At 33.5% G+C, this 72,089-nt stretch overlaps 2 protein-coding genes across 3 annotated transcripts; both read right to left on the bottom strand.

Annotated features, from left to right (window-relative positions):
• Positions 1–20,094: 20,094 nt before the first annotated feature.
• LOC107897889 (probable ribosome biogenesis protein RLP24) lies at positions 20,095–22,340 on the bottom strand. Of its 2 annotated transcripts, none has more exons than XM_016823469.2 (5): positions 22,161–22,340; positions 21,422–21,534; positions 20,883–20,996; positions 20,645–20,781; positions 20,095–20,552 (listed from the first exon to the last, which is right to left on the bottom strand). In XM_016823469.2, the coding sequence occupies exons 2-5, from the start codon at positions 21,500–21,502 to the stop codon at positions 20,378–20,380; spliced, it is 507 nt and encodes a 168-aa protein (XP_016678958.2). In that variant the 5' UTR covers positions 21,503–21,534; positions 22,161–22,340; the 3' UTR covers positions 20,095–20,377. The 2 variants fall into 2 exon arrangements, with proteins under 2 accessions (XP_016678958.2, XP_040934594.1); XM_041078660.1 differs by having other exon boundaries at positions 22,174–22,261.
• Positions 22,341–34,495: 12,155 nt separating this feature from the next.
• Positions 34,496–36,727, bottom strand: LOC107897890 (UDP-galactose/UDP-glucose transporter 2; the record flags this gene model as incomplete). Its single annotated transcript, XM_041078522.1, has 6 exons — positions 34,496–34,931; positions 35,688–35,722; positions 35,869–36,111; positions 36,204–36,405; positions 36,472–36,500; positions 36,602–36,727. Coding segments are annotated over 6 exons (879 nt in total), but the record flags the coding sequence as incomplete, so codon positions are not given.
• Between the last annotated feature and the right edge of the window lie 35,362 nt (positions 36,728–72,089).

Genomic DNA, 72,089 nt, shown 5'->3' with positions numbered 1-72,089 from the left:
TTATAGAAGATAATTTTAGATTTAATTCACCCTCCCTGGGGTACGATTCTCAGAGTACTTCCTACACCCCATTGTACAATACTATATTACAATTTGACTTATATACTTATTGTTACACCCCTAACCCGTATCGTCGCTGGAACAGAGTTACAGAGTATTACGTAAGTTTACAGAATAATTACAAATAATTCATGTTAAATACTGTTCATTTCCGAAACTAGTTATATTGTCCCTTGAATGGACCCTCGAGGCCCATTATAAACGTTAGAATCAAGTCGGGACTAAATTGGGAACTTAGGAAATTTTTCACAAAATTTCACAATTTCTCTCATATACAAGGTCACACGCCTGTGTGGATAGGCCGTGTGGCTTACACGGTCAAGTGACACACCTATGTCCTAGGCTATGTGGTATATGAAATAGGTCACAGGGTCGTCTCCCTAGCTCGTGTAACTCTTTGACTTGCAAAACATTAAGGTCCAGGTTTCACGCGGCCAAGACACATGCCCATGTTCTAGGCCATGTAGCACACGCGATTGAGACACACGCCCATGTCTCTATCCGTGTGCTCAATTTTGAGCATTTTTTTTCTCGAATTTAAGATGCAGAGGACACATGACCAAACCCACACCCACGTTCCAGGCCGTGTGTCACACACGGTCAAGACACACGCTCGTGTGTCTACTCGTGTGGACAAAATAAAGCCATTTTCTAGCTTCATTTCTTACCCAAACTTTGCCAATGACCTACACCAAAACTTTTATTTATATACCAACCAATTCAAGCATCATAACCAAGTTAATTCTAACATCTAACATGGTACATCATTACATACATTCACGCTTTTAATCTTACCTTCTATAAGCATACTCGTTTAACCTATCTCAATCAATCAATAATAAACACTTATGTTATCTCTATGAAATAATCTTAATATATATGTACCAAAACATAATCATCACTAGCCATTTCAATGGCTAGATTACAATAACCATTTACATTTACATGCCATTATGGTCAATTTAATCTATACATGCCATTATAACCATAATTGATTTACCGTATATACCGAAATGGGCTAATGGATAGTGTGAGTGATCTCCGCCAAGCTTTCAACCCAACGAGCTTTCGATTTACTATAAAATAGGGAAATAAAACTAAGTAAGCATATAATGCTTAGTAAGTTCTTATAACATGATACTTAACTTACCATTCATTCTATTTCAAGATAAACATGTAAGGCACATTCAATCAATTTGATCTCAAGCCCTACACATCCTCATTTTCCTTATTAGTCATATATTCCATAATAACATCAAGAAACATATATGGGCTATATACTTTCCATATCACATATTCATATAACATGTATAAGTCATATATTTGTATTTCAAGTACATATTCATAATAATTTATCTCCAGTTCAGATTATTTCATGTCGGGAATTTACCCATTAAATCATTTGAAATATCAATGTCAGATAAGTAGTACACTCAAGGTGTACAAATCTATAATTAATGATGAACATATTCATCAAATAAATTCCTTGTACAGATATCATCATCTCATATTTCCATATATCAATTATCATGAATCATTATTTTCATGTATTTCAAGCATATACATGTAATAACTCATTTCTTATTCATATCTTCTCATGTTAGGATTTTTACCTGTTGAATTTATTCGAAATATCAATAGATACACAGGTAGTACACTCGAGGTGTACAAATCAGGATCCATCAATTCATATTCAAGGGTATCCGTCAAGACACATAACCAAGGAGCACACTCTCGAGCCACATATCAAGATGCTTAGATGAGCCATGTAACAGGACACTTATCCAACTAAACAGAAAACTCATAAGAGTTTTACTCAGGAAGCTCATAGAGCTTATCAGATATCTCCAAAGGGATAATATCAGGGAGCACCGGATAAGGTAACATAGAGTTCAAACAAGCCATGTCAGGAAGCTTATAAGAGCTTATATCAGAAAGCTCACGTGGAGCTATGTTTGTGTCTGCTTATATGCTGGATCACAACCGATCGAAACATGTAATAGGACACTTACAAAGAGCTGCGGTAGTTCGCAACACATGCTAAATCAATACCGATTAGGATGCTTGCAGGAACTATACATCAGGATGCTCGAGAGGGCTTTTACCAGGATTACTCGTTTCAGCTGAATCTCACCCGCAACATATGCAGGACCTCAATATTAATACAGGAAAAATATTGTATCCATTGCCTTTCATTTATTCAAGCTGGATTTAACATTTTTCAAGCATTATCAAGTATGTGATTATTTCATACATCTATAATATTCATATAATTCAAATAAACACATTCCGCATTCATTTCAAGCATAAAAGTAACATTTTTATCATTTATTATTTATCAGGCATTATCATTTATTTCAGGTATTATCATTTATCGGGCATTGTCGAATATGTCTTCAATGTAACGCCTCAACTTTTTATTTTGGATTTTGTAAAAATTTGACAAAAATATCTGTCTGCTTTAGTGGTTAAGTGTTCTGGGTGTGTGTCAGAGGTCTTGGGTTCAAGTCTCACCTTTATCATATTTTGGTATTTTTCTGATGTAAGCCTTATACATGCTCAGTGGGTTTATATTGACTTATTTGTAAAACCATATCAGAATGAGCCTGCTGGTTCGAGTGGTATGAGATTTTGTGTTTTGTGTGGAGATTCTATGTTCGAATCTCTGCGCGAGTGTGGGAGTTTATTTTTGTTCGTTTGACCGAGAGAGTTGCGATCAAATAGAAATTCGTGGAAGTTATCAGAAGTGGGGTAGTGGAGAGAATTAATGTATTTTGGGGAATTTTGATTAGTTTTTGTTTTCCTCTCCCTTCCAAAAAAAAATTAACGTCATTTTTCACTGTGATTTTTTTCTTTTTGTTCCTTCTTCCCTTTCAACATTCAATTCTTTCTTTTTGCAGCGTTAATTTCGTGGTGCGTTGTTTCGTTTTCGTCGTGTGTTTTGGTAAGTGAGGTTTAGGTTTGTTGAAGTATATTCAAACGGTGGATTTTATTCTTAATAGGGTTTTTATTTCAAAAGAATAGTAATTCAATAAGATCGTATGTGAAGGAATTGACGGGGAACTATCCGTTAGAGCTCCAACGATTTAGAACGTGTTAGCAGTGATCGTCGTTGGCGGTAATTGAATTTTGTATCGTTTCCTTTGTATCGAATTCGTTAGTAAATCTACTAAATCGTTGATAGGTACTATATTTTTAGGCTTTTAGAAGGCTCGGGATTATTTTTGCAGTGAAACGAGATCAGGTGTGCACTTGAAACATAGAAAAACGAGATTTGGCGAAAGTTGAAAAACCCCACTGTCGATGCCACACAGCCGTGTGGTAGGCCGTGTATGACGACATGACCATGTTATTGACGAAGGCATGGCCGTGTGCAAGACAGGCTCGAGTGTCGCCATGTGGGCCACACGGGCTAGGCCAAGTTGGGCATGTGGGTTTTTGGGCCACGCCATGTGATACACACGGGCAAGGCCAATTTAGGTGTGTGGGCCACACGGGCATGTGGGCCCATTATATTGAAATCTTTCGTAGGGTCGCATGGGCCGTTATAATCGACTGTGGGCCTATTGTAGGGTCGGTAAATGCTACCTAACCCTAAAACCAAGTGATCTGTTATACTAAAATATGGTAATAAGCATGCCTATGTTTGTTTATCTGTTATCTATTTATAAAAGCATGTTAAGCATGATTTATCTGTTAATCCTGTATGTATATTATGTTATTGTGATTGGGGTGGGATGATGTATATTGGAGGAAGTGTTCTGAAAGGTATTTATGTCTATTATTTGACAGTATGACTGCAATATATCTGTTATGTGCCGTATCGGTACAACATGGTGTGTAAGGCTAGGTGGGTGTTTTTAAACCCCACATGGTATGTAGGGATGGTCGAAGATAGTGTGTAAAGGATGGGGTAGGATATTTGATTTTTGATTCTGATTTGTACATCTGTATCTGTATCTGAGATGGGCTTAGGCCCGAATCTGTATCTATATCCGTAATGGGCTTAAGCCCGAATCTGCATCTGTGTCTGACTGAGTATATGATTCTGCTGTTATTACATGCTTAATTCTGTGAGGGTTACATGCTGAGTTTACGTAAACTCACTCTTTTCTGTTTATTCTGTACAGGTAACCCACAATCTTAGGCGGATCGGTGCAGCAGGGACTCAATGGTGACCACCCTTCATAAAACCATTTAAGTTTTTGATTCATGAATTTATTTTATATTTTGGGTTATATATTAAGAGTTTGTAATTTTGGGGACTCTCTGGACGTTATGATGTATAACTATGATTTTGGTCTGTTTATTAATTGTACGCCATGACGAAATACTTTCTGAATTCACGATTTCAAAAATAAACTGAGTTTTAGAATTAAATGGTTTTTCGTAAGCTTCCGTTATAAAATAAGTTTTTAAGGCAAATTAACTCAATAGACAATGATTTGGTGATGATTCTAAGCAAATAAGGAACTGATAACTAAAGGGCTTTATCGTGATGACTATGTTTTCAAAACTCATTCCTTGTGACATCATCAGATTCGGCCATAATGTAGGCCAGGTTTGGTGTGTTACATTTAGTGGTATCAGAGTCAGGTTGCAAAACTCTGCTGTGAATTTTAGGTTCCAAAATATGTTTTAGAGAACTGGTTTTCAGATGGTTTAAAAATATTTTGATCGAGAATGTGGTACACCAAGTCTCCAACGCCGATCCTGTAAGTATTCTAAACCTTAGACAGCTTATTTGAAATACTGTAAATAGCATAATTTGAAAACACTATAGTTAGTATTCTCTGGAACTGTAGTGAAACAAATAAAGATTGTAACTTTCGAAAGCATTACTGAACTTCTGATATTTATTACATAAAAATATGTTAATAAAAATTGAACTGATGCATAAAATTCTTAATGTAGATAAACCCGAATTAGACAATGAGTTCTCGTGGAATTTGTGGACGTGGTACTCGAGGTCGTGGTAGAGGCCATAGAGGGGCTTGAGCTGAGTCCTCATCTCTAGGCAGCATGTCAAATTTGGACACTAGTGAGACACCTGTGTTGCCTGCTACTAAGACTGGGTCTTAGAGCCGATCGACTGGAGACAACGAACTGTCCCAAGCCATGCTGAGGATATTGGAGAGGGTCGCTAGACCTAATTCTGGATTTAGGGGCCGAGGGTTGGTAACTAAACGACTCTGGTCTAATAGAGCTAAGTTGTTTAAGGGTGTCACAAGAGTAGCCCTTAATGTGGCTGAGTAGTGGTTGGAGGCCACTGAGAAAATTATGGATGATTCTGACTGTACCCCTGAGCAAAAACTGAAGGGTGCATTCTCCTTGCTTCGCGATGAGGCTTATCAGTGGTGGTTGACAGTTAAGGAGGACACTCAGCCTCATTGTCTAACTTGGGAATTCTTTAAGACTACATTCCAAAGCAAGTATGTGGGAGCTAGCTACGTTGATGCTCGTAGGCGTGAGTTTTTAAATCTCATGCAAGGTGACCAATCTATGGCCAAATGTGAGGATAAATTTCTGAAGTTGAGCCGCTACACTCGAGCTATGGTGGCGTCCGAGTATGAGAGGTGTGTTAGGTTTGAGGATGGCCTAAAGGATAATTTGAGGGTTTTGATAGCTCTGTAGAGGGAGCATGAGTTTTCTATTCTGGTTGAGAAGGTGAAGATCGCCGAAGATGTTAAGCGCGTGGAGCGCCAGAATAGAGATAGGGAGAGAGGTAAGAATAAGAGGGATTCGGAGCCCTCAAGTTCTGTGTAAAGGCCTAAGAAAAAGGCCATATTTGATGGGCCAGTTGGAGTGGGGCTCCTGCTGCTTCAGCTTGGTTACAGCCTTGTAGTGATTGTGGTAGGTGTCATACGGGCGAGTGTTGGAGGAGGATTGGGGCTTGTCTGAGATGTGGGTCCTTAGAGCACTGTATTAGAGACTGTTCGTAGTGAGCAAATTAGATGCAAGCTCCAGGTTTTGTGTAGCCACAAAGAGCAGTTCAGCAGCCACCTAAGGGCTGTGGATAAGCTAGGGGTGGTGACAGTTTGGGTCATGGACAGAGAGCACTGGGCAAAGGTGTTAGTCAGACCGAGGTGAGGCAACCTGCTTTGGTTTATGCTGCACATTGCCGAGAAGACAAAGATTCTCCTGACGTTATCACTGGTACTTTCTTTATATATGATGTACCTTATGTGGCTTTGATAGACATGGGGTCTACTCACTCTATCATAGCTAGTTCTATATCTGAAATTTTGGGGATTTCTGTGGAGAGCACTACTAGTGAGGTTACTGTATTGAGTCTATTGGGGTAGTATATTCGGGTTAGTAAACTCTATAGGGATGTTCTGTTAGAGGTGCAAGGGACTGTTTTTCTGGCTAATTTGATGAAGCTTCAATTTGGGGAGTTTGACCTAATTCTGGGTATGGGCTGATTGGTGGAGCACCGAGTCAGTTTGGACCGCGCATCTAAGAGGATCATTTTGAAGACCAAGTAGGATGTGGAGGTGGTTATAATTGGTGAGCGTCGAGACTGTCTGTCACATGTGATATCCGGACTAATAGCTGAGAAACTGGTCTTAAAAGAGTGTAAGGCGAACTTGGCTTACGTAAGTGTTTCTGATTCTAGGGACTCTTCTGTTGGGAATATTAGAACAGCAAATGATTTTTCGGACGTCTTTTCTGAGGAGTTACTGGGATTACCTCCTAATAGAGAAGTGGAGCTTGGGATTGAACTTCTTCCAGGTACGGCTCCGGTGTCCATTGCCCCCTACCGTATGCCATCAAAAGAGCTTACTGAGCTTAAGGCTCAACTGTAAGAGTTTCTGGATCGTGGTTTCATCTGTTCTAGTGTGTCTCTATGGGGAGCACCAGTTCTGTTTGTTAAGAAGATGAGACCATGAAGATGTGTTTCGATTATTAGCAGTTGAACAAGTTGACTGTGAAGAATAAGTATCTGCTTTTGAGGATCGATGACTTGTTTGATCAGTTCTGAGGGGCTTTTGTGTTTTTAAAGATTGATCTTCGATCTGGATGTCATTAGTTGAAGGCTAAGGAAGCTGATGTACATAAGATGGCATTTAGGACTTGTTATTCCTAGTTATGCCTTTCGGGTTGACGAATGCTCCGACCGTATTCATAGATTTGATGAACCGAGTGTTCTTGCCCTATTTGGATCAATTCGTCGTGGTCTTCATCGACGACATTCTGGTATACTCTAAGACCAAGGATGAGCATGATGAACATCTTAGAGTAGTACTTCAGATTCTTCATAAGAATTAGCTTTTTGCCAAGTTAAGCAAGTGTGAGTTCTGGTTGCGTGAAATAACTTTTCTAGGGCATGTGGTTTCTGTTGAGGGGATTTGTGTTGATCCTCGAAAGATTAAGGCTATGTTGGATTGGAAACAACCTAAGAATGTATCTGAAATCTGAAGTTTTCTGGGTTTGGTGGGTTATTATTGGCGTTTTGTGGAGGGGTTCTCTCTAATTGCAACTAAGCTTCTACGCAAGGGTGTTCCGTTTGTCTGGACTGATGCGCAGCAAGAGAGCTTTAAGAAGCTCAAGTATGTTCTGACTCAGGCTCCTGTTCTGATACAACCTAAATCTAGCAAGGAGTTTGTAGTGTATAATAAAGCGTCTCATGTTGGTTTGGGATGCGTTCTGATACAAGATGGTAAGGTTTGGCTTATGCATCATGTCAGCTTAAGACACACGAAGGGAACTATTCGATGCATGATCTCGAGTTGCCTGCGGTGGTTTTTACATTGAAAATTTGGAGGCATTATCTGTATAGTGAGAGGTGTATCATCTATACCGATCACAAGAGCCTCAAATATCTCTTTACTTAGAAGGAGTTGAATCTTAAGCAGTGTAACACCCTGATTTTGGGCCTAGTCGGAATAGTGGTTTCGAGACCACAAATCTGAATATAAAAATTTTATTTTTTATTATATTTTTATGGTCTACGATTTCATGGAATAATTTCATAAAAATTTCGTTTGAAAATTTTGACGTTCGGGCACTTAATTTATTCAAAAGGACTAAATCGTAAAAAGTACAAAAGTTGAGTTCTACATACTAGAGGTGTCCGATTGTTATGAAATTTTAAATTGAGGGTCCTTAAATGGTAATTAGACCATTGGTTAATTGCTGGACAAAAATAGACATGAAATGGGTGTAATAAAATATTTTTAAGTTAGGGGTATTTTGGTAAACTAATAATTAAAAGAATTAAAAAGGGAAATAAGCCAAATTAGCTATCATCTTCTTCATTCAACCATTTCTACCAGCGGCAGCCATGGTTAAGGTTTGTTCAAACTCCCAAGCTCGATTGTAAGTGCTCCCTAGCCCCGTTTTTAAAGTTCTTTACATTTTTTAAATCCCGGTAACTTGGTTAAGCTTATTCTAGCAATAATTTAACCTAGGGTTTATATTTGGAAAAATACCCATAGGTGAAATGTGTTTATTTTGATTTTTTATGGTAGAATATGAAGCTTGAAATTGTGTTAAACAACTTTTACTAAGTGATTTTACGTGAAAACGAGTAAAACGACATAATCGGTAAAAATACCTAATGTTCATAAGTACATGTTAGAGTGCGAATTTGATGTTGCTATGGAAGGAAAAAATGATCAGCATGTCATAAAACATAAGGAATTAGGATGAAGTTTAATTTATGAGTCTAGGGGTAAAAATGTAATTTTGACAAAGTTCAGGGGTAAAATTGTAATTTTCTCAAAATATGATTTTGGGTTAATTTGAATAATTTGATTCCTAATTAGGCTATATTTGAAATGATAGAGCAAGGAAAAATCAAAATTCGGGCTAAAATTGGAAAATATCAGGTTGTGGACAAAATGGTAAAAATGGTCATTTTCGCATACGAGTTAAGTTCATATGATTTTTTTATAATGCAACGTGTAATTTAATGTTATTGCCTTGATATTAAATGAGATGTAAGTTCAGGTGTAAATGTAGTAACATAATTGTCATTTTAAGTAATTTAATGTTATTTATATGATATGATGATTATTATCATGAAATATTATGATTTGTGGATTATTATTTAGTAATATGCAAATTGTGTGAGCTACTTGATAAATATGAAATGCTATCCAGTATCGGTTCCAACATTCCATGGAAGACAGCAAATATGTGTGATTGAGGAAAATCCCGTTTGAACCTTGGGAATAAATTAGGATACAAGTGACTTGTCACTAGGATATTTGAGTTCCGAGCTCACTGAGTTGAGTCCAAGTTCATGAGATGTAACTAGGCATCCGAACTCATTGAGTTGACTCCGAGTTCACTTATGGATGTGAACGCCCGAGCTCATTGAATTGAGTCCGAGTTTGCTTATGGGCAGGTTACATGGTAGCTTGGCTACATAATTTCCGTAGGCTATTGAGTTTGTCTAGCTGCGGGTATGGCACTTATGTGCATGCAATCCGTGTATCCAAATTATATTCCGATGCGTTCAACGGGTGAATCTTAAGTGACTAAAAAGAATACTTAAGACGAAGGTGACATGTTGGTAAGTGTAGTGAATGAGAAAATTTGGACAGGTATGAGCTTAAGCCCTCGGGTTAAGAACTTGGTATGATGAAATCGTGGTAAGATAGTAAATGCAAATGTAACATGAATGTCTTGGTGGTATTTATACAAATGATGTTTTATGTTGGATTGCATGATTATGTTTCTTGCTATTTACATGTAAACTTACTAAGCATTTATGCTTACTCTCTCCTTTCCATTCTTTGTAGTTTTGACAAGCCAGCTCGAAAATTGGAAACGGTCGGAGGCTCGCTCACACTATCCCTGGACCATTTTGGTATAGTGGCTTGTATATTTTGAGTATGGCATCTGTAGCATTATAATCATTTTGTGTATATGATCTTATGATATGGCTATTGGGTGGTAAGGAAATGTTTGGTAATGATTAGCCATTGGAATGGCTAATCAAGATCATATTTGGTGTTATGTATACTTAATGTGCTATCTAATCCATGGAAATTCATAAAAAATGTGAAATTTGCTATAAAATAGTATCATACAATAGCAATGACATGAGTTTGAAAAATCACTAAAAATAGTAGAGACAGAATTAGATGATGAATAAAATAAGAAATTGAAGTTTATTGAGTATATTTTCATATGGAAGAAACAAAACAGGTAAATGAGTTGTATTTTATGAGAAATTTGAGTTTTGGTGGAACAGGGTCAGAGCGATTTTTGAATCCCCTGTTCTGACTTTAGAAATTCACTAAAAATTGTAATAAAAAAATAATTAGGAGTCATACTTTATATTTATAGATTCCTTATTGAGTCTACTTTTAAGAGAAATAAACGGCATAGTCATCTGAATTCTGTACAGAGAGAAAAGTGATTTGTAGTGAACAGAGGTCAGAGCATTCGAACACTGAAACAGGCGAAATATTAACTAATAAACTGTACTAATTGCCCTAACCAAAAATTCTGGAAAAAAATTAGTAAATAGATATATGAGTCTAGTTTCAGGAAAAATTTACAAATTTTAATTTCGAGTTTCGTAACTTGATATATGATTTTTTAGCGACTGTGACGCAGATGGGCAGTTTATTACGAAAAGTGAAATAAATTGTTTGAAATTGTTTAAGTGATAATTTAAGTCTGTTAGGTAAGGGGGTGTTACAAGAAGCGTCGATGGATTGAACTGCTTAAATATTATGATTGCACCATAGTGTATCACCTTGGTAAGGCCAATGTAGTGGTTGACGCTCTCAGTCGTAGAGCGATGTCTAATCTGAGGGTGATGTTTGCTCATCTTAATCTGTTTAATGATGAGAGTTTTTTGGTCGAATTACAAGTTAAGCCAACTTGGATTGATCAGATTCGGGATAAGCAGTTAGGGGATGAATCTCTGGGTTTGCGGTTTTGACAGATTAAGAGTGGTACTACTTCCGACGTCGGGTTGAACAGTGATGGTGTTTTGTGTTTTCGAGGCCAAATTTGTGTGCCAAGCGATTCTGATTTGAGGCATCTATTCTAAGGGAGGCGCATAGTAGCCTTATGTATGCATCCCGGCGGTACTAAGATGTACTACGATCTTCGTGAATTGTACTGGTGACCGGGGTTGACGCGTGAGGTTACCGACTTCGTTGCTTATTATTTGACTTGTCAGCAGGTTAAGGCTAAGCGCCAATTTCCTTTAGGTTTGTTGCAGCCATTCAAGATTCCCTTATAGAAATGAGAACGACTGACGATGGACTTCGTTAGTGGGTCGCCCTTGACACTCACTAAGAAAGATTTTGTTTAGGTCATCGTGGATCAATTGACCAAGTCTGCTCACTTCATTCCAGTCTAGACAGACTTTTCTCTTCAGAAGTTGGCAAAACTGTATATCTCTGAGATAGTTCAGCTACATGGGGTTCTAGTGTCAATTATTTCTGATAGAGATCCTCGTTTTACGTCTCGATTCTGGAGGAAGTTACATGAAGCTCTGGGGTAGAGATTGCACTTCAATACTATGTTCCATTCTAAGACCGATGGTTAATCTGATAGGGTGATTCAGATATTGGAGGATATGCTTCGGAGTTGCGTGATTGATTTTTGAGGTAGTCTGCCACTAGCGGAGTTTGCCTACAATAATAGTTTCCAAGCTAGTATTTAGATTGCACCTTACGAGGCTATGTATGGTCGTAAGTGTCGTACTCCTTTGTGTTGGACTGAGTTGGGCAAACGCCAGATTTTGGGTCCTAAGCTGGTTTCTAAGACAGAAGATAAAATTCGACTGATTCAGGATCGTCTAAAAGTGGCTTCTGATAGGTAGAAGTCATATGCAGATCTGAAGAGGCATGAGATTGAGTATTCTGTAGGGGATTATGTTTTTCTTAAGGTCTCTCCGTGGAAAAAGATTCTGAGGTTCGATCGTAAGGGCAAGTTGAACCCTAGGTTTATTGGGCCGTATCGGATTCTAAAATGAGTAGGATCGGTTGCTTATCAGTTGGAGCTACCTCCTGAACTGGATCGTATTCATGAGTGTTTCACATCTTAATGTTGAGACGATACCGTTCTGATCCATCTCATGTTGTCTTGGTTGAGGAGATCGAGGTTAGACCGGACTTGACTTTTGAAGAAGAGCCAGTTCAGATTCTGGAGCAAGACATTAAGGTTCTAAGGAGGAAGTCCATACCGTTAGTGAAAGTTCTGTGGCAGAATCATAGCACTGAGGAGGCCACGTGGTGAGGACTCGATGCATTAGCAGTATGCTCATTTATTTTGATCAGGTAAATTTCAAGGTGAAATTTCTTTTAGGAGGGTAGAGTTGTAACGCCCCAACTTTTTATCCCGGCTTTTGTAAAAATTTGACACAAATATCTGTCTACTTCAATGGTTAAGTGTTCTGGGTGTGTGTGTGAGGTTTTGGGTTCAAGTCTCACCTTTGGCAAATTTTAGTATTTTTTTATGTAAGCCTTATACTTGCTCAGTGCGTTTATATTAAATTATTTGTAAAACCATGTCAGAATGAGCCTGCTAGTTCGAGTTCTAAGGGAGTCTGTGTGTTGTGTGGAGGTTCTGTGTTTGAATCCCTGCGCGAGTATGGGAGTTTATTTTTGTTCGTTTGACCAAGAGAGTTGCGGTCAAACAAAAATTCTATGGAAGTTATCAGGAGTGGGGTAGTGGAAAGAATTAAGGGATTTTTGGGATATCTGATTAGTTTTTGTTTTCCTCTCCCTTCTAGAAAAAAATTAACGTCATTTTCTCTGTGCTTCTTTTCTTTCTGTTCCTTCTTCCCTTCCAATGTTCAATTCTTTCTTTTTGCCATGGTAATTTCATGGTGCACTGTTTTGTTTTCGTCGTGCGTTTTGGTAAGTGAGGTTTAGGTTTGGTTGAAGTATATTCGAGCGGTGGAGTTTATTCTTAATAGGGTTTTTTTTCGAAAGAATAGTAATTCAATAAGATCATATGTGTAGGAATTAATGAGGAACCATCCGTTAGAGCTTCGACGGTTTAGATCGTGTTAGTAGTGGTAGCCGTTTGCAGTAATTAAGTTTTGTATCATTTCCTTTGTATCGAATTCGTTAGTAAATCCGCTAAATCGTTAATGGGTACTCTGTTTTTAGGCTTTTGAAAAGTTCGGGATTATTTTTGCAGCAAAACGATATCAGGTGTGTACTTGAAACACAAAAAAACAAGATTCAGTGAAAGCCGAAAAACCCCACTGTTGACGCCACACGACCATGTGGTAGGTCGTGTGTGACACACGGCTGTGTGATCTATGAAGGCATGGTCGTGAGCAAGGCAAAGCTATGTGGTGGCTCGAGCGTGGCCGTGTGGGCTACACGGGCTAGGCCAAGTTAGGCGCGTGGGCCACATGGACATGTGGGTTTTTAGGCCAGGCCGTGTGATACACACGGGCAAGGCCAATCCAAGTGTGTGGGCCTACACTAGCATGTGGGCCTATTATACTGAAATCTTCCGTAAGGTCGTACGGGTCACCCTAATCAACTGTGGGCCTACCGTAGGGTCAATAAATACTATTTAACCCTAAAATTAAGTGATCTGTTAGACTAAAATGTGGTAATAAGCATGCCTATGTTTGTTTATCGGTTATCTATTTATAAAAGCATGTTAAGTATGATTTATCTGTTAATTTTATATGTATGTTCTGTTACTGTGATTGGGGTGGGATGATGTATATTGGAGGAAGTGTTCTGAAAGGTAGTTATGCCTATTATTTGGTAGCACAACTGCATTATATCTGTTATGTGCCGCATCGATACAACATGGTGTGTAAGGTTGGGTGGGTGTTTTTAAACCCCACATGGTGTGTAGGGATGGTCGAAAATGATATGTAGAGGATGGGGGTAGGATATTTGATTTCTAATTCTGATTTGTACATCTGTATCTGTATCTGAGATGGGCTTAGGCCCTAATCTGTATCTGTATCTGTATCTGCATCCATAATGGGCTTAAGCCCGAATTTGTGTCTGTGTCTGACTGAGTATATGATTCTACTGTTATTGCATACTTAATCTGTGTGGGTTACACACTGAGTTTACGTAAACTCATGCTTTTTTGTTTATTCTGTACAGGTAACCCACAGTCTTAGGCGGATCAATGCAGCAGGGACTCAACAGTGACCACCCCTTCATAAAACCGTTTAAGTTTTCGATTCATGGATTTATTTTATATTTTGGGTTATATCTTGGGAGTTTGTAATTTTTGGGACTCTTTAGACGTTATGATGTATAACTGTAGTTTTGGTCTATTCATTAATTGCATGCCATGACAAAATACTTTATGAATTCACGATTTCAAAGACAAACTGAGTTTTAGAATTAAATGGTTTTTCGTAAGCTTCCGTTGTAAAATAAGTTTTTAAGGCAAATTAACTAAGTAAACAACGATTTGATGATGATTCTAAGTAAATAAGAAATTGATAACTAAAGGGCTTTATCGAGACGACTATGTTTTCAAAACCCATTCCTTTTGACATCATCAGATTCGGCCATAACATCTAGGCCGGGTTTGGGGTGTTACATTCAATGTCATATATATAATATTTATACAATTCACATACACACAACATTTAATTCAAGCATATAAATATATACAATTTAGTTACACGAACTTACCTCGACAAATGTTCGTGTAAGTAAAATTTACTAATCCGACTTTTTTTTCTCTTTTCGTCGTTTTAACTCCGAATTTGGTCTATCTGTATCTAATTTGGCCAAGAAAGCTTGCTTTCTCTTTCCTAGGGTTTCCATGCAAAATATTTGGGAAAGATGATGATAAATGATGATATTTTGTTATTTAATTAATTTATTACCTTTTTTATTTCCAATTTAGTCATTAGCCTTTTTTTAATTTTTTATGGATGAATCATCCAAAAATATCTACTAACTTTTCATTAATGGTCTAATTACTATATAAGGACCTCCAATTTAAAGTTCTATAGATATTTAATCCCTTTAGCTATTAGAACTCAACTTTTGCACTTTGTACAATTTGGTCCTTTATCAAATTAAACATGTAATCGATAAATTTTTTTACAAAATTTTCAAACAATATTATTATCATACTGTAAATCATAAAATAGTATTAAAATAATTTTTCTTTCTGGACTCGGATCTGTGGTCCCGAAACCCCTGTTTCGATTTTATTAAAAATGGGTTGTTACACTTACAGATACCATTGTTTTAATTTCTTTTTTTTTTGTTGCAGTATTTCCAGTTCACAAGTTTGGCGACAGTCAGTAGTAGGCATTGGAACCTTGGCTTTCTTGCACAGAGCCATCACAAAATGTGGGAAGAATATCCCAGCCTTCAAGCCACTTATGCAATTGATCATGGATTGGTAAATCCACATCCCTATACATGCATGTTTTCTCTACAAAATAACATAAAGCAACACAACTCGAAAAGCATTTACATTAGATACGTTCAGAGCAGGAGAAATCCGAGTACATAAAATTTGAATCCACATTTTTGCAATTGGAAACATGATTGCCTAGTTAAGCAAAAGTCGGAGATACATTATGGGGCTGATGTTTCCACTCGCCTCTCCCTTCAGTCAAATAATTTATTACATTGTCCATACCAATGTTTGTATAAAAATTTAAATCAATAGTTTAAAAAAAATCGTCCAGTTGATATGGAATTTATAATATTTGCAAATTTTCTTGGGAGTGACAAGGACTTCTTTACCCCTAAACGTCACATGTGTATGGATGTCTCCCGATAATTTTCTCTATATTTTAGTCAAGAATAAAACTCTTTACTTCTGGGGTGACAGTCAGTTTTTTAGGGGTTAAGCAAAAATCAGTTCATCCGAGATTAAGGGTGAGTGTTTGATTGAATCGAGTGAAAAGTTTTTGAGTTAATCAAGTTGACAAGTCCTATTTTATCATCTTAACTCGATTTGAATTTTTTTGAATCGAGTCAAGTGAAATGAAATTTGAGTTGAGCCGAATCGAGTGAAATTATTCGAGTTAAATTAAAAAATTAAATATGTCAAATTAAAATCTTGTTACAGTATAATTAATTTCATGTTAATGCACATAAATTTGAAATCGTATATATTTAAAAACTTTTTCAAAGCAAAATAAAAAAATATATTTTAGTATGATAAACTTGAATCATTACTTAACTTATTTAGGTCTCCAAAGTTATTATCCTAGAAATTTTTTAATTTTTTTAAACTTTCTTTATATATTGTTTTAGAAATTTTTATAATTTTTTTAAAAAATGTAAAATTTGGAATCTTTATAAATATTTTAAATTTTAAAAATTATTTTAAATTTTTGAAAATTATTTTGAATTATTTTGTAATTTTTAGAGAGACCAATTTGTTTATTTTTATACTTGACATGGACCAAAAAAGGTATTTACACCAATATTTTATTCGAATTATTTGAGTTATTCGAATTTTAAAATTTAACTCGATTTGAACTCAAAACTTAAATTACTTATTTGAGTTGACTCGAATAAATAAAATAACTTGATTCGATTAATTCGAAATTTAATCTTTTTTAATCGAATCGAGTTTTGCTCGCCCCTACCAATGATATTGAGTTAATTTACATAACTTATTGATAGAGTTAAAACCATTTTCTTGTATAAAAGTTTTACCTTGGATTTTGAGAAAATATTTTTCAACGTCTTGATGTGCAGGACATTCGTAATCGAAATCCACTGATTGCTTTGTGCCTTTGGTTTTTCTCAGATTTATTTGATGCCATATTAAAATGTTTCCAAATACTCAATTCAACCGAATTTCTAACCAAGCAATCTTAACCTAAAAATCTAACAACAATCCCAAAAATATCAACAAATAAAGTTTGGAACCGTTAACATTGTTTGTCGATATCTTTGAGAATGCTGAAAGATCGTTGTTGTGGAACTTGAATGCTTTAGTACCTGCAAAAGGAGAAGAAACAAAGCAAGAACAAAAAAAATTTACAGCAAAAAAACAAAAACAATGGCAACAGTCACAACGGAAAATCGTTGGGGAGAGGGTTTTAGGAGAGTTTACAAGTTAAAAATATGTTTTAAAGGGCTAAATAAGGTTAAGTATATTTTATACCTAGGTTTTTGGCTTAGAAACCGATGGGTTTTAGGGTTTAAGTGTTGGGTTGCATCACTGGGTCAGTTTTTTGTTGTAGAACCTGACTTGATGTCGCGACACCAATTCTCATTGTCGTGAGATTCATCCCTGGAAATTCCAGGTTTTGTTTTGAACCGCGATACTGGAGTTCAATGTCTCGACATTTCCCCTGAAAAATCATAATTTGTTTTGAAGTACAATGTTGCGACATTGCTGGCCCAATGCCCCAACACAAGCTCTGTTTTTGAAAAGTTTACATTTCTCAAGGTGACGGACTAACAGATATTCAATTTTTACCTACTCATATTAATAGAATAACCTCAATGAAAAACATACTTCGCCTCCTCAATGAAAAACATACTTCGCCTCCTATTATATCTTACTCCTACATAATAACTAAAATGAGTTCAAAAATACGAAAATTAAGCATCCAAATTTTACAAAATTTAATGAACTTCAATGATAAAAAATTATTAAGTGTTGCTGACAGATTAATCTGATAGCTCATTAAGTCCTCTCATTGAACTACAAGCATACCTGAGTCCTTCCACTTGCCTGTCTCCTTCGAACAATCCTGAGTACCTGTACACATGGAACTACAAGCATACCTTCGATCAAGGCTGCTAGTGGTTCGAAAAGATAATAAATTATAGTTATCCCCTAAGTAACCTTCGGATTCCTCATACTTGGAGGGATTACCACATTTAAATACTTCCACTTCAAATGGGAATCTCATGATCTTCCGCAAAGTCGAGGACAACAAAATCTATTGGAACAGTAAATTGCCTCACCTTGACCAATACATCTTCTAGTACACTTTTTGGGTGTACCAAATACCTATCAGCCAATCATAGTGTTATCGACGTACTTCCAGCTTCCTTACTCCGAGTTTTCTATCGGTGGATAGTGGCATTAAATCAATACTGACCCCTAAATTGCATAGGGTCTTACCAAAATTCATATCCCCTATCTCTATGAGAATTGTAAAACTACCCCAATCTTTTAATTTTGGGGATATTTTCTTAGTGTTTATGGCACTATAGTAGGTATTACCTTTCTTTAATTTCCTATATCTAGACATAATTTCTTTTAAAAACTTGGCATACTTAGGAATTTTTTTCAATTAAATCCAATAAGGAAAAATTAACATTAAGGTACTTAAATAGATTCAGAAAATTTACAAACTCAACTTCGTCCCTTTTCCGCCTGTCCTCAAGCCTCGATGGGAATTTCATGATCTTCCAATTACTTTGTAGTGCTCAAACACACCCTAATAATCTCTAATTGTAAGACATGTTTTCATTATTAATATTTAATCAATGATTATGACTAAAGGTGTCTAGGGGTTAAGCCGAATCTTGGTTCCAAAATATTTATCAAGTCCAAACTCATTTTTTGGCTGATTCTCTTAAAAAACCTGTTTTACTATTGAAAAAATAAAAAAAAATATTTTTATTTTCTATTTTATATACCTTTAAACTTAAATTTTAATTTATAAATTTTTTTATTATTTAAATTAAATTTGAGTCGGATAAAAGTATAAAAATCTTTGTTTAATCCTAAACCCAAATCAGGTCGGGCCAGACTCCACTTTTGGACAGGTCCAATTATCACGTTATGTTTAATTTCTATTAGAATTTATAAAGTATCATGTAAACAAAACCCACTAAAAACATCTCAAAACTTCTGTGGAGGAAGTATCAGGTGGGGGCAAGTATAGACATATTCAAGGAAGTGATTTAACTATTCAATCTTGCTTCCTTTGATCATATCAGCCTGATAAATTCTAAATTGCTATTTAAATATACATTTTTAAAATCAGTACCGAAGAATTTGTTGATTTTTAATATAAACAACAACAATTTTTAATCATAAAATTTCAATTATTTATTATAGAGTCTCATTCTTGTATTGAAGAAAGGAAGGAGGATATGGGAAACACAAAATGTTGACCAAATCGATATATTTTTTAGTATTAAAATATTTATATTTCTTATTTATGATGAATATCTGTTCAAAAATCAAATTGGGTTTAATTTATTGAATTATTTAGAATTAAGATAAAATTGATAAAATATATAAATGTTGAGAACTAAAAATACTATTATACTTGTTCCGATTTATTTCTACCTCCCTCACTTGGAGATGGTTTTTTATTTTTTTAGAAGACATAGATCCTTGATGCGACATGTTTGGGAGAAGCTAGAAAATTTTGTTAGGGGACAGATTAAATAGTTTTTATGATAGAAAAAAATTACAATTTCACCATTTTAATAGCCTATATCTTTATAATTTTCAAAAAATTAATTAAAATTTTATCATCTTTAAGGAGCTAAAATATAATTTTATCTTTATTAATAAAAAATTTTAAGAGTTTAAATAAAAAAAATTATTTTAAGCGTCCAAGACCCTTATCAACCTCCTAGCTAAACCCTATTTAACATGTATCATAGACATGTCTAATAGAATTCGCACCTAGGTATCATCAAGTCATATTCTATAACAATGCCTATTATAAAAGACCACGTGAATAATTATATTAACAATTTAGCGGAAAATGACTAAAAACAAAAACAATTGAAAACGTTGGTGACAAAATTACAAATTTTTATAGTTTAGTGACCAAAAACTATAATTTACCCAAGCTCAGAATATAATAGTTTATAAAACCTCACATTGAGGAACTTCCCTTTGAACACGAATTACTCTCTATGTTATGCCAAGTATGGCCCCTCCTGACTCAACAACACTTTCATCACTCGAATCTGTTGTTACTACTTTCCAAGACCAGTATCAGTGAAAGGGAGTAATGCATAGGACTACAAAAATTAACACCGATGTCCAAACCCCAGACAAACACTTATATTGGAGGAAGACGATCAGTCTAGATACCCAACACCACATTTAAAAGGGAAAAACAAAGATAACAATACAGTCTAGATACCCAACACCACATTTAAAAGGGAAAAACAAAGATAACAATCCGTTTATAATGACTTTTCCATAATTAGTTACTACAAAATATGCTACTCAAAACAATAACAATCCGTTTATAATGACTTTTCCATAATTAGTACTACAAAATATGCTACTCAAAACAATAACATTCGAACATGCTAATCAAAATTCTGGACCGCTAGACACAACATAAAAAACCTCTTGATAACTTAAGCCACGAGTTGCATGCATAAGATTTTGCTGGACAAAAATACCAAGCCGAGGAACAGCAGAACCAATTTCACTCTTCCATGGGCTGATTCTCTTCTGTCTGTGCTTGGGATACATTGACTTTGATTTTTGGAAGACGAAGTGATGAATCTTGTGCAAGTGCGAGCGGAGCTTTGACCAAGTGAATGCCCTGCTCCAATTGCTTCCTTGCTTCTTTCTGCCTCTGGACTTTGCCTGTCTTAAGCCTGGAAAAAGATTTAAAAATGGAAGGGTTATTATTTACCAAAGTGCATGTTATAATATCTTTCAATGGGAAATGAAAGCACCACAAACCAACCTGTTTTTGATGTGGTCAGATGCCCTGTCTGATCTGATTTTATCAATCTTTTTAATAGCCTTCAGAGTATTCTCTGCAAGGTTTCTATCATATCTCTCCGGCCTATTACGTTTTCTCTCAAACTCAAATGTTGAATCCTGGTGCAAAAAAGAAAAGAAATAGAAATCAAGCAGTGTTTTGGTATAAGCATTGTATTAATGCAATCAAAAGCCCAAAATCAATGCCTTAGGTCTATCACCTGTGTCATGTCCTTTCCATGCAAACGCCTATACGCCTTGGTCCATTTTACTTTACGGGGATTCCTCTTCATCTTGAAGTTCTTGTGGCATTTCGATCTACAGAAACGGAAAATCTGCAAAAGTTTGGACCATCAGAAATTAAAATCAATGCAAACAGCACGAATGACATGTAGGGAACATAGTACTATAAATTATTTTAATTGATGCCTTCAATCTGGCATAAATGTTGCTGAAAACTGCATGTATCTCAACACCGCCATGCATAAACACATATACTAAGTATCAAATTTTAGGCCACTACATAGAGAAATGCAACAAAAAAGAAAAATACTGCAATGAGAGTAACTAAAAAATGGATGAGAAAGACATCAAGGCCCGACAAACCAAAGGCCAACTCCATAGAATCAAACCAAATGTGTAGCATGATAAGCCAATATGGATAAGAACTAAATAGAAACAAACAAAAGCAAAGAACCTTTAAGAGCAATAAAGTAATATAACCTCTGAATACATGTAAAAGTAAGAAAGAAACTCCTACCTTGGCGTCATTGCGAACAAATTGAATACCATGCCCCGGATATACAGTGGAGGAACAAAACCAGCACTTCTCTAATCTCATTCTTCTTAAATTAACTAACAAAACACAATTTCCTGAACAGAAAATAACATTGACAATATCAGAAATCATTTCATAACGAGACTAATTAGCAAAATTTAAGGGGGCATCACAATCTTAAATTGCATAAGTTGGCAATAGCATGAAAAGAGAATCATGTATAAACTGCAGCATATGATACTTCCGTACATTCAATTCATCAGGTTTTCAAGTTTATTCATCAGAAATTATCAAGCATAGACGAGACATAAAAAACCCTAATAAAGAAATTCGACCTAATTATTTTACCCAAGTGAATCAAAATTACTTATTAAAAAAAGTAAATTCACTAAGTTTCAAACCCTATTTCCAAGGTCAGATTGCGTTGAATTAGCCATGTCGCGGCGGCACCATCCACCACTACTAAAGACCTCAATAGCGGTGTGAATAAATTTCACATCAATAACAGCGGATCGCGGCCGCATAAGGCAGCGTAACACGGTGCTAAACAGATAGCTTTAAAAAACCTCCTCAATAAAGTAAGACACAAAGAGTAACAAGCAGTAGGACCGAAAACAGAAAATCAAATATATTGAAGTGATGCAGAGGCAGAAAGCTATTAACTAAAAATCTCACGATAGAAGTAGAAATCTTCGAGATAATTTAGGGATTCAAAAATTACGTTATTCGATTTCCTGGTCGCGTCAAGAGAGAGCTTGAACCAGGGACTGAAGAAGGAGGAGGCGGCGGCGGGGACGTATGAAGAGAGATGAGGTTGAATGGGTCGGGGATTTTTAAAGGAAATTTTAGGGAAAAACTTTTATGGTATATAATTTCAGGTTTAATTTTGAATTCATCCCTCAACTTTAGAAAAATTAAAATTAGCATTTTATTTTAATTTGTCAGGATTTGGTTCTCGTACTTACGAGAATTGAGAAGTTAATTAGCAGAAACAGTAGTTTAAGTTTACTTGTTTGAGAACAAGTGGATTAATTTATCAATTTTCATAAAATATGAGGATCAAATTCTTACAAACTAAGGGAGAGGGATTATTTTTTAATCTTAGTAAAGAAATTTTAATTTATATTAAAATGTAAGGGCTAATTTCTTAGTTTTGTAAAGTCGAGAGATGAAATTTGGAATTAGACCTATTTAAGCTGTTTAAGTCAAGGTTGTAGTATGGTTTGTGATATAGTTGATCATCACATTAACTGTAAAATAAGATTAGAAAACAAAAAGAAATCAGTTTAATCGGTATTAAGTGTTTTACATTATATTAGTATGAAATAGCCTATAATATTAATATAATTAGTATAGTTTTCAAATTTGAAATTTAAAATATTTCCAATACTTTGTTTTGTAAATTTAAATTTTACTTCATATATTTTTGTCTTCATTTTTTAATTTAAAAATTCAAATTGAATTATTAATATTTTAAAATTTCTATTAAATTTAATGGTGTGAGATTTTGAAATTAAAAAAAAATCTAACTTGATAATTATGTAACAGATGACATTATAATGTATTTGAATTTGATAAGAAATTTTAACGGTATTAATTTTTTTTAAATAGCATTGGTATTAATTAAAATAAAACATTTAAATTAACTAATGACATTATAAAAGTTGAGAAACCAAATTATGTAAAAAAATTAAAATATAAATATTAAATCTCAAACTCAAAGATATTAGAAAGACCCAAATTAAAATTTAACCATTTTTATATAATCTCAAAAAAGTAACAAAAGGCGTAGACACGTCCAACAAAGGGATGTCTTTAGGTAATGAAAGTATTCTTTGGTTCATATTCATACGCATTATGAATCAATATTGAATATTAGCTCTTTTAGTCCAATCTGTAACATATAAAATTGTAAAAAAAAAAGATTAAATACTGTTGAATATTTAATTTGTATTATATTTATATATATTAGGGACAAAGGCGATGTTAGGGGGTTTGGTAAGGGACTTATCCCTTTAAAAATGAAAAATTTTAATTTAATCCCTTTAAAAATAATAAAATTACAAATTAATCTATAGTAAAATTGTTCTGAAATTCCTCTTCAATTAAAAAAATAACCAGATGGGTTTTTTTTATAGCTTTTCTAAAATTCAGTAAATTCACTTAAAAATTAAACAAGCCCATTTTGAATGAAGCAACCTTAACGAGAAGATAGTGATAGACATTGATAGGATTGAAAAGCCAAATTTTTAGGGTTTCTTCAAAATGTAGAATGGGTAAGGACGATGGTCGACCAACAGAGATGGTGAGGAAGAAATGAAGAGGTGAGGCAATGGACAGAGGTGAAGAGGAGAGGCGAAGGTTGATGGACATAGAGGAAGGGAGAACGATTATTTAATCATTATGATGAGACTGAAGAGAAAGGAAAATGTCTTATAGGAATAAAATCGGTAAGACACTTTCCAAAATGAAAGCATTAGATTTACTCGTGTTTTGGAGAATGTTTTCCTATAGGAATTCATTTTCTACCAAACAAACACCGTAAAACAATGGAAATATTTTTTGAAAACCATTTTATTGCCAAACAAATGCACCCTAAATGCAAAATTCAATGACGATTAGAGCTAAAGATATCGATACCAATGGACTTTTATCAATACCATATAAAAAATATCGATACTGGATCGATACTTAGCTGAATTGTTTGAGAAACAAAATGTCAATTTGGTACTGATTTTTGGTGGGGTATCGATATTTTGGAAACTATCAATACTTGATACTTTATGGCCTGGAGTTATACTGACTTATTTTAAAAATAATTTAACTTTGATTGAAAATTTTTAACTTGATTGAAACCATTTTAACTTGATTTAAATGCTGATTCAAAATTTTTTTTAAGAGTTCAAAGTAATAGGTTCAAAATTTTATCTCTTGGACTTCATTTGAAGATACAATTTTTGCCAATTTTGTTCAACTTTAACTTTTATTCAAAAACATTTTAATTTGTTATATCAAACATGTTATCAAATAAATCTTGGTATAATAATCTCACTTTTTTTTATATAAGAAAACATTTAATAAATTTGTTTTTAAATAAATTGCTCCCATTTAGAAAAGTCATTTTCAATTTAAGGCTTAGTAGAATTTTATGAAAAAATTTGACATTCATTTTTACTTAGAAAAGAATGGTAATTAAATTTACATAATTTGCATAATATTAATTAAGCAAAATATCAAACATTAATTAATCAATATTAACAATTTACCTTTGTTTCCTCCTCATTTTTGTTATATACAAAAATTACAAAAATCAAATGAAGCTTAGAAGAAAAAAATAGTTCAAGAATAGAAGTTAAAAAAAATAAAGAATAGGTGAACTAACATTTGCAAAGTAATCATCAAAGTATCTTAAAATATCAATTAAGCATTAAGGTTCAATATCCCATAGTTATAGGAAATAAATAAACTAAAAGTGCAAATGTCATGAAAAATATCATAAAGATGCAATCACTATACTAATAGTCATTACTAGGAGAAAATGGAGGGGTTGAAGGATAATGAGTTACAGGTGATGCCATTTGCATTTTTAACGATGAAATCCTAATGTTAAACTCATCTCTAAATCCCTAAAGATCATTACTCAAAAAGTGAAGAGCACCAAGGATGACAACATTGACGTCGAAAGAAGAATGGGTAGCCTTAGATGGAACAACCGATGGAGGAACATACTAGGGAGAAGGAACATGCTCCGATGTTGAAACATCCTCAAAAGCGCCTTTGGCATCGTCGTTTTCATGTGCTACTGGTAGTCCATTCTTTATCCATTTGCCGGAGTTAGCATCGAAATGGTAACTAGAATGGTGAAGGTCTCCATAACTAATAGGTTGATTTGAAGTAATAGGGGTGTCTCCATTTGTGTTGATTCCTAGTTGCTTAAAAATGTATGATAAAAAAGTTCCATAGGGAAGGGTGATGTTTGTAGACATTGCCTTCTCAATGCCCTTAGTTATGTCATTGAAAATTATAAGAGTGAGGTCAGGACACCTATCAGATTGAATGGAATCAATCCACCAATAATCGATGGAGCGAAGCATTTCATGTTTTTTTATAGGACAAAAATTCTAAGTAATGATAAGATAAAAATTCTAAGTAATGATAAGATGGAGAACATGGTCATGGAGATTGAGTTCGGATGCATGTCTAGACTAAATATAAAGAGCAGAGTTGTAGGCTCCTTTTTCATTGGATTTACCTTGTAACACCCCTCACCTGTATTCAACGCCGAAATAGGGTTACGAAGCATTACCGAACTTATAATAAATTAAACATTCATTTCACATACATTTTCAAATTTCAATTAAACATTATTCAAATTCAACCAAATTGTCCCTATTACAAGCCTACGAGGCCCAAAACATGCATTCGGGTTAGTTCAGGACTAAACCGATAACTCAAGAGATTTTTACGAGGCTTAGAAAATTTTTCAAACTATAGGGGACACATGCCCGTATTGCCTGGCCGTGTGTCTCACACGGCCAAAGACACGCCCGTGTCACAGGCCGTGTGGACATTCGAAATGGGATCACATGGCCGTGTCCCAGCCCAAGTCCGACCCCATGTAACTCTCTGACTTGGGTCACATAGCCAACACACACGCCCGTGTGACTAGCCTATGTGCCCTAAAAATGCCATACACGCCCGTGTGCTGGACCGTGTAGAGCATATTGACTTGATTTTTAATTCAACATCAGGGGACACATGGCTATGTAACATAATCGTGTGTCATACACAGCTGAGACACACTCGTGTCTTTGCCCGTGTGGACAAATATCAACTATTTACCGAGCTATTTTTCCACCCAATTTGCATGCACCTACACCAAACTCAATTGGCACAATTCATGGCATAAAAATAGGCATTCTAATTACCACAACCAAACATAATTCATACCATTTCAATACCAACCAATTCAAAACACACCAATACAACAATATACCATTCAATTTCATACCAAAATTCCTAATCTCAAATCATCAATATAAACAATTCCAATTTTGCATTATTTAGTCTAATATCATAAACATACCAAATTCATTTCTCAACCATTTAGTACCCATAATTACCAAATACCAACTAACATCAGATATCCATAATCAAGCACATAATAAGAACCATATGCACAAATATATACACAACCAAACCAACCAAGTTAAGTCAACTTTCATGGCTATATACAAAACCAAAAAAATTTAACATTTACAAGACATTTCAAATGACCAAAGTCATTACCAACCCATATATCAAAATGATCAAACTTCTATACATGCCATATACTCAAAATACTTAAGTTCAAAAGTACCAAAGTGATAATAGGATAGTGTGATGAGTCTCCAACAATCCCGAATCTGAGCTAGCTTTGATTTCACTATAAAACACGAAAAATAAACAAAGTAAACTATAAAGCTTAGTAAGCTCATATGAAGATAATAAGTAAAACTCACCATTTAATTTACCATTCAAAATATGCATATAACATACCACAAAATAATTAACCATAATGTTAACATGTATTCAATCATCTATATAACCATGAGCTCACTTCTTTCATATGTTCGATGCAATATAGTTTCTGTACATACCTGTTCTGATACGTATCTATTCTCACCATTTCATATCTTCAATATACCCGTTGAACCATTTGGAATAATACAAGATACTCGGGAACCTCTCACCCTAAGTGCCAATATATATAGCCAAAGCTATCTCAATAAATCTTGCACTGAAGTGCCAATACATAGCCGAAGCTATCTCGATATCATATCTCAATAATGCTCACTCTCGAGCTACCAACGAGTCTGCTCACACAAGCTGACGGTCATGACATAAATACATAGTGCTACTCACATAAGCTGACGAGAATCCACAACACATGCTGGATAACTCAGCCACTGGTAGGATGTATGGACCAGATCCAAATCACATAACCCCTAATGACATGTCATTCGTATCCTAATCTATTCCTAAGGTTCAACCGGGATTCTCACTTGCCAAATTGTCATCGAATATGTCCGTAGTGTTGTATTCACAATTTAGGCAATATCAAAGCATTAAAACACAAGTATAATAATGTTTAACACATACGAACTTACCTCGAATGCAAAAACAACAAAACAAGTTGATTAATCCAAAACCTTATTCTTTCGCCGATCTAAGTTATAATATCAAATTTAGTTTATTTAATTACCTCTCTATTCAATTTAAACCAAAACACACATTAAGGCTCTTTTATATTTTTGCCCCTAACATTTTACATTTTTGCAATTTAGTCCTTATTTCATAAAATTACAAATTCATGCAATTCAATCAAAACCCGTGCTAGCCAAATTTCAATTAGGTCCCTAGCAGTCCATATTTTTCATTTATTTCACAATTTAACCACAAAATTTACACATTTCACAAATTAATCCCTAATTGGACATTTTACTAAAAATCACTTAACAAATGTTGTTTATCTAACAACAACCATGCATTTTTTACCATTAAACATCAAAATAAATCGACATTCATCAATTTAAAAACTCTAAACCTTTAACAATTTTGCAAAATAGTCATTGGGCTAGCTAGAGTAAGTTGTAACGATCTCAAAAACATAGAAATCAATAAAAACGAGATGAAATTCACTCACCAATTAAGCAACGTAATGGCCGAACCCTAAAAAACTCCCATGGATTCTTCAACTTTCAATTTTCAGTGGAAGAATTAGAGAAGAAAGATGATAGCTTTGGTTATTTTATTATTTTACTTATTATTGCACTAATTTACCTTTTTAACCTTGTTATTAAACCATTAAAATTACTTAAACCATGTACATAAATGTACACTCATGCTATTAGTGGTCTAATTACAACATAATGACCTCCACTTTTTAATTTCATAGCCATTTAATACTTCTATCTATTAGAACATCACTTTTGCACTTTACACAATTTAGTCCTTTTTATCAAATTAAGCATTCAAACATTAAAATTTCTTAACGAAATGTTCACACAATCATTTAATCATACTGTAAACATTAAAATAATAAAATAATTATTTTGACTTTGAATTTGTGGTCTTGAAATCACTGTTCTGATTTGACTAAAAACGGGCTGTTAGATACCTTCAGAAGGGAAATGAAGAAAATTTCCAAAATCATCTAAAGTAAGATGATTGGGGTGTTCATTAAAAAATATATTATAGCAATGATGGTATCCTCGGACTCATCATGTTCGAGTTTGGTATTTGAATAAAAAGCTCAAACAAGATTAATGTAAGTTGGCAAGGAAATTTGTAAGAAATCAATCCAACCCTAACTACGAAAAATTGGAAGATAAGAAAAATTGATACATTCTAACATGGCAAAATCTGGATTCCTAGACTCCTAGACTTGTTTAGATGCAAAGTTCTTATTGAATCGTTCTCATTCCGATTTGGAACGAAAACACTTATTAAATGACGATTGAGCTAGAGGGATTTGAAGAGAAGCCATCGGTTCTAATACACTTCTTAGGGGTCATGGTAAAGGAAAAAAACACTAAAAACACACTTAGACTGTAAAAAATTTCGTTGAGAAATTTCGTCAAACACTTGGTGGGCAGAAGGTTTGAAACAAATTTTTGAGAAAATTGTTAGAAATAAGCAACCCCCTGCAATAAAACACAAATTATAGAGTCTAAATCAACCCAAAAACTCATCAAATTCAATATTTTAACCAACATTTCATAAAATCTTAAAATAGGAAAAGTTTAGGCTTTACTTTAAAATAAAACCTGAAGCAATGTTGAGGAAATCTTGATGAAATAGAGTTAGAAGTCATTTTGGAGTCAAGATTTCATAAAAAAACAAAGATGTTTGAAAAAAATTTAGGTTTAGAAGAAAGGGTTTTTGGATAGAGTAAAAAAAATTAAGGTTTGGAGACTATTTTGAAACCCTCAGTGCATGTACTCTTAAAACCCGATAGGTATCGATATTCTTTAAGAGGGTATCGATAATTTTATAAATATATCGATAATTTTAAAATGGTATCGATACCAAATCACGAATTTGTTTTCCAAGTGTAAAAATTTTCCAAAACTCAATCTTTAAGTCCTAAAGTATTCTAAAGGTCCTAAAATGACTATTAGATGAATTCTAATGAATTTCATATGCATGAAAATGTAGAGAATAAGTGTGATGCATATGATTCATAGATCATAACACTTTTATTCAAAAAAAAATTGACTAAGTTAATTAAAAAAAGTTCATTCTACCAAGATCAATAGCATCAAAAATAAATCATGCTAGACAAATAAGGTTAAAATAGATTTATCAAACACTTTAAGTTCCCTTATCTTTTTGCATATAAGAGCCATGAAAATCATATAAGCATGTATTTTCAATACATAAAAAATATATAAGTTTAAAAAAAATCATTCAAAGTGCATAGAAAAGATTCAACACAAAGTTAAGGTAAGGTGGTCAAACCTAGTTCTCTCATAACCTTCCAAAATATTTCCTTGTCTAAAGGTTTTGTAAAAATATCAGCTAGTTGATGCAAATTGTTTACATGCTCTAGAACTACATCACCTCTTTGGACATGATCTCTAATGAAATGATGTCTTATTTCAGTATGCTTAGTTTTAGAATGTTGGACGGGATTCTTAGTGAAACAAATAGCACTAGTCATGTCACACTTGATAGGAATGGTATCTATGTCAATTTCATAGTCCTTAAGTTGTTATTTCATCCATAAAACTTGAGCACAACAACTATCAACGAAAATGTATCCTGCTTTAGTGGTGGACAACGCAACACTATTTTATTTTTTTGAAAACCATGAAATTAACATGTTTCCTAAGAATTGACAAGCACCGGATGTGCTCTTCCCATCTAGTTTGTAACCGCAAAAATCCCCATCCGAGAAAAGATGCAAACTAAAGGATGAATCTCTAGGATACTAAAGTCCTAAATTAGGAGTGTTTCTACGGTACCTAAAAATCCTCTTAATGGCTTGCAAATGAGATTCCTTAGGACAAGATTGATATCTAGCATACAAGAAAACACTAAACATAATGTCGAGTCTACTTGTGGTAAAATAAAGTAAATAACCAATCATTGACCTATATAGTTTTATACCTACATATTTACCTTCTTCATCTTTGTCAAGTTTTGTAGAAGAGCTCATGGGTGTTGCTTGTGGTTTGAGATTGTCCATCCCAAACTTCTTGAGCATATCCATTGTGTAATTAGCTTGACTGATGAAGATTCCATCCTTCATTTGCTTGGTTTGGAGTCCCAAAAAGAATGTGAGTTCTCCCATCATGCTCATCTCAAATTCACCTTGCATTAGCTTTGAAAAATCCTCACAAAGAGTTTCAATAGTAGCACCAAAAATAATATCATCAACATAAATTTGCACTACTAATAAATATTTTCCTTTTCTCTTAATAAAAAGTGTTGTGTCAACCTTCCCTTTAGAAAAATATTTTTCAACAAGAAAATTTGAAAGTCTTTCATACCAAACTCTAGGAGCTTGTTTCAAACCATATAAAGCTTTTGAAAGTTTAAAAACATGGTTTGGAAATTTTGGATCTTCAAAACTGGATGGTTGTTCAACATACACTTCTTCATTAATAAAACCAATTAAAAAGGCACTTTTGACATCCATTTGAAATAATTTGAAATCATTAAAGCATACAACAGCTAAAAGCATCATAATGGCTTCCATTTTAGCTACGGAAGCATATGTTTCATCATAGTCTATTCCTTTCTCTTAAGTGTCGCCTTGAGCAATAAGCCTAGCCTTGTTCCTCACTATGTTACCGCTCTCATCTAGCTTATTCCTAAAAACCCACTTAGTACCTATAGTAGATTTTTCACTAAGCCTTTCAACTAGGGTTCATGCATTACTTCTCTCAAATTGATTTAACTCATCTTGCATAACCAACATTTAATTCACCTGCAACAACGAGTATCGATACTTGCTAACAAGATATCGATATTTTTAGTATTTAATGCAACATTCAGTGATAGTTGGAGCTAAAGATATTGATACCAGTGAAATTTTATTGATACCATATGAAAAATATCGATACTGGACCCACACTTAGTTGAATTATTTGAAAAAAATTCAAGTTGGCATCGATTTTTGGAGGGGTATCTATATTTTTGAAACTATCGATACTTGGATACTTTTTGGCCCGGAGCTATACTGACTTGTTTTAAAAATAGTTTAACTTTGATTGAAAATTTCTAACTTGATTGAAACCATTTTAACTTGATTTAAAGGTTGATTCAAATTTTTTTAGAGTTTAAAGTAATAGGTTCAAATTTTTAAATCTTAGACTTCATTTAAAGATACATATTTTTTCCAACTTTGTTCAACTTTAATTTTTATTCAAAAACATTTTAATTTGTTATCTCAAAACATATTATCAAATAAAGCTTGGTATAACACTCGCTCTATCAATATGCTTCTTCATCACATAGTCAATTAAGCATGCACCAAAATCATAAATAAACAATAACATATCAACATCATAAGCATCAAACATCTATTTGCAACATTGAGCACTTGCTGCACATTTCCTCCCCTTTTCTAAGTGATCTTCTATATATTAGCTCAATAAAAAAAGCACAAAGATCATTATCAAGTTACTGACCATAAATTTAGTACAATACATGACACATAATTCTCAATATGGTGTGCCCCAAAGATCTACTCTCAAGCCATCAAATGAAGTACCACATTTTCACACAAGCCTACAAAACATCAACCAACTTCATTACCGCAAAGCAACACTAAATTCTCTTCAAATAAATTTTGAAGCTTTCTCTAATACCAATTGAAACAAAATTAGTCTGGAAATATGACAAATCTGACTAAGCTCAAAATTCATTGCAATGATAATTAGAATGAAAATAGAAAGAGTGAGGAAATAAAGGAAGGAAAGAATAAACGTAAAACCAATATTTGTTTATACAGTTCAGACAAAATGGTCCTACTTCTATGAAGCATTGCTTAGGATATACTCTTATTCAATCAACAAATCAAACAACCATAGAAATCCGTCTCTATCAGCTAAAGCCCAAAACCCCCTCTACAAGTCAAGTTCATGGGGCTCCAATGGAGAGTAATCAAGGGCGAAGCTAGAAAAATTTTTTAGGGGGGGCCGGATGAAATTTTAATTTTCTATAGTTTATATCTTTATAATTTGTAAAGGATTAAATCAAATTTTTATAATTTTAGGGGGGCCAAAGTGAAATTTTACCTTTATTAATTTAAAATTTTTAAAAAATTTAAAGGGCCAAAAATATAATTTTACATTTTAGGAAGGCCAGGGCCTATGCCAGCCCCCCTAGCTACGCCCCTGAGAGCAATAAAACAACTTATATATACCAATTAACACTTTCAATCCCATACGTGAGAATACATCAACACCAGGAAAAAAGTATAGAAATCTCAACACATCAAAATAAACGAAGATTGGTAACAAGTATTTTGAGTAAGTTTAGTCGATTTCACAGCCCAAATTGTGTAGCAATCAGGAAAAGTGACGCATATTTATAGTGTTAAATAACAACTTGAGATTACAAGATAATCTATTCTAGAACAACAAATAATTCTTTTGAAAAACCCTTGGAGAAATTTGATAAACATCCTTTGATCAACTATTCATTCAACTAAGAAAATATGGATTAGAATTCATTTCTTATTCGATAGAAGTCATAACTTCATCAAGATAATCGATTAATGAGTTGAAGAGTACTAGTTGAAAATCAACTCTTGTTTTGTAAAACATGTCATTCATTTGTAGGCTGAAAACATTAAACATCCATGAGCCTAAAACAACCTACGCCCCAAGACAAAAATTGATCTCGTTCTAATATTACATGGAACGAGCTCACTTAAACTCTAACAGGTATAATTTGTCTTTTGTCTTTTGTCATATTATAATTTTGAACCCTTTACTATGTTAAAATTTGGGATTTAATTCCTATGCTCATTTTGGGTAAATTTTGATCTCTATACTATTTTAGTAACATTAGCTAATCCAAATAATTCACTACAGGAGAACAGACTTTTAGCGGCGTTTTTTTGGCCTTTAGCGGCGTTTTTAAGCGCTGCTAGAACTATTAGCGGCGTTTTCACAAGCGCCGCAAAAAACGCCTCTATAGTAAGCGCCGCAAAAATTTGTAGGGTTATTTAAAAAAACGTCACTAAAGACCATGACTTTTAGCGGCGCTTTTTTTACAAACGCCACTAAAGACCATGACCTTTAGCGACGCTTTTTTTACAAATGCCGCTAAAGACTATGACCTTTAGAAGCGCTTTTCTCAAAAACGCCGCTAAAAATCATGAATTTTAAAAAATATATTTTATTTTAATTAAATAATATTTTTTTATGTTAAATATTATATTATGTTTAATTTTTGAAATTTGAACTTTAAACTATATACTTTTTAAGGATAAATAAAAAATATTAATTAAATTAAATTTTCCATTAAAATTTAAACTTCAAAACTAAATATAAAAATTAATGAATTTAAATTTAATACATAAACATTGATTCAATATGTAATTTAATACATAAAAAAACACACACACAGAGACACACAAAGTATTACAATTTCTAAAACAAAATTCATCCTGGTGAGAATATAATGCCAAATCATCATCACCTCTCATTGCAATGCCTACAAATCATCATCACCTCTCATTTGCAATTCTCCTTTCCTTCTGCATATATTTATATCCATTTATCCCACCCAAGATGTTGCGAAAAAACATGCTTTCTCAAAGGTGATATATTTAAATAAGGTGACCAGTTTCCTCCTAGAAAAGAAGTTGGCTTCATATCTAACCATACTATAGATGATGACCGCAAGACTTAAAACACTTTCCATGCTATTTCTAAACCCAAACCCTTCTTTAATAGAAGACATCAATGGGTACGGCATATCATGTTTAACTGCTAATTAAACTCCAGACATAGTACTTTCCCAATAATTACAAAGTGGCAAAACGTTTGGAAAATGTTGAGATGAATGATATTAGCATCATTGAACCTAGCAATTTCAACTGAAGCAACAAATCAGCAATCACACCCTTAAAGTTACAGCATTTTTTCCCTAATATTTCACCATGAACATTATTTCCTACACACCAAGACTAATAGCGAATACTAAAAGTAGTAATGCATTTTAAATATTAGCATTTAACTTTCAAAATTATAATAAATAGGACTGGCATATCACTGATAGATCATAATTCAATGATAAAACTGCAAAACATAAAACATTAACCATGGCAATAGCTTCCTCTACATCATCCTTGTTTCTTCCAGCTACGCGCCCTTTTAAAGATTCGAGCGCATCTCTAAGCTTCTTCAAAAGGACATGTTTCTCCAGTGATGCTGCCTTTCTGAGTCTAGCCTGAATCCAATAAATGACTATAGTTTGGTCACATGACAATCTGTAGGGATTAAAAATTAATAATAGTCCCAATGCTTCTCAATTGTTAACAGAAATAGCAGACGAAAAGAGAAGAATGACTCGCATGAATAGACTTCGCAGAGAGCAACCTAGTTCTTCAAGCCAGTGATAATCGAAGGAGCATAAACAAATCATAACCTATAAACCAAAATTTATCAATCAACTGATCGCTTAATGCCACTCAAGCAACCAACTTATAAGTAGTCTCAAACAACCTCTCTTCAATTCTTTAGATTCTTCATAAGGCACAAATAAGTCAATTTAAAGGTAGAAAACTTATACAAATGTCTTTAGCAATCTATCTAAGAAAACTGGAACAACTAAATTAACTTTGAAAGGAGAAAATAAAACAAATGGTACACTATCTGTAGGCAGAAGGAAAAAAAATATAGCTTTGTCCATGTCAAACACTACCAAAAAGAAAAGAAAGAATCAAAATGTACAAGGAATGCTCTGGCACACATTAACAAAATGCTGACCAAGACTAAATCTCATGACTCAACAAGAAAGAAAGCCGCCTATGTTGAAGGTAAGCCATTTGCTGGTAAAGGATTCTTAAGGGATAGCAAAAATAGGTTAGCAAAAATATGTTCAAGAACTTCACATTCAGAACATCCTCACATGAAATATAAGAGGATTCAACTGTCCTCTTAAGCAAAAACAAGTAGTCAGTAGATTGCCATAGCTTGCATCATAGAGAATCAAAATAAGTTCAAAATGAAGAGTTAAAATTTACCTCAGAACACGAATTCCATGCTTCGAATACTTCTCCTGTTAAAACCATGGGTGGGATCTATAATGGCAAACCAACGACGGTGGAGCAAAACAGCATTTCCATCTAACGTCACCATAAAAAATGTATAGCATTAAACGCACTATTTTTTCACATGTTTAAACCATCATCAGCAAAAAATCACCTGTGTTGTTTCAGGGTTCATGTTGAAGATAACTTCTTGCAAATTACCCAGAAAAGAATCCATTACAAGAGCACCAATCACCATTATTACACCAATTACACTGAAGCTTGGTGAAATTTGTGCATCAGCTAAGGTGAAAAGGATCAAACCCAGTACTAAAAGTATTGCAGAAACATATTTGTGTGCTGGGTATTTTCGTCTCAAACCAGGTATGAAGGCACCCATTACCATCACTGGAAGAACCTAAAGATATCCATAATGAAGCTTTAAAAAAATAAACGCAAAAACATGAACAATGTTGTGAAGAGTGAAAATTTTCAACTTTGGGGGTTTACTTTGGTGGATTTAAACATGAGCTGTGCTGGGTAATTGAGGAAAGCTAAAGATCCTTTTGTGAGGCCGTGAGAGCCCATGAGAACAGCAGAGAGTTTCACATAAGTCTTCCATGGGTTCACCATTTTCTTCGGACTGAAACCTTGAAGGTAAATCAGAAAAAGGTAGACGAACCCTTGGACAAATGTGAAGTACCAGCCATAGCTGAACACAAAAAATTAATATAAATAAATTGAAAATAATTACCAAAATAAAAACTACAGCAGTTACCTGAACTGGAGTCTATTGTATACATATTCCTGAAAAGCAGCAAATATCAAAAAAATAAAATTCTTAAAATGATGCATTTAAACTTTGCTTGGTTGCCGAGAAAATGGAAAAAGAAAAGAAAAAGAAAAACCTCGCAAATGCCATTGACAAGGTAACCAAAGAAGAACCCAGAAGAGTAAATGAGAAACTGCTTCCATTTAGGTCTATCAGAGAGCGAAATCCCAAACAAAAAACGAGCACATAAACAAAACAATAAAAATCAAACAATCAACAAAACCCTAGCATGAGCATTGGCTCTTTCTTCTCAGCCGAATCTCGACCAGATTTCCTAGAACTCCCCTTTCTACTACTACCTTTGAAGAAATGAAAAGGAAAAAGAAGTGTGATTGGTGTAGGTGTATTGACTTGTGTTGCAGGAAATGGGAAATTTGGGGGCAAATTTTGAGAGTTATTTGGGGAATTTTGGGCGCGACGAAGATGAGAAGAAGAGGGAGTAATGAGCGGGTAACAAAAAAGGGAGAAATGGGAAATTTGGGTAACAAATTTTGTGGCATTTTACCTAAAAAACGCCACTATTGTTTAATTTTATTATTTTATTTTTTTTTATTTTTTTATTTTTTCTTTCAAATTTTTTGTGCTGAGATTATCATTTTTAAATTTTTTTTTTAAATTTTGAATATTAAACTTTTTAACTGAAATATGGATTAAAATATTAAATATTAAATATTAAATATTTAAGTTTTTTATTTTTTATTTTTTATTTTTTATTTTTAAATTTTTAAATTTTTTATTTTTAAATTTTAAATTTTTTTTGAAGATTTTTATAATTTTTAAATTAACATATAAAATACAAAAGGAAATTTTAAGAGAAATAAAATAGAATCGATGAATTAAAAAAATACAAAATTTTGATTTAATCCTTTAAAATTATAAAGATATAGGCTATTAAATGGTGAAATAGCATTTGTACTATTATAAAAGTATAAAATTTAATTTCGCCACCCAAAAAAAAATCTAACTTCGCACCTGCTTTGAATTGTCTTGACAATATTTGCAAGTTTCAAAAGTCACCATCAAGAATTTTATTTTTCACTTGGACTAAATTAAAATTGTAACCAAGTTGTCAATGTACCTTCGTTTTCTAAAAGGATCAAGTTATGTTATAGTTCAATTCTTTTTAAAAATGTTCAATTTAATCCTACACTTAGGAGTGATACAACAATTTAAGTTCAGATAACAAAATTAAAATTAAAACTTTATGATTATAACCAAAATAACAATTAATTTTTATATAAACTTTTAAATTAATTTTTATATAAACTTTTAATAAATATATGAGTTAAATAATATCTTTTCGCATAGGAGTATTAAATCTTAAAAAAGAAAAAGTAATTCTCTTAACATACTTTAACAAATTGAATACTAAACCACTTAATCTGTAAAAGATAAAATATGAGATAAGTATTTGTACTTTTCGTAAAATTAAAATTTAATCATTATATTTCTATTCTTAAGAATTTAATTTCTCCATGTTTCAAATTTCTGAATTTAAGTTTAATTGTTAAAATTACTTTATTATTATTATTATTAAATTCGTTAGGGATTTAGGATGTCGAATTTGGGAATGGGTGATAATAGGGATTTAGGATAAGGAAGAAGGGGGAAATAGAACTGGGGAAAAATGGGGAAAATGTTAAGTGTATCAAATGTGAGTAAAAAATAAGACAGCTAAACGACGAAGTTTTGAACAAAATAATTTAACATTAGCAGCGTTTATAACCTAGCGCCACTAAAAATGCACCAATTGCGGCATTTAGGGTTTTAAGGGTTATAGTTTAGTGTTTAGGGCTTGTTGGGTTTAGGGGTTTACTATTTTAGGGGTTATAGATTTATGTTTTATTTTTTCTTTGGGGTTTAGGATTTTAGGTGTTATATAACTTTTAGTGGCGTTTTACCAAAAGCGCCGCTAATGCTCTAGTCTTTAGCGGCGCTTTACCAAAAGCGCCGCTAATGCTCTGGTCTTTAGCAGCATTTTACCAAAAGCGCCGCTAATGCTCTGTTTTTAGCGGCATTTTTGCTCAGTTTTTAGCGGCGTTTTTGTTAAAACACCGCTATTGCTCTGTGTTTTACAATTTTTGCGGCGTTTTTTGATAAGACGCCGCTAAAAATGCCGCTAAAGCCCTATTTTCCTGTAGTGATTAACACCCTTTACTATCTATGTAACATGTAACGCCCCAAAATTTTAAGAATTTAATTGTGAGAATTTGCAGTAACTAATTTCAGTATTTCTGGTACTGTGCTCTACTTGTAACACCCTATACCCGTAACCCATGTTGGGGCGGAGTACAAGGCGTTACCTAACCTGGTTTCATGCATACAACCTATCTCAAGTCACCGGGACTTGGTGCAAATTTAAAACTTTTTCAATTTCTACTATAAACTTCTTATTATGGGCCTACTAGCCCCAAATCGATCGTTGAAAACTATTCGGAACCATTCCGAGTCTTTAAACCAACCTTAAGAAATTTGCCTTTAAAACAAGGCACACACCCATGTGGAAGAGTAACACACTCGTGTGATCATTTCGACATGGTCGTGCTGATGGCCCGTATGACTCATACGGCCTAAGCACCCTGGGACACGCCCGTGTCCCACACCCGTGTAGAATTAATTTTAATTCACACCTACAGGGGTTTTCACACGGCCAGACACACGCCCGTGTCAAAAGCCCGTGTCCCTCAAACGGCCACGACACAACCGTGTCCTAACCAGTGTGTAAAGACATGGACATCCTATTTCTGACGTCAACATGCTCATGATGTCACACGGCCAAGGCACACTCCCGTGTGCTAGCCGTGCCATCCACACGGCTGAGACACACGGCCGTGTCTCTGCCCGTGTGTTTATTACCATGCATACTGACTTGAAATTTTTACGTGCAGGGGACACTCAACCAAACTACACGCCCATGAGGCAGACTGTGTGTCACACATAGCCTAGACACAAGCCCGTATGTCTATCCGTGTGGACAATATAAGGCTATTTACCAAGCCTTATTGCCACCCTTACTTGCCTATTTCCATACAAATTCCAACCAATACTAAAACGAGCACAATTTCTAAAATCAAATCAGCCACAATAGACATTCATTCCACTATGATAATGCATCTTTTATAAATTCAAAATGAATGTTAGCCATCATTCAAGGCATAATACAAATTGAAAGGCTTCCAACCCAAGCCAACACATTTGGCCAAATCTCAAAGACACAAAATAATAAAGTCTAAGTCCTATACATGCCATAATCAAAATATAAATCAAACTATATCGAATGCTTCGGTTGATAGTGTGATCGATATCTCTGACTTCCAGTGATCCTTAAACTAAATAGGCGGCACTGTAAGGAAATGGAAAGGAAAGGGAGTAAAAGCTTAGTAAGTTGCATATAAGTAAATATACAACAACAATATATCAATGATCAACATGCTCATAATACCAAGGTAGGCATAAGTATAACTTACTCATTACCATCCATACAAATCACAAGTTACATATATAGGGCTCATATCTCATACGTACCAATTAGGTACCTGTACCACTCACAACACGGTTATACTTTCCTTATTAACGTAAGAACATAACTCTCACCGTTGAACCATTCGAAATACTACCGGATATTCATTAAGCCTTAAACGTGGGTAAGGTACCGATGCCATATCCCAGGCACGGTCTTACACTGACTCATATCTCAAGTCAATGCTATGTCCCAGATACGGTCTTACACTGACTATCATCTCGTAGCTGATGCATGTCCCAAACATGTCTTACACTGGCTTACGTCTCGAGGCTGATGCATGTCCTAGACATGTCTTACACTAGCTCTCGTTTCAATGCCGATGCCATGTCCTAGACATGGTCTTACGCTGGCTCTCATAATGTGGCCGATGCATGTCCCAGACATGTCTTACACTAGCTCACAAACAAATGACCCAAACGTCATGGCATGAATATCCGATTTACTTCCTAAGGTTACAACGGAATTTCCACTATCTCAATTATCATTATACATTTTCAATTTCACAACCAAACAATTCATGCTATATTAACTCAATACAATTCAATACATACAATAACAATGTAGTTGTATTATTTACATACAACTTACCTCGGATTACAAAACGTACACGACTAGTCAATTTGCTTGGCTTTTCCTCGGTCTAGGTTTGGATTTGGAAATTCTTGATTTAAAATAGAAAAATGGACTCATTTAATCAATAAATAAAATTAAGCAATTAATAATTCACATCTTTGGTAAAAAGACCGTTTTGCCCCTAAACTTTGACAAAATAACCATTTTACCCTTATGCTCGAAAATTGATTTTTATCAAATTTCTTCGTATCTTAAGCTTAGTTGAACTCTTTTTAATCTTATAGCAACCCAAAATTCTCTTTATTTCACACATTTATCACTTATTTTACAACTTGTGCAAAATAGTCCCTTTAGGTGTTTTCATGGTAACACCTTTCACAAAAGTTGTCTATTACACAACTAAGACTCATATTCTTCCATAAAATTTCAAAAAACACCCTAAATTCTCTCATGGAAAAACCTTAAACCTTCAACCATTTTGGAAGATAGTACCCTCATTTGAAAGCTCATGCTTCAAGGGCCTCAAAAATGCAAAAATCATCAACAAAGGGTATGGAAATCACTTACTTGTGAATGCTTCAAGTTGTTGAAAATTTTTAAGCTCTCAAACCCCCTTTCATGGCTAATTTTCGGTGGATACAAGAGATGAGTAAGGGATGATATCATCCTTCTTTTATTTTATTTCTATTTTAGTCAAAATTGGTCACCTAACCCAACAGATTTTGAAACTTTTGACCACATATGTCTCCTATGGCCAACCACTCTATTTCTAGGGGTATAATTACCATTTAAAATCTCCAAATTTTTCTTCTCTAATAAAATAACACCTTTAGCTATCAAAATAGAACTTTTGCACTTTATGCGATTTAGTCCTTTTTCGCAATTGAGCTCACAAACGTCAAAATTAACTCACCTAATTTTTCATGTACTAATATAAACATGCTATGACTCTAAAATAATAATAAAATAATTTCTTAAACTTCATATTTGTGGTCCTGAGACCACTATTCTGACTAGCCCCAAAATCGGGCTGTTACACTACTTTTGGTTTTAAGGTTTGGAGTTTGAGTTGCTTCATTGAAGGTTTTGTTGTGTTTTTAAATAAACCCATGAGCCCACATTCCCTGATTAAGTTCAATTCAGTGTGAAATGCTGACAAGAATGAGCCTGTTGGTTCACTGGTTAAGCATCTGTTTGTATTTTGTTGGTTCCGAGTTCGAATTCCATCGTACGCATTAGGAATATAATTTTGCAAATGTCGGGAAGGGTGGTTGTTAATTTAAATCAATCTAAGAAAAATTTATCGTTCTTGTTTTTTTTTTCTTTCTTTTAAAACTTTGATTCTTTAATTTTTGTTGTTCTTCCTTCTTTTTAATTTCTTTTTCTTCTTTCTTCTTTTACAATTAATCTTGTGTGATTGCAAGGTCTTGTTACCTGTGACATCAATTTTGCATAAGTTTGCAACTTTCTTTCATTGTGATTTCTATTTTGTTAACATTCTTCTGTCAAAGACGAGACTTTGCTCGTTCAGTTGATCTTTTGTTAAACACTAGATTGGCTGTTTTGTTTAGGCAAGGATATTGCAAAAAACGATAATCAACCGTGTTAGGTTGATTTCTCCTGTTTTGTACGAAGTAAGTGTGCGAATTAGAATAGAATTGTGTCGACCCTTTTGACATGTTTTTAACGATAAGTGATCTTGCTAAATGTTGGGATTGATAGTGTAATTAATTGTGGAACGATGATTTAGGTTCCGGGTAGTCTCCGTATTACTTCTCCATCAAAACGAAATAAGGTGCGTACCGGAAACCTTAATTTGCAAGTTTTGGATCGCAAAAAATGGTAGCTGTCGACGCCACATGGCCAGGCATACGGGTGTTTGACTAGGCCGTATGGGCCATACGGGCGTGTGGCAAGCCGTGTGAACAGCCATGTAACTCACTGTTTACTGAATTAAGGCCACACAGGCAACTACATGGGCATGTGTCTAGGCCGTATGTGGCCATGCTAGTGCAAGGTTCACACGAACGTGTGCCTAGGTCGTGTAACTCACTGTTTGTAGTATAAAAATCACACGGCCAGGGGCAAAGGTGTGTGCCCAGGCCGTGTAACTCACTGTTTGTAGTATAAAATCCATACGACCAGGGACACGGGTGTGTGCCCAGGCCATGTAACTCACTGTTTATGCTTAAAAACAACACGGCCAAGGCACATGGGCATTTGCCCAGGCCGTGTGGTAGGATATTGGGTCCAAGAAACTGTTTCTGAGGTCGAGAATGTTGATAAACTTAGATATTGGTTTCCTCAATGTATGAATGGTTGAATTTGTTTATATGAGAACTGTCTGATACACTGAGACTGATGTATGAATCACATACTTTAATGTGCAATGTAATACCACTCTAATACTGAACTATTTTATTAATTATGTCATGTATTAAAATGACTGAACATGTGTTACAAATAATTGCATTCTACATTAACATGTGATGGGAGATTGTGAAGAGAAAATGAGTCTGTACTGAAATCGTGGCTATGCCACAATGAGTATCAGTTTGATTCTGGGGCTTGCCGCATATTGATCTAGCAGCTAAGCTGCATTTCTGTGAAAGTGTCGTAGGTGTGCAGGGATGGATGGGCATTAAATGTCCATAGTGGTGTGTTGGGATGGCCGAAGTTGGTGTGTAGCGGATGGGAATAGGAATATTGCATCTGAATCAGATCTGAACTATATCTGAATTGGAATAGTATATGTACATATATGTAACACCTCTACTCTGAATCTGGATTGAACATGCTTCTATGTTGAACCGAATTTCTGAACTGGAAATTTCTTTATAAGTAACCGTTGTTGAATTACATTCCTTTTTTACGCACTGAGTTCACAACTCACCCTTTTATTGATTAGATTTCAGCTGGTAATCAGTCTAGAACGGGTCGATGTCGCGGAAGCTCGGTCAAACACTTAATGTTTCTTTCTAGCATTACTATTAGGGATTTATGTTTTATGATGTTATGGACTTATGAATGTTATATGTTTAAATTATTGTTGTGATGAATATTATGTGACTATTGGTTCAATTTGATTATGTTATGATAGTATGACTTTTAGAACGAATGATGTAACTCTCCAACTTGGTCTGGACGTCTAGGCCAGGTTTAGGGTGTTACATAACACCTCTTACTCAACCCGATCGTCAGGTTCGAGTTACAAGATGCTACAATCATTGTTGGAGCAACTTCTATCAAAATACAGTAAATATATCGAACAAACAAATATATACGACTTAAACACATTCATAATATGATTCACAAATAAACCTGAGTCTTAATCGAGCTTACGAAAGCTCTTTTATTGATCTGAATATGAAATAAGATCAAATTACAAAGTTTTGAAAATTCCGGGTTGACGTTGTTACTTCACCAAACAAAATGTCTCGTTGCGATGTCCAGCCTCTCGACATCAGGATTTCACATTCTGCGGGCTTATGTTGCGACGACGTCTTGACATAGACTTTTTTGGTAAAAATTAGGCCACTTGGTACCTAAGAGTGAGCTTTAGATCGAATCAAGTTGAATTGAGTGAAAAAGTTTCGAGTTAATCGAGTTCACGAGTCCTATTTTATCATCCTAACTCAATTTGAATTTTTTTCGAATTGAATCGTGTGAAATTGTTCAAGTTAAATTAAAAAAAACATGTCAAATAAAAATATTGTTACAATATAATTAATTTCATGTTAGAGCACATAAATTTGAAACAGTATATATTTGAAAAAAATTTCCAAGCAAAATAATAAAAAATAAGATACTTAAGTGTGATAAATTTGAATAATTAATTAGGTCCCAAAATTATTATTTTAGAAAATTTTGAAAATTTTAATTTTTTATATATTTTAGAATTTTTTTAGAATTTTTTAGAATTTTTATATATATTTTTTAAAAATATAAATTTTGAAATTTTTATAAATATTTTGAATTTTAAAAATTATTTTGAATTTTTTTTATAATTTTTGTTGTGAGAGATCAATTTGCTTATTTTCAAAGTTGACAGAAAACAAAAGGGTATTTACATCAATCTATTATTCAAATTATTTGAATTATTTGAATTGTGAAATTCAACTCGTCTTGAACTTGAAACCCAAATTGAGTTATTCGAGTTGACTTGAATAATTCGAATAACTCGATTCGATTAACTCAAAATTTAATTTTTTTTTTAAATTTTTTCGAATCAAATTGAGTTTTGCTCACCCCTATTGGTACCTATTTCAAGCAAAATCTCCAAACACTTGATTTGGTGCATAAATGCACAAAATAACCTACATATAAAGTACACGAAATTGCACTTCAAAAATTGCATATAACCATTACCAAATCAATCAATCCAATATGCCCAATTTGGCACTAAATCATTTCAATTTAACCTATACCAACTTAAACCATTCAACCACATAGTTAACCATTCCATATCATCATTAAACATGTCATTTAATATTCAACATGCAATCACCACTCCTAAAGTCTTAACACCTTACCTAATCATACATATATATATACACATATAAGGAATAGCTTTTCAAATATCAAGCATTAATTAGATTCATTTTATGTTAACAAACCAACCTAACATATATAAACACCTATGTACATGCCACATAACCGGACTTAAAACAATCAAAACTCTACCGATAAATGACTGGATAATGTGAGCTTCAAGGTGATCCAATCGACATGTTCCGCAAATCGACAATCTACAAAGAAAAGGAAGACAACGGGTAAGCATTTTGAATGCTTAGTAAGTCCATATGAAATTTACTTAACTTACCTCGACATTACAACAATTTAGCAATTGAAATATAGCGGTACAAACATGACATTCCTTTGGCATCTTACACTTTCATGTACATTCAACAAATACATCAAATAAGTTAGTTCAATTTCATGTCATAAGCTTAAAACACAATAATATAGACATTTAAAATTCCATCATATGACATATATAAATAAATTCTTACTCAACTTATAACATATGCATATAATTTTATTCATATATATTTTTTCATTCCAACCATTAAATTTCTATATAGTAGCATTTCCATTTCTATCTTTTCACTTTCGTTTAATTATCGCTTTTATTTATGTTTTCGCCTGGAGAACCCTAGTAAATTGAACCTAGATACACAAAATTGATTTATTCACATAAACTAACATTTTTGGGCTACTAACATTAGCTTCGGATCAGGGTTGCTAACATTAGCTTGGTTTGATGTTGCTAACACTAGCTTTAAAGAATCTGTAACAATCATTGGACCTCAAACCATCGAATTATTCCCTGATCGCAACACCCATTTGTTCATAAAAATTGACGTATTTGGGTTGCTAACACTAGCTTAGTATAATGCTACTAACATTAGCTTCAGATAATCCGCAACATATGTTGGATTTGAAGCATCATATTAATCCCTGATCACAATACCCATTTTTCTTTTTTGTATCATTTTAAACTCTGTAGTCATATATCACACTTTTCATATATCGAATAGTAATTCATATACATCTTAACCTTGTAACATAATCATATACACATCTTCCAATCTTATAAAAATTTCACATAATTTGATGCCATATATCTATTCATGTTAACCATATATTTTGAATTTTACAATTTAGTCCGTTTGATGCCAAAAAGCATTGAAATTAAAATCAACCTAAATTAACAGACATTATAATATAATTCAAACATAACATAAAATAAAATAGTAAGATCCATATGAAATTATCTGACAAAAATGACAATAGACAAAGTGTTACGGACTAATTTGTAATTTCTCTTTTTTGTCGATTATCTTTCAATTGATTCAAATCTCAATCTATAATTATTCATTTCAATTTATCAATTCCAATTATCTTATAAAAAATTATTATAAGAATGTATCAATTCAATTTCATCTTTTGAATGTCCCCTAAACTTTTACATTTTATTCAATTTAGTCCTTAAAATCTCAATTACCATATCTATCAAATTTGAGCTTCGATTTCAAAATCAGTCTCAATTACGTTCTTTTAAGACCCTCTAATGCCTATAATTATATAAATTTCATATCAATTTTGAAATATTTACACTTTAGTCCCTATGTTCAAAACTAATAATTAAACTTTACAAATTAGTTCTTTTTCATATCTAAGCTTAAAACCTAATCAATTAACACCAATTTCACCAAGTATTCAACAATGGAAACTTTTGAAAACTTTATCAATTTTACAAATTGGTACAAGAGCTAGCTAAATCAAGCTCCCACAACCTCAAAAACATTAAAGATTTCAAGAAAAAGACTTCATTAAGCATACCTTATAATTGCCGAAAGTTTGAAATTTATGAACCCTAGCTCCTTATGTTTCTTATGAATATTCGATGAAGAAGATGACAGATAAGGTTGACAACTCCACCATTTAACTTTTATACTAAACTTAGAAGTTAATTAACCTATCTTTATTTACTTAATTTTTAATTAATTTAAGTTTTACACATGATTAACCAACGTGAGTGGATTCCAACATCACCCATCACCGTTTGAATAATTAAAAAGGGTTCAATTCCTTAATTGGTCCTTCAATTAATTTAATTCACCTATATAACAACGTATATATTTAACAAAAATAATTATGGGCTTGGTTTATGAAATCGAGGTCCGATACCTCATTTTCTAACACCACTAACTTTAGGGTCCAAACACTTGTACCTTAACTAACGATCCAATTAACAAATTCGTCCGACCACAATTTAATATAATATTATAATTAACTTGCTAAATTAATTAATAATATCTACAAACGCAATCATCCGAGAACGGATTTCCAAAACCACCATTTTCGGCACCACTAATTTTCGGGCTATTATAATTTAGGTTAAAATGTCGATGTGGATTTTTCTTAAAAGAACTAATTCAAACTAATTATAAGAAAATATTATTTTTGTTGGAATAATGTTATTAAAAAATACATTAATAATTTAATCAAAATATTTAACAAAATTAACTATTTAGGCTACCTAATGACATTCTGAAAGTAGAAACAAAAATAATGTATAATGTATTACCTAAGTTATTAAGGTAAGTGATAAAAGCTATTGGTACATATTATGATATGAGCAACTCAGTCCAATTCAAAGACCATAATAGAGATGGCCTTAGTTTGCCTCAAGGCCCAGTTACAAGATCCAAATCCAAGCAACTAAAGGCAAAACTCAACTTATTCGTTCAAGACTTTATCACGAAAAAAATTTAAGAATAAAAGTTAAAGCTTCAAGACGATGGATTTTGAAGCAATGATGAATTAGAAGAGACTACTTTTATGCTTTAGCCTAAACTTTCAATCTATTATGACAAGTCTATGTGGAAAATGTTAACAAGCTTATGCACTTCACTTCAAAGACCCCAATCGATCTCACAAGCCTAGATGTTACATATTGGGTTCAGGTTTTAGGCTTAATTTTTATTATATATGAGCCCAATATTGTATTTATCACCTCTTATTATTTTATTTCAAAATTTGAAAATTATTAAGTATTTTAAGTTATTTAGGATATTTATGTTAACAAGAAAGTTTAGTTTAAAAACTACTTCTTGTTTAGATTAAATTAGAGTTCTAGTATACTTAAGAGTTTTATTTAGATAGCCTATATATAGGCTTTTGCATTGTACACAAATCACACAATTCATTATTATTCAACTTCTCTTTTGAGATAACAAATTCTGTTTGAGTTTTCTTTTCAAGAATTTCTCTTGAGTTTCTTTTAGAAAAGTTTTAACAATATTTTCAGATTGTGGGGATCATCTTCAAACTTTTTCTTGCCAAGTTTTCTTTCTTGAAGGGGAAATTAGAGCCGCTTGAAGGGAGTTGTGGATTCTCCATGTTTCCAAGGCTTCTTAGGACTTCCGCATACCACGTTCTATCTTTCCATCTATCTTCTTTAATTTCTTCTTTATAATTCTAACCTTAGATTTCATTATCCTATTTTATTCATCTTAGTTATTGATTTTTAATTGTTTTCTTGGTTTTCATCTGACTTGGATTCATTTGCATTTTAGGTTGTGCCAGAAGCCAAGTTTTTTTTGAATGTTTAGAGCCCTAAGTCAAATCCGCGACTTTGACAAACTTTACGATCCACTTCCACTTTCATCCGCCTTATTACTTATTATTTGGTATCAAATTTGGGCCTTTTTTGGTGTTTTTTTGTTCTTATAAACTAATTTCCAGCAAATAGCCTCAAAAAACTTTTTTACCCAGCTATTTTTCGAAAAAAATATTTCTCAGTGGAAAAATATTTTTCCACAAAAAAATTTTGAAAGAGTAAAAAAATACAAAAAAAAATATTTTGTGGGTTGAATTTTATGCCAAAACTTTTTAGATCAGATCTACATTACTTTAGAAGGCTTTAGTTTAAATTTCGTGATTTTTGAAAATCAGGAACACCTCAAAAGAAGACTGTCAAGTTGCTTCACAACTTTTCAGGTTTTCAGGAACACCTCGAACTCATAATGTTATTAGGTTTGCTTTGTTAGTTGATTCTAATACATTCTAATTGATTGAAATAGACACTTTTTAAAAGACTCACAGGATTAATTTTTACCTCATTGAGAATTTAATTTTATTTATGAGTGCATAAATGTGAGGTTTGCTTAATTTTTCTTTTGAGTGTTGTATTTTTTTAAGCTTTCACAATGACTCGTGACACTCGTAATCGTAAAAACAATGATGAGATACCATCCGATGACAAAGAATAAGATGTTACATTTGAGAATATTGTGGGGATGGTAAAATTTCAACATCAACTATTGAACGAGGTACGTGATACATTTGAGGCCAATTTGACTAAGTATCAAACGAAACTACAGACCAATTTGACTAAGTGTCGAATGGAACTATAGGAGAACATTAATCAGCTTTCCAAACAGCTTACCAATCAATTTCAAATACTAACTCAAGCTGTTGATCGTTTGGAGACTTCTTCAAACCGACAGTCTCGTACTCGTGATAGTGACGATGATAGGGACAATGAACAACTTCGTATTTTTTCTAATACTGGTAGACGAGGATATCGTCACATTTATAAAACTTTGGGTATTCCTTTATCGAGGCTGGCCTTCTGTAGCTAAACCAAAGTTCAACATTCCACCATTCTGACGAAGAATGATCCAGATGCATATTGTGATTGAGAGGTTAAAATTGAGATCATGTTTTGTTGTTATAGATGTCTGGAGGAGGAGAAAGTTCAATTGGCTATATTAGCATTTTCGAATTATGCATTGAGTTGGTGGACTCAACTTATACTGAACAACTAAAGGAATCGTAAACGAGATGTTGATTTGTGGGACCAGTTAACACAAATCATGAGAAACGTTTTATCCCACCTCACTATTATAGGGATATTAAGAAATTACTTCAACACCTTATTCAAGGTAATCGATCAGTTGATGAATACTTTAAGGAGATAGAGATGTTTATGCAAAGAGCAAATGTACGAGAAGATGATGAGACTACCATAGTGCGATTCGTAGATGGCTTGAATGTTTTGATAGCCAATGCTCTTAATCTTTAAACCTACATTGATCTTGAGGATGCGATACACAAGGCTATTGAGATTGAGTAGCAGTTTCAACAACGTCAATCTCGTCCATTTGGTGCATTACAATATTATAGAGGTATAAGTTCTTATTCTATTTTCAAGGATTCAAAACCTCCTTATACTTCTAATAAATTGTTGCCAAAACATGATGAGATTAAACCTTTTGAGTGGAAAAGTAGGGCTCCTACAAAACCTTTTTCTACATCTTCTAAGTAGCCCACTTCTACTACTTCTTCACCAAAACAACAAAGAGCTCGTGATATTGAATGTTTTAAGTGCAAAGGGTGCGGGCACTATAGTCGTGATTGTGCCAACACAAGCCTTTTATTTATCAAAGAATAAGGAGAGTATACCTCTGATTCAGATAAAACCGATCTAGATATGCTCAAATTAATTGATGATGTAAATGATGGTGATGAGTTTTATGGTGAAAAAGAGTTGGTGGAACCACTAACTCATTTTCGTTGTTTAGTTGTGAGGCGCATCTTCAACATCCAATTGATGGATGATTATGATCTTTAAAAGAGTAATATATTCCATTTGAGGTGTTTGATTAAAGGTAAACTTTGCTAATTTATCATTGATAGTGGAAGTTATGCTCACGTTGTGAGCAGCTACCTTGTGTATTCTCTTGCTTTGCCATGTAGCAAACACCCTACACCATACAATTTTCAATGGCTTAACGAAGGTTCGGAGGTCCGTGTAGTAAAACAGTGCTTGATCACTCTTAAACTTGGGACTTACATTAATGATGTTTGATGTGATGTCATTCTCATGCATGCTGCCCACTTCTTACTTGGTAGACCATGGTAGTACGATCGTGATGTTATTAATCATGGTAAATTAAATCAATATTTCTTTTTTTTCCATGGGAAGAAATGCATTTTTGCCCTTTTGAATTCGAAAAATGTTCACAATGATAAAATTAGGATGATGGAGTTCAGTAAGAAGGTTATGGAAAGTAAGACACAATTCAAACAAGGCTGAGAGAAAATAAACCTCTGGTGAAAATAGCAAAATTAATTATGGCCCAATGGTGAGTGCTTCCTCTTGTTAGAAATAAAGAGTGGTTCACAAATTTTATGCGAGTGGAAAATATGTGCGATGAGCCTTACTCACTAAACAACCTTGCATCCTTGTCCAATTTAGGTAAAATTTTTTATCTTTGACTAACCTTCGTGACTCTTTGCCTAGTGTTTTTGTGTCTCTTTTGTAGGAATATGAAGATATTTTTGAAAAGGCACCTAAAGGATTGCCACTTTTGAAGGGTATTGAGCATCAAATTGACTTAGTACCTAGGTCAACAATTCCATATCAACCAGCTTATCGAAGCAATCCTAAGGAGATGAAGGAGTTACAAAAGCAAGTGGATGAACTTTTGGCGAAAGGTCACAATTGTAAAAGTTTAAGTCCTTGTGCGATGCCAGTAATTTTGGTGCCAAAGAAAGATGGTACATATAGAATGTGCGCCGATTGTCGACTAACTAACGAAATTACTATTAAGTATAAACATCTTATTCCAAGGCTTGATGATATGTTTGATGAACTTTATGGTGCTTGTATCTTTACAAAGATTGATTTAAAAAGTGGCTACCATCAAATTCGAATAAGAAATGGGAGTGAATGGAAAACAACCTTTAAAACTAAGTTTAGTTTATATAAATTGCTAATCATGCCTTTTGGTTTGATTAATACGCATAGTACTTTCATACAATTAATAAACCATGTTTTGAGACCTTATTTGGGTAAATTTGTGGTAGTATATTTTGATATATTCTGAATTAGTCGACTTCTTTAGATGATCATGTTTTCCATGTTAAATCCGTTTTGGACATTCTGAGAATTGAAAAGTTATTTGCCAACCTTGATAAATGCACTTTTGTTGTGATAAACTAATCTTTTTAGGTTTTATAATTAGTGCTCAAGGTATTCATATCGATGAAGATAAAGTAAAGGAAATTACGGAGTGGCCCACTCTTAAATCACTTACCGAGGTGAGATCTTTCCATGGTTTAGGAAGTTTTTATAGATGTTTTGTGAAGGATTTCTCCTTTATTGCCGCTCCATTAACTAAGGTTATTAAATATACTATGGGTTTTAAGTGAGGAGAAGCTCAGGAAAAAGCTTTTCAAACCTTAAAGGAGAAGTTTTGTTCTACTTCGGTTCTTAAATTAGCTAATTTTTCTAATACATTCAAACTTGAATGTGATGCTTTAGGTATTCAAATTGGTGTCGTGTTGATGCATGAAAAAAAGTCAATCGCATATTTCAATGACAACCTAACTGGGGCATTATTAAACTACTCAACTTACGATAAGGAGTTGTTGGCATTAGTTCGAGCTCTACAAGTTTGGCAACATTATTTGCTGCCAAATAAGTTCGTTATCCATACGGATCATGAATCCATAAAATGGTTAAAGGGACAAGGTAAGTTGAGCAAGAGATACGCTCGATAGGTATAATTCATAGAGAAATTTCCATATACAATTAAATATAAAATAGGTTGAGAAAATATAGTTGTAATAGCTCATTTTTTAGTGGTGACAGAATAGTGGTTTCGGGGCCACAAATTTCTATTGTGTCATCTCGTAAATGTTATTTATAAAATATTTATGAGGCCATTATAATCGTATTAATTTTGGGTTAAGAAATTTTATCGTTTGGATAGCTAATTAAATAAAAAGGACTAAATTGTAAAAGGTGTAAAACTTAGTAGTTATTGCATTCAAGTGATTAAATTGTTTAATTACTAAATGAGGAAGAACCTATGTAGCAAAAAGCCCCTAGTCTTTAAGTTGGACGACATTAAGAAGGAAATTGATAAAAAAATGTTTAATTAAAGGTAAAATTGTAAATAAAGTAAAATTAAGGAAAAACAAATTTAAAAAAAAAAGATTTCTTCTTCATTTCTTCATCTTCTTGCCGAAAAAACACCATTGGAGAACATAGGAGAGCTTTGGTCATCTTATGCAAATTTACCCGTTTTCTTGTAATTTTTATGTTTTTGAGATCGTTGCAACTAGTTCCAACTTAGCTTGTACCTTCATTTTTGAAACTGTTAAAAATTTTAGAAGTTTTCATTGATGAATCTTGAATGTTCTTGATGATTAATATGTGTTTGGAGCTTTGATTAGGATATTTAGTTGTTTTGTGAAGTTACTTTTGTTAGATTTTGATTTAAGGATTAAATTGTTTAAATATCAAAATTTCAAGATTTAGTACTAAATTTGATGTATAATAAGGACTATTTAAGAGCCTAGAAGATTAGGTTGTAAATTGGTTCTTAAAAAGTTATTAAAGTTTAGGGAAATGTGTAATTAATGAAAAGTTAAGGGTTATATGCATTGAATGGAATGTGGAATATGCATGAACTTAATGTATTGTATTTTAACTATTATATAGATCAAAATTTGAATAAAAAAGACAATAACCGAGGAAAAGGGAAAATAACAGACTAGCCCCTGCGTTTTGTTCAGAGTTGAATATTAGGTAAGTTCATAATGTTTTAATAGGTAAATGAATTTCTATTTGTACTTATACATTATAGTTCCTTAGTTAAAATTCGATAATTAATTATTGAATGTTTGTACATACGTGCCCCTTTTCATACTTCGGTACCCCTGTTTGGACATATGTGCCCCTATTCGTACTTCAATACACCTGTTTGCACATACGTGCTCCTACTTGTACTTCGGTACCCCTATTTACACATACGTGCCCCTGCTTGTACTTCGGCACCTCTATTTACACATACGTGCCCCTGTTTGTACTTTGGTATCCCTGAAAGCATTTACGCGTGTTGTTTATACCCTAGTAACCCTGAAATCTAATAATGTATGGATTGTACCTAATTGTGTTAGATTGAATGTAAAATTATGATCTTACTAGTTTAGGTAAACTTACTGATTCTTGTGGATTGTTCTGTAGAGTTCTGTTGCTGACACTTTGGAAGGATTAATCAACCGGCTCACACTATCCATCGAAGTTGGTAGTTCTTGTGTCTCTTACGGTAGTGGCATGTATATGTGGCTAAATAGGTTGTTTTGGTACAATTTTCTACTTTACTAAATTATGTCAATAAGTATTTTGTCATGCTTGTAAATAGGTTTCTTTTGGTATAATTAGAATGGTATGAAAGTGAACACTTTTGGTATGTTTTGGTATATGATTGAATTAAGTTACTATGCAAGAAATGGATCAATGTTGATATGGTTTAGTTGTTGATGTTTTGGATAATTGTGGTTTCTATGTATGACACATTGGTTAGTTGATTTTAGGACATTAAAATGGTATGTTTGTGTAGTGGTGAATGATGTTTATGTTTATTTGATGCAAGTTTAAATGGTTAGATTAGTTAGATGTGAATTGCATGTGGAATGGAAAATATATATATATGAATAGGTATGGTTTGATGCCTTGTTAGTGTGCACAAGTTGTTCAAATGGTCATGTATGAATTGGTATTGGGAATGGCTTATTTTAAGGTCTGCACAGCCTGAGACGTGGACGTGTGACTTAGCCATGTGTAACACATGGTTTGGAGACACGGCCATGTGTCTCTTGAAGGTTTCTTGTATGCAAGTCAGTGAGTTACACGGCTTAGCACACGGGTTGGCACACAGGCGTGTGAGGCAATTTCGAGAGTTACATGGCCTGACACATGGCCGTGTACCCTACTTAGGAAGTTATATGGGCAAGGAAATGGGCTGGGATATGGCCGTGTGTCCCTAGTTCGAAGGCTACACGGCTTGAGACACAGGCGTGTGTCTTAGCCCAATAAGGCACAATGCCTGGCCACACGACTGTGTGACCCCTGTTTCAAAATTTTTGTGAACTTTTCTTAGACTTTTCAAATCTTTTCAATTTAGTCCCGAATTGTTTCTATGGTATTTATAGGGAATCGAGGCTCGATTCAAGGATGAAGTGTACATGTATGATTGTTATATGATATGTTTATGTTAGTAAGTGAAATATTATTTAAATGTTTTTTATTGTACGATAATGCTTCGTAACCCCAATTCGACGGTGGATACGAGTTAGGGGTGTTATAGTAGTTACTAATGCCTTATCTCGTAGATATTCCTTGATAACTACATTAAATGCTAAAGTCTTAGTGTTTGAACATATAAAAGTTTTATACTTAAATGATATTGATTTTGCAAATGTTTTTTTCCAATTGTAGGAATGATGCCTTTAACAAGTTTTATCTAGTAGATGGGTTTCTTTTTCTCCTAAACAAGTTATGTGCTCCACGATGTTCCATGAGAGAGTTATTAATTCATGAGGCACATAGTGGAGGCTTAGTGGGACACTTTTGTGTCGCCAAGACATTAGATATTCTACATGAACATTTTTATTGGCCACACATGAAAAAGAATGTTGAAAAGGTATTTTCTAAATGTATTACTTGTAAACAAGAAAAATCTAAGGTAATGCCTCATGGAATTTATACTCTTTTATTGATTCTTTCTTTTCCATGTAGACTTATCCATGGATTTCATTCTTAGTTTGCCATAAACAAAAAAGGGCGAGATAGTATCTTTGCTGTTGTTGACAGGTTTTTGAAGATGGCTCACTTCTTTCCTTGTCACAAAAGGGATGATGCTACACATGTGGCTGACTTATTCTTCAGAGAGGTGGTGCGCCTACATGGGATACCTCGCTCCGTTGTATCTGAAAGAGACGTAAAGTTCCTAAGCCACTTTTGGAAAGTATTGTGGGGTAAGCTTGGTACTAAATTATTATATTCTACTACATGTCACCCCCAAACTAATGAATATATTGAGGTAGTCAATCGAGTCTTAGGTCCTTTACTACAAGTTGTTGTGGGTAAGCACCTTAAAAATTGGGAAGAATGTTTGCCATTTGTTGAGTTTTCATATAACTGATCTATTTACTTTACAATTGTCTATTCCCTATTTGAACTTGTTTATGGTTTTAATTCATTAATTGTACTTGATATTGTGCCATTGCCTATAGAAAACATTTCTAGTTTAGATGGAGAGAAGAAAGCTGAATTGGTGAAATCCGTGCATGAGAAAGCAAGACAATGAATCACCAAAACAAATGAAGCAAATGCGAACAAAGCTAAAAATGAGCGCAAGCAAATTATCTTTGAGCGCAGTGGCTGGGTTGGGGTCCATATTCAAAAAGAAAGATTACCAACTAAACTCAAAACAAAATTTGACCCACGTGGTGGTGGACCTTTTCAAGTACTCAAGTGCATTAACGATAACGCATATCAAATCGATCTTTCCAATGAGTATAAAGTTAGTTCCACTTTTAATATCGCTGACCTTTCCCCTTTTGATATTGCAGATTTGAGGACGAATCCTTTTGTGGAAGGAGGGAATAATACGAGCAACTCAGTCCAATTTAAAGACCATAATAGAGATGGGATTAGTTTCTCTCAAGGCCCAATTACGAGATCCAAATCGAAGCAGCTAAAGACAAAACTCAACTTATTTGTTCAAGACTTTATCACAAAAAAAAAAATTCAAGAAGAAAAGTTAACGCTTCAAGACGATGAATTTTGGAGCAATGATGTATTAGAAGGGATTAGTTTTGTGCGTGGGCCTAAACTTTCAATCTATTATGACAAGCTTATGTGGAAAATGTTAACAAGCTTAGGCAGTTCACTTCAAGGACCCCAATCGATCCCACAAGCTTAAATGTTTCCTATTGGGTTCGGGTTTTAGGCTTAATTTTTATTATATATGAGCCCAATATTAAACTCTTATTATTTTATACCAAAATTTGATAATTATTAAGTATTTTAAGTTATTTGTTTGTTTTATGTTAACAAGAAAGTTTAGTTTAAAAACTACTTCTTGTTTGGATTAAATTAAAGCTCTAGTATACTTAAGAGTTTTATTTTAGGTTTATTTAACTAGCTTATATATAGGCATTTGCATTGTATATAAATCACACAATTCATTATTATTCAACTTTTCTTTTGAGTTAATAAATTCTCTTTGAGTTTTCTTTTCAAGTATTTCTCTTGAATTTCTTTTAGAAGAGTTTTAACAATCTTTTCAGATTGTAGGGATCATCTTCAAACTTTTTATTGCCAAGTTTTCTTTCTTGGAGAGAAAATTAGAGCCGCTTGAAGGGAGTTGTGGATTCTCTGTGTTTCCAAGGCTTCTTAGGACTTTTACATACCACGTTATTATATCTTTCCATCCATCTTTATTTTCTTCTTTATTAATTCTAATATTAGATTTCATTATCCTATTTTATTCATCTTAGTTATTGGTTTTTAATTGTTTTCTATATTTTATCTAACTTGGATTCGTTTGCATTTTAGGTTGTGTCAAAATCAAAGTTTTTTTTTAACATCTAGAGCCCTAAGTCAAATTCGCGAATTTGAAAAAATTTACGATCTGTTTCTGCATTCATCCGCCGCATTCCTTATCATATTAATTTACAATTATGTAAAATTTATATAAAAAGGTCTTATAAGTGGTTTGCGTACTCTACTGAAATGGTGGGACCTTACCACCTTTGCCTGGGTCTTCAAGGTAGAGACAAAACTACTGGTGATAAAGGGAGCCCACAAGATTGAAGTCCCAGGTTAAGCATTTGAGGGCTTTAGGGCCTGAAGAGGTCTAATCTCGAAGTTATAAAGTGACTTGTGGGTGCTTTGAACTCCTCATATTGCTTCTAGAACATAAGGGTCTTGTGGTTATGCTTTTGATGTTACTTTGGTGCAAAACTTTGGGCCATCAGGAGTTGATCCATGGTTTGTATGAGATTACTATGGCCTTCTCCATTATTCTTGTACCATGAACTGCTTCAAGTGTGGGCTCGAACAATTCGAATCAAACACAGAACCAAAAATATTTTTTGTAATAGCTCGATTTTCAGTGGTGCCGAAAATGGTGGTTTCAAAACCCTATTAATCATTATTAATTAATATTTTCAAGTTAACTATAATGTCACATTGAATTTCGGTCTGACGAGTTTGTTAATTAGATAGTTAGTTAAGGTACAGGTGTAGTGACTCTAAAGTCAATGGTATTGGAAAATGAGGTATTAAGACCTCGTTTCCATAAATCAAGCTCGTAAATATTTTTATTATATATTTACAAAGTTACTGTATAGATGAATTGAAATTTGGATAAGTAATTTTACCGAATTAATGACTAATTAAGGAAAAAAGAACTAAATCGTAAAAGAGGTCAAAGGTTAATTTCACAAAATTTAAAAGGACTTATTTAGTAATTAAATCAATGTTTTTAAATGGAAATTAGACCATTAGAGCATACAGTGGATGGTTGGTGGGTTTAATAAATAAAATAATGATAAAATCTTATGTAATGTATAATAAAATAGGAAATAAAACATAAAATTAAAAGAGGTAAGCCATTTTTTCCACCTTCTTCCCTATCATTCGAACAAAAGAGAATTGAGAAGCCATTGTTTTAGCTTTAACACATTCTGTTGGGGGTTCCTTTCTAGTAAATTTTATATTTTTTAGATCATTATAACTCGATTTAGCTAATAAGTATGTTATTTTTTAAAATTGTTAAAGTGTTTAAATGTTTCCATTGACGAATGGTTGAAGCTTTTGATGTTAATTTGTTAGATTTTGAGCCTAGAAATTTACAAGAACTAGTTTGTAGAGTTTAAATGTTAGTTTTTGAATATAAGGACCAAAGTGTAAATATTTTGAAATTGGTATGAAATTTCTATAATTATAGATATTAGAGTGTTTTAGAAGGATGAAATTGAAATTGGATTGATAATCAGAACTCAAATTCGTAAGGTATGTTTGTTTTGGTTTTAGGGACTAAATTGAATAAAATGCAAAACTTTAGGAAACATTCAAAAATTGAAATTAAGCTTTTGTAAGCATATAATAGACCGATATTAAGTATTTGGAATTGATAATTGAAATGAATTATTTTTATAGGTTGGGATTTGGACTAAATCGTATATAATTGAGGAAAAGGCAAATTAGCAGATTGGTCATCGACGTTTCATTAATTGCTAATTTTGTTGGGTAATTTCATATTGAACTTACTTTTTTAATTCAAGTTATGTTTGTATTATATCGTTCTGCTTTTAAGTTTGAATTGTTTTAGAAATATTGTCTTTTGGCATCAAAGAGACCAAATCGTAAATATGTAATAAAAGAATAACATGTATAGATACATGATTTTGATTGATTGTAGAATTGATATGTGATTTTATTGTATGTATATGGTGATGTTACAAGGTATAAATGTTTATAGATTGCTACCCAAAATATAAATAAAAAAAAAAGAAAAAAAAGGTGTGTACATAGTTACAAGGTTTAAAACTATATAGAAATGGATATGATGTATTAGATGATATGTACATGATGATATTACACGGTTTAAATGTATAGGAATTGCTATTTGAAATATAATAAGTATGTATACGACTACAAAGATTGAATTGGTACGAATCCGATAATGGGCCTGTGTAAACTCATTAAACAATTTAAATACAAATGGCATTTCATTAAAGTTCAAAAGATATTGGGTGTTGGTAAGAGACTTCTTTATCAATAGTTGAGATCTAGCATGTGTTGTGGATTCTTGACAGCTTGAGTGAGCAACATCGAATAAAGTTAGCATAACAATCTTGACTTATAGCTTGTGATAGCAGACCCAAATGATACAGACCAGGTACTGGTTAGGGATTTAGTTATCGATGGTTGAGATATATTAGTTGTTACGGATTCTTGACGACTTGAGTGAGCAGTATCGAATAACACTTATATGAACAATCCTGACTTATAGCTTATGTGAGCAAACCCAAGTTATACAGTTTATATGTTACAACTCATGTGAGCAATCTAGTCATAAGTATCTGAAATTAATTTACTATAGTTCTTTAGGAGAAAATGTTAAATTAAATAGAAAGGTAATGATCGTAAAAATTGAATGAAATTTCAAGGTAAAGTTTTACGATTAATATATTTAATAGTATACAATGGAATGGTATAGTATAATAATGTATGCAATGAATTTGATGTTCATGTTCTTATATGGAACTAGGCAATTGGTTTGTTGTGTGAATTTGCCTAAGGATGCCAAGGGAAAATTTCATGCTTGTATCTTTGTAATTTCAATTGCTTAATTATTTAATGTCGAGGTAAGCTAAGTTTATTCCTGTACAAACTTACTAAGCATTAGTATGCTTATCTTTGTTTTGTTTTTCTTCTCTATAGATCATCGATTTTGTTCGGTTCGATTGGATCACATCAGAGCTCACATTACCCATTCTACAATTGGGTAGAATTTTGTCCATTTTGGCTTGGTTATACGTGGCATGTACATAGGTGTCATTGTGTATATATGTTGTTTTTTAGACTTGTTGCTTTGGTCTCCATATGGTATTTGATATTAGGATGAATGTAATTTGTATGTATGAAAGTATGTGGTTGATGCTTTGATCCTGTTATCCTTGATGGATTAAATGACATTTTAATGTGAAAATGGTATGATGAATATGAATGTATTTTGCAAAAGGGTATTTATAGGTTGTTGTAGTCTATTTGGGCATGAATTGACATAAAACTTTGAACTTATTATGTAAGGTGTCATTGAATGACATATTGGTTGAATGGTGTAGATAAATGAAAGAAGAGTATGGTTTGAGTTGTTGTGTTTTAGGTGCCAAATGTGGCATATTGGTTTAAATGTTTAGAATATTTATGTATGATATGTGTTGGCATGATTATTGAATGTTTTTGAGCATGTTTAATTTATGTTATGTGCTTTAAATTGATGTCTTGTAAGGTTGGGTTGAAACAAACACAAAATGACATATTTTTGCACCATACGGGCTAGCCACATGACCGTGTGTTGCACATGAGCTGGTGACATAGCCGTGTAACCACTGGAGGAAAAGGCTGTTTTTAAACCACATAGTCATAGAGAGTTACACGGCCTGGGCACACGACCATGTGACCCTTGATTTGCAAAATTTTCAAGTTTAATACTTATTTGTTCTCGGGTCAACTTAAGAGATTTCATAAGCTCGATTAAGAATCATAATATCTGAATGTTTATCACCTTATTGAATATTTAAAAGATTTATTTATGATATGCTTGATTTGAAAATTTGAAAATGTTGCAATTTAGTCCTTGTTAAATTCTAGGTTGATTCTAGAGCATAAATAATCTTGTATAAGACCCGTGAAATGTCATATTTAGTGATTATGAATTGAATTGAATATGATTGTATGATTTTGTTTAATTTGAATGTTAATTGTCCATATTTGCTCCGGCAACGATTGTAGCATCCCGTAACTAGGACCTGATGATCTGGTCAGGTGAGGGTGTTACAGTTTTCTTTACTTTAAGTGTGAAAAAGAAAATCTCTTCTCAATAGAAACTAGCAGAATTGTTATTTTGAAACATAATTTAATACTATTGGTAACTCAATGTATACATTTCATACCACACTTTCTAATAACTACAATCACTTTCATTTGCAATCCATATCAATTCAATTCATCATTCATGTATATAAGTATATGCCAATTTGATAATCAACCTCATTTTACTATATTGTTCTCTCTTGAGTCTCTTGTCTCGTTCATATTCAAATCGGGCCCCAGGTCTCCCTTTATACCGGTTCGCATGATCTTTCACATGCTGTCGGTAATTTCATATTGTAGCACCCCAAACCTGGCCCAGACGTTATGACCGAATCCGACATGCCACATTGAAATTTAAAAAACCCATGTTCCCTTTTTAGTGTTTTAAAAGCCGACTTTTGTTAAGCTAACCAAGTTAATGGAAGCTGGGCACCAGGTAGGTATCCATAATAGAGGAGGTGAGCCATGAAGGATGCTTAAGTACCAAGCTCTTCGATTGGATCCAATCCTAGACATGCCCACATCCATTGCCACACCTGGTTATAACGGATTGAAACTTCTTTGAGTGGTTATCTTTGATAAATTGAATATTCGTGACGTCGTGTTATTTTAAAAACAAGTATCGTTTTGAAATCGCGCCCTCAGTCAAGCCCATTTGAATTATTATCCACCAGAATAAAGTTATTAAAAATAATATAATCCCAGAAAATCAAAGAAGAAAATAAAGTTAAAATGGCCTTATTACAACCCAAAAACTAAATAGTAATTAAAAATAGCTTAAGAAAACCAGTCTCTTTTTCAAACCCAAAAGCGTTCACCATGGCCACTCTGAATCCCCTCCGGCTCCAAGACACTCACATTAAGGCCCACCTGCAAGGTTAAAGAAGGGGTGAGTTTGGAAACTCAGTGTGTAAGGAAAACCCATTCAAAGCCCAGGTCAGCTCAAGCCCATCGGGCCTAAGCCCATTCAGATAACAGTGATACTGGGCCAGAGCCCTTTTCAAATTACATTAAACTGGGCCTTAGCCCCTTATTCAGTTAACAGTATGGCCCATAAGCCCATTTCGAAATACATGCAACATTAATAAACATATGCAAGCCCATTTGGGGAGTCTACTCAACCCACCAACCGCTACACTCCACCCGTACCAGCCCTACACTCCATGTGGGGAATAGCTCAACCCACCCAGCCCTACACTCCACAGTTGCAGCCTTGCTGCTCAATTAACAGTAAATTGAGGCAAAGCCTCCAGTACATGGACAAGCCACTTTCAGTACTTCCTCCATCAATAACCTAGTCCCATGCACCAGATAATAACAACATGGCATGCAGTAAATAACAACAGTCCAACATGCATTTAGGTCAATTTACTCCTAGGGGTATTTTGGTACTTTATCTCCTAGGGGTAAAACTGTAAATTTTCCACTTTTTAAAGGTATTTCAGTAATTTATCTATTTTAGGGTTTTTGATGCATATTCCTACTTTTCACGTACTAACAGAATCACTTATCGAGGGTTCTTACCGAATTGGGCGCGTTGGCCCTTTTTTCTTACCGAATTGGGCGCGTTGGCCCTTTATTCCAATTTTGGACCAATAAGCCCAAAAATATCGAGGGCACAAAAATTATGCACTTTGTAGTCCAAACATTGCAGCTTACCAAAGACATTAATCGATTTACCTCACGAGCATTCGCACACTCGCAAATCTACAAAATACCGATTTTTTGGCATTTCGGCTTTTTGGCTTTTGCCGATCTAGACTAAGAAAGGGTGTCAGTTACACACCTGTTTTATGACGATTCGTTGACGAGATCCACACTCGAACTACCTACAATTATATTACTACCACGTTAATCTACTACCGAAACGAACTACATAATATCTCCTTACCTTATTCGGCCATAACACCTTAGGCACTAGCAATCCTACCTTTGCCGAAGTTTGCGACTAGACTTAGATCTCGTTGCTCCACTTGTCCAACCATTGATATGCAGCCTCCAGATCACATTATTATCAAGACCAAACAGTTATCACAACCCCTTAGGGCTACAAGTCCAAGTCGACAGCCTCCCTAACCTTTAGGGGTTTCGGCTTTCCTAAAATACGAAATAAAGACTAGATTGAAAAGACTTACCACCGGTTCCTTCGGTCAATGATCCCAATTAATTTCTACTCAATTCTAATGCCGATCTAAGCCCCCAAATGATAACAAAAGTCGAGCCTTCAGTGATCTCACTATTCGGCCAAGTCCCTAATAGAGTAGGGTTTTCGGCTTTTGTTAAAGCTGTGTAAAGAAAGATAAAATATGAGGGTTTTGCTATGGTCCTGTCGACAGAACCTTGAGGTTTAGAGAACTAGAGAATCGGTCAAGAATGATGGAAAAGATAATAAAACTGGCTAGGAGATATCGGCACAGAAAAAAGTATAGTTTTCGGGATTTCGGCTTTTTATGGCAATGGCTCTGAAGGTTTTAGAAACGTCTGAAGAAAAAGATGGAGATGCACAGGTGGTTAGAGAGATTCGGCTATGGAGGAAAAGAAGAAAAAGAAAAAGTTGAAGAGAAAAGGAGAAAAGAAAGAAGAGGAGAATGGTCAGCAAACGACACAACTTCCCCCTCATGCCGAATTTATACTGGCACTTAACCTAGCCAAATTTTCCCATGCTAGAGGCCCTTGGCCGGCCAACTCCTGCTCCTTGATCAGCTCCTAAATCTTCTCCTTTATCAGCTCCTAAATCCTCTCCCTTATCAGCTCCTAAATTCTCTCCCTTATCAGCTCCTAAATCTTCTCCGACAGCCTTTCACTTTAGTTCCACTGCTTACCTTTTCTGTACATAAAAATTAATATCACCAATTTGCTTACCTTGCGACTCGAACCTTTGATCTCCTTGGTCATCCACACGCCACCTCTCAAGCCCCCAAGTGACGCCACAAGCCAACTTACCACGGGCTTCCTTGTGTTTTATTTTACCCAGTTAGTACCTTAAAGCCCAGGTAACCAGAACCCCTTCTTCTATAGAATTAAAATTAACTAAAATTACTGGATTTTAACTTAAACTTGGGCCTTCTAGAGACCCACTAACCTGATTAAATCTACGCCAAGCAGACAACACCAAAATTTAAAATTTGCCAACACTCACAGAATTCCCGAAAATTGGGGTGTTACACATATAATATATATGCTTTTGTAATATCATTTTGTGCTATCAAATCATTTCAAATAACATTTAACCAACTCACATTTTATAATCTAATTTCAAATTTCAATTTAACATTTCCCTTAATGCAATCTTAGTAAAAACAAACTTGGACATGCAGGTGAACTACACCACACCAAGATAGCTCGCCTAAGCATAAACTACACCAGACCAAGGCAACAAAGTGCAAAACATGTAGGCATCAAATAAATATATGTATTCAAATACATCCCTCCATTACACCAAGGTATTCATAGAGACAATGAATACTTGATGATACGCAATAGATGACGGATCCCAAAAATAACATATCATAATCTCTGCATCATCAACAATCCCATACATACACGCACATATGTCCTTATTATTCATTTCATTATGCACAACCTCTTGCATGATTTAATAATATCCTAATTCAAAGGAAAAATAATGTTAAAGAGGCATTTTTCTTCCAGTTGTAGGGGATTTTAGGTGGAGTTGACAATGGTGCAACAATGACATCTTGTTAGGTTCAAGCGATTAATAGAGTGTGGCTATTGTAAGGAAGTTTAATATGGTCGCCTTAGTGGTCAAGTAAGAGGATTTTTTATACAAGGATGGTGCGATAAGGCTACAAGCTGAGTTTTGTAACACCCCTTACCCATATCCGACGCCGGGATAGGTACAAGGCATTACCGAACTTAAATGTACACAATTTCATAAAACTAGGCCATAAAATTACATTTAAATTAAAAAAAAATTCAATCACACGAGCTACTGAGGCTCTAAACATGCATTAAAGGCGGTTTGGGACGAAACCAAGAACTTTGGAAAGTTTTGGGAACACTTAGGAAAAATTTTCATGAAACAGGGTCACACGCCCGTGTGGACATAGGGACACGCCCGTGTGTCTTCAACACGCCCGTGTCCTCAGGCCATGTAACTCTCTGTCTATGACGTCAACAAAACAAATTGAACCACACGGCCAGGCCACACGCCCGTGTGCTAGGTCGTGTCCTCCACACGACTAAGACACATGGCCATGTCTCTGCCCATGTGGCTAACACTTAGGCTATTTTCCAAGCCTTTTGTCACCATTAATCTATCACATCTTTACACATATCAAAGTTATACATCATGGCATCATTTTCATGTTTTAGCATACTTCACTAAGGCGTATTCTTAACTTTAACATGCTATCGTTCACAAGTTTCACATACTCATATAATATAAAGTCTATACACAATAATTCATATTCATTAACCTTGTCAAGTGACCTTACTTAAACATTAAACATTCATGTTCAATCATCATCATCTTATTTCTATACCATACAATTACTTCATGGCTATAGCCATTTTGATTGGTCATGAAGCATTTATCATACACACATATCGTAACACCAATCATGTATGTCCCATAAGCATAAAGACATCATCGCATCACAAGCATTAGAACTTATCATGGATAACTAGGCTTACAAGCCGCAATCATTATAAGCCATATCTCATGGCTATATACAATGAATCAATATAAGCCAATACATTTGGCTAATCACAACAACATCTATCATAAAAACAAAGTCCCTATACATGCCACTCACTTGAAGGTGCTTAATACACATATGCCAATACTCCAAAGGTGATGGCTTGATAGTGTAATGCTACCTCCGATGATCTCTAACCACGAGCTAACCTGACAACACTAAAGAAATGAAAAGGAGGGAGTAAACTTTACGCTTAGTAAGTCCATATGAAAATAATAAGTAATATGCCAACATGCTTCTCAAAGTGATGCAACCATAATTACACTTTTACTTATATTTTGGTCATGTTGTTTTCTCTAGAAATAGTCACTAAATTATTTATATCTGGAGATACGAAACTCTAAATTACGATCTAAAAATTTTCCCTGAAACTAAACTCACATATATTCTTACCATAAAATTTTTATAATTTTTGGTCTAGCCAACAATTACAGTTTATTCTTTAAAGCCTCCCCTATTTCGCTATTTGACAGCTTCGACCTTTCTTCACTAAAATTTATTTATCTCATAGTATGGGATTCATATAATGTTCCCATCTATTTCTATTGAAAATATACTAATTTATTATTTATTCGTATGAATTATAACCCATAATTATTCTCATACAATTTTTAATGATTTTTCAAAGTTAAGATAGGGGAGCTTGGAATCACTCTGACCCTGTCTCAAAAAAACTCAATTATCTCACAATATGAATTTTTTTTGCTTACACCATTTTCTCTATGTAAAACTAGACTCAATAACCTTTAATTTCATATCTTATTAAGTCTCTAATTTTATTTTCACAATGTTTGGTGGATTTTCAAATTTCGGCCACTGCTGCTGTCCCAAAACTGTTTTAGTACAATATAATGATAACTATCATAAGTTCACTTTCAACTAATAGTGAACTCACCATTCATGAATTCCATGTTCAAATGCGCAATATAAGTTAACATGATATTGCAACAAAATTCATAATCATAATTCATACATCTTAGCTCACCGATATCTCGACATTTCAAAGTCTCAATAACCATAAGCTTAGTGTACATACCTGTACCATACATTCTTACCCATTTCATTCCACTTTTTATCCCAACATCTTGAATGGCCCATTGAACCACCAGAATACTAAAGGACACTCGAGATTATCATACACCAAATAAAGTACCAATGCCATGTCCCCGACATGGTCTTACATGAATTCACATATCATCACCGATGCCATGTCCCAGACATGGTCTTACACAGGCACACATATCATCGCTGATGCCATGTCCCAGACATGGTCTTACACTGACACGCATATCATCACCAATGCCATGTCCCAGACATGGTCTTACACTGGCACACATATCATCACCGATGCCATGTCCTAGACATGGTCTTACACAGGCACATTTACCACGGTGTCACAACATCTGAGTCCTAAGTATTCCTTTGGGTCACCCAGGCTTTTGGGACACAAGGCTATCACTAAACTTCCATTGGATCATCACAAGTCAATTTTATTAAAGCATACGTACATGTATCATATAATGTCAAATATTAAATACGTAATATTGGAGTTGTTGAATTACTTACACACAAACTTACAATTTATGTAATATCAAGCATTAACATTTCAAGTATAACATTGCATTATTATTATCACACGAACTTACCTCGAATCCAAGCACAGCTAATTATTCCATTTTCATCAATAACTTCGGACTTTTCCGATTTAAGCCCGAATCTCGACTTTCTTGATCTAACATTTCAAATGTAGCTTATTTATTATTCACATTATTCAAGTTGACCAAAAAATCATACTTTTACAAATTTTTATTTTTACCCGTAAACTTTCGCATATTTACAATTTAGCCCCTAGGCTCGTAAAATGATTTTCATTCAATTTCTTTGTACTTTAAGCCTAGAAAAATAATTTTCATAACTATGGAAGCCCACAATTTCCACTAAAACACACTTTTATAACAAATTTTATAACTTTTACGATTTAGTCCTTTTAAGCATTTTCACCGAAAATCACTTAGCAAAAGTCGTTTATTTAAACCCAACATTCATTTTCTACCATTAGACATCAAAAAACATCCATATCACTCATGGGTAAATTTTTAAACATGAACCCTAGCTCAAAACAATGGTAGAAATAGGTAAATTGAGTTACTGAGACTTCAAAAATGTAAAGAACATGAAAAACGAGGTTCGAGATCACTTACAAATGAGCTTGGAAGCTTGAACCAAACCCTAGCCATGGCTTCCATGGTAGATTCGGCTGGTACATGAAGAAAATGGACAAATTTGGCTTATTTTGGCTTTTTTACTTCTTTTAATTATTAGATTACCAAAATGCTCCTAACTTAAAAATATTCTATTTCACCCATTTCATGTCTATTTTTTTACAACAATTAACCAATGATCTAATTACCATTTAAGGACCTCGAATTTAAAATTTCAAAACAATTTGACACCTCTAACATGTAGAACTCAACTTGCACTTTTTACAATTTAGTCTTTTTGACTAAATTGAGTGCCCAAACGTCAAAATTTTTGAACAAAATTTTCACGAAATCATCCCATGAAATTGTATGACCATAAAAATATAATAAAAATAAGTTTTCTTACGTCAGATTTGTGGTCCTAAAACCAATGTTCTGACTAGGCCCTAATTCGGGATGTTACAGAGTTTGGTGTAGGAAGCAAGGGTGTGACAAGGTGGCGTGGAGGAAAAAAAATAGGTTAAGAAAGAAGAAGAATTAAAGAATAATTTGATTGGTGAAAAGTTTGACATTGGTAAAAAAAGAATCTAATAATGCAATTTGAACAACATGGATTACTAATGGATATGATGTTGCATGTATGGTCAATCGTTGTTAGAGATTTAACATTTGGGTGAATAAAATAACAAATTTCTCTAAACAGTGGCAACGAAATTGCAAGGATTTTTTTGAATAACTAAAATAAAAGTCTTAAAAGTTAGGTGATCAACTAGGTAGTTTCCCAATAATTAATGGCAGCTCTAGTCTAATTTATAAAATTAAAATTGATGTTGTGTCAAGCATTAAGAGTGTCCATTTGTTGTTATTTTAGATATACCATGGATTATATATATGACTAGACTCTGGCAAAGTTACAAGGTTTGTGAAAAACAAAATTATGTAATAAATATATTTATAAAAAAATGATAAAAATAATAAATAAGGTTTTGGTTAAATGATAAAGTAGGTGACTAGCATTTGGCTTTTTTGGTAGGTTTGATGGTTTTTTTATTAAATTGATTTAACCAACTATAATATATAAAATAAACCTAATTGAATTAAAGCTTAAGAATCGACATAATCGAACAAACTTAACCGACTTAATCGACTTTAGTTATTGGGCTTGAATAATATATATTTATTTTATATTATTATAAATTATAAATATATTTTAAATAATTAAGAATATATTAAATTAAATCAGTTTTTCAATCGGGTCGATTTGAAAATTCAAAAATCGATAATCAACCAAAATAACCAACAAAACCGAACCCATAACTGAATAGATTCCCTAAATAGAAATTGACTAAATCGATTGGTTGGTTTAGTCTATTTTCTTAGTTTTAACCGAAAATTGCTTTCCCATGTGATAAAGTGCAAATATTAAAAAACTAGGGTAAACTATATACATAGTCACCCAACTATTAGTGTGTTTCTATTGTTAACCTAGGTTTAAAATTTTCTATTTTAGTCACTAACATTATCGAAATTTAATATTTTGGTCACTCATATGTTGAATCACTAATAGAGTGCTCCCATGGTCATTTTTTCATTGACATAATAACAAACTTAGCCCTCCAATGTTGATAGATTCTATCCATTTGGTTTTAATTCTAAAAAATTCAACAAATTTAACCCTCAACTTTACACATTATGTCAATTTAGTTTTGATTCTTAAATCTTCAAAATTTTTAAAAAAATTATTTAAAATTTCATTTTTCAATAAATATACATACAAAATTATAAATAAATGAAAACCCATTTTTTAATATGAAATTTATTTATTAAAATAATAAATTTATAAATAAAATATTTTTTTAAAAAAACCAACATATAAGACTTAAACTAGATTCATTTTTTTTAATTTATTTTATAAATAATAATTTATTTATTACACATCTGGCCTTTTTCTTTAATCCTCTCCAAATTTCCTAAGCATGGGTGTAATAGCTCATTTTAAGTGGTGTCGGAAACAGTGGTTTCAGGAACACAATTCCGATTAGCGAGTTTGTATTTTATTATTTATTTTTTATAGGGTTATTAAAAGGTTGTATTAAAATTTGGTTAGGGAATTTTAACATTTGGATAGTTAATTTGGTAAACAGGACTAAATCGTAAAAGCTACAAAAGTTAATTATTATTAGTTTATTTATGCTTGGTAGTTATAAAATCATGAATCTAAGGTTTTAAAGGGTAAATCTACCAATTTGATAAATGGTGGACGGTTAGGTGATAGTATTATACGAAATTTGATTAGTTTATAAATGGTAATTTAGTAAATAAACTAAAAACAAAAGCTAACAAAATATGTTATCATCTTTATTCTAATCACCCCCATTTTTAAAAGGGAAAAAAGACCATTTTTGTGAGCCTGGAGGTTTGGCTAGCTTATATTCCTTGCATGTAAGTCGATTTTGATTCCGTTTTTAAAGATTTTTATGTTTTTTGTAATTGTTTTAGCTTAATCTAGCTAACTCCGGGATAATTCGTAAAACTGTTAAATGTTTTGAAATGCTTCATTGATGAGTTTGAAATGTTTTTGAAATTTGATGATAGATTATTAAGCTTGATAGTTAAATAGGATTATTTTGTAAAGTGATTTTTAGTAATTTTAAAGTTTGGGGACTAAGTAGTTAAAATTGTAAAATATCATGCAATTCTTATGATAAAATGATAAAATTGGACTGTTTAGAGACCTTAAAGAATTCTTCATGGGATTTTGTGGGCTAATTTGTGATAATTGTGAGAATTTTGGTTTTAGGGATTAAATTGAATAAAATGTGAAAGTTTAGGATAAATGTGTAAAATGTCATTAAAAGGATTAGTTGCATAAGTTTATGTGACTTAAGATGTTTAATTTGATTAATTGAATTAACTAGTATTATTTAGATAATGAAACGAGTCAACCAATTGTTAATAGCGGGAAGGAAAAGGTTGTTAAATAGGCATCTTCGAATTTTGGTAGCTATCGTATTTTAGTAAGTTCATATTAAGTTATTATATTCTTTTTATTGATATGAATTTAATCACTTATCTGTTTGTGTATATATATGTTATCATAAACATGATTAAAACAAGTAAGACCATAGATGAAAGATGCTATGGCAATATGATTAAAACGAGTAAGACCATAGCTGAAAGAAGCTATGGCATTATGACGGAAGTGAGTAAGACCATAACTGAAAGACACAATGGCATCATTGTAATTAGAACTAAGATCACAGTTGAAAGACGCTACAACATCCTTTGACAATTATCTATTAGGTTTGGAATCTTGGAATTCGATAAAAGAATAGTTTTTTCATTTTTTTATTTGACTTATAATTAAATTGAACGGTATGATATGTTTGATTTCATGAAATTACTAAGCTTTATATAAGCTTACTTATTTTGGTTTTATTTTTGTAAATTGCCGGATATGTGTCGTTGATTAGGTCAGTTTTTGGAGGTCATATTATCTACCATCATTTCGGTAGCCTTTTGATCATTTTGATCTAGTTTTAAGTGGCACGTAAATAAGATTATAATAT

The sequence above is a fragment of the Gossypium hirsutum genome, chromosome A10 (genome assembly GCF_007990345.1).
Source record: "Gossypium hirsutum isolate 1008001.06 chromosome A10, Gossypium_hirsutum_v2.1, whole genome shotgun sequence".
NCBI lineage: Eukaryota > Viridiplantae > Streptophyta > Magnoliopsida > Malvales > Malvaceae > Gossypium > Gossypium hirsutum.
This window is presented reverse-complemented; position numbering and strand designations above follow the sequence as displayed.

Bases quoted from the DNA above. Each gene is read 5' to 3' on its own strand.
- LOC107897889 (XM_016823469.2), bottom strand. From the start codon at position 21,502: ATGAGATTAGAGAAGTGCTGGTTTTGTTCCTCCACTGTATATCCGGGG. The intron at 20,997-21,421 runs GTAGGAGTTTCT...AAACTTTTGCAG, and splicing joins TTGTTCGCAATGACGCCAAG to ATTTTCCGTTTCTGTAGATC. The intron at 20,553-20,644 runs GTTGGTTTGTGG...ATCTTTTTCCAG, and splicing joins TCTGACCACATCAAAAACAG to GCTTAAGACAGGCAAAGTCC.